The sequence below is a fragment of the Diplotaxodon limnothrissa genome, linkage group LG9, assembly GCF_057381915.1.
Source record: "Diplotaxodon limnothrissa isolate DT_005_m linkage group LG9, D_limnothrissa_male_GT1.1, whole genome shotgun sequence".
NCBI classification, from domain to species: domain Eukaryota; kingdom Metazoa; phylum Chordata; class Actinopteri; order Cichliformes; family Cichlidae; genus Diplotaxodon; species Diplotaxodon limnothrissa.
Window position 1 is genome coordinate 1255428 of NC_140604.1, and position 72089 is coordinate 1327516.

Here is a 72089-nt window from a genome sequence, read left to right on the forward strand (position 1 = left end):
TACTTGCCGGTTTCCACTTCGCCATCGCAGCTCAGTCGTTCACCCTCACCGCCTCGACCGACCTACCCATCTTCCGCTTCCTACCTGGCACGGATGTGGTCCGAAGACGAGGAGCCGGTCGCCACAGAAATCAAAGTTTCATCCACGACCACCTCAAAGAGGAAGCGGCGTTCGCGTCGCCGTCGCCCAGCGCTACGGCATGTTTCGCCCTCCAACGAGCCACACGAGGATGCGGGGGAGGTCATGGATTTCGACCTGGAGGAGCGGCAGCGTGCAGCATGCGCTCAACTGGATGAAGAGCTCCGGTGGAAGCCATGGCTAGCTCCTGACTATGAGGAGATCTTCCCGGGAACCCGCCTGGCTCTCGGGGGTCCCCTGAGCTTCCAGGAACTCTCATCTACTGCTCCATCAGCACCCAGTTCACCAGCCTCTGCGACGCCGCCCAGCGCGCATGAGGCGCCGTTGTCTGGTTCATCGGGAGCTGCAGTCAAGAAGAAACGGCGTTCGCGTCCCCGTCGCGCTGCGCGACAACCGGAGGTGAGTGAACGCACTCTCCCATCACCAGCCTCCGTTGAAGCCGTAGAAGAGGAACTAGATTCAAGTTTACAGATTCAAGGGTCACCATTAAAGGAGACACATAGTGTGGAGGCGGCGGACTCCAGTACTGTGACTGATGTGGTCTGTTCGTCTGGCTTCCATGAACAGGGAGTAAGACCCACACAGACTGTAAATCCCAGCACTGGAGAACCTCAGCCTGTGTTCTCGTCACCGCCACCGGAACAGGAGTTTGACGGTCCAGCCTGTGAGCCGACCGGGGAATCCCCTGTTTCGCGTTTTTCTTGCAGCGAAAACAATGACACTATTTCAGAGACAGCCAGTGCTAACTGTAAGCTGAGTAATGCAGTGCTAACCGGGCCGCCGCCCAGAGATTTTGCCCTGAAGACACCCGTAGACAGTGATTTGGCAGGGACCACTGGTGTAATACTTAGAGGGAGGGAGACCTCCACAGACCTAAAAGCTAATTGTGTGACAAGAGGGGGGGAGGAATTTCCTCCGTTGTCCGTTACTTCGCCTGGGGTTCCATCTAAAGCTGAGTTGCCTGTGGCTAACGCCTCCCTTCCTGAGTCTGCTCTGCTCACCTACGAGGTGCTTAAAGTAGACACTTGTGCTTTCACAGCGAATGAGGATTTTTTAGAGGAGGGTCATGTCGCAGAGCATATAAGAACGGAGGGTGAGACGAGGTGTGATCATGTTTTGCCTGCTGCTCCTGTGTCCAATGAACTTAAAAATAAGAATGCTGGTCATGACCTCATGTTGGGACTTAAAGGTGACAACAGGGATTCTAATCAGGGTAACACGAACTGTGAAATGTCCCCACCTAAATTCTGTTTTCCCCACAGTCGTGAGCAGGGTGTTTTTGGACTGTTTACCTCCATCCCTGCCGCCTCTACTCAGAGGATTGAGTCTGAGACCAGGGGATACGATTCCACTATTAATGACCATGTAGCGTCCCCTCACGGAGTTACTTTGACACAGTTCTCCGAGGTTTCTGTGAGCACATTATCGGACAGGGTTTTGAGTCCCAAGGTTAGTGTTAACACCAGCACACAGCCGGAAATGTCACCCGTCTCGGCTATGGTTGCTAGCACAGCATTATCCGTACCCATTTCACCATACACTCTACATAACACCCTTGAGTTACAGTCCACCTCTAGCGTGGTCCCAAGTCAATGTACCACTTACCGCTATCAGACTGGTCAATTCTCATCACCCAGATCCATATCTGAATATCTCATGTTCACCCAGGGACTTCCCCCTGGAGGTTTAAGTCATGTTTTTGTGGGTAATATAGTAATCCTTGTTTTCCCTGTGGCTGACCCAGCTTACCTGTGCCATAACGTTATGTCATTGATTGAGTCTGAAGGGCGGAATGTAGACACAGGGCTTTCTGTTTCTGAACCTATTATGTCAACTAACATGGGTCTTGCAGTGACTGGGCTGGTCTCTGCCTCAAGACATCTCACACCTGTTTGTTTCTGGACTGATACCTATAAGATGTCATGTGAATGCAGCCGGCCTGTTGCCACGTCAGCTGGAGGGTCCGAGGGGCCCGTTCAGCCGCCCGTCTCCGCTGGAGGATCCGAGGGGCCCGTTCAGCCGCCTGTTTCTGCTGGAGGGCCCAAGGGGCTCGTTCAGCCTCCTGTCTCCGCTGGAGGGTCCGAGGGGTCCGTTCAGCCTCACGCCCCGTCAGCTGGAGGGCCCGAAGAGCCTGTCCAGCCGCCACCTCTGCCTCGCCTGGTCCAGCTTCATCCGAGTCTTCATCCTCGTCTGGTCCAGCCTCCGCCTCGCCTGGTCCAGCTTCATCCGAGTCTTCATCCTCGTCTGGTCCAGCCTCCGCCTCTGCCATGCCTGGTCCAGCTTCTGCCTGTGCTTCGCCTGGTCCAGCTTCATCCGAGTCCTCATCCTCGTCTGGTCCAGCCTCCACCTCGCCTGGTCCAGCTTAATCCGAGTCTTCGTCCTCGTCTGGTCCAGCCTCCGCCTCTGCCACGCCTGGTCCAGCCTCCGCCTCTGCCACGCCTGGTCCAGCCTCCGCCTGTGCCTCGCCTGGTCGAGCTCCAGCCTGTGCCTCGCCTGGTCGAGCTCCAGCCTGTGGCGTTGTGGTCAGACTTCCCAAAGGCCGGGTGTAAAACAACCTTGTAGCCCTACTTGTATGGCGTGTAGCAATGGTCCAGTATCCTATCTCCCATCGTCGGATACGTCCAAGGTTCGCTTTATTAAAGTCTCCCACTATAATGAGGGCTGAGCCCGGATCTCTGTTTTGAAAGGCACTAAGCACATCATGTAATTCGGAAAGAGCAGTGTTGGGTAAGTTACTTTAAAATAGTAACTTAGTTACATTACTAGTTACTTCTCTCAAAAGTAACTCAGTTACTTCAAGTTACTCGTTACTTTCAAAGTAACTAGTTACTAGGGAAAGTAACTTTGGTTTTACTCAGAATTCTCCTGTTAATGTGTTGCTTCCATAACTTTGCCAGTCTTCTAGCTTGCTTACTTGCCACAAGTGCACTGTGCCACCTACCAATAGAAAGGAAAAGATAATGTGCACATTTCCACAAGAGAAATCCCACGCCTGGACCGTCGTTGACTGCTGCCATGATTCTAGCCTACGTCACAGCGTCATGTGCGCCTTTTACATCCAACACAAAAACTGCAGTCGTGGTGCTTTCGATTGTACTCAGAACTCGGAAATTCTGCCTTCTGAATAGGAAGATGTAGGCAACACCAGACTGCAGATGAGCTGCATACAGGGCTGGACTGGGACAGAAAATCGGCCCGGGCATTTTGACTAGAGACCGGCGCATTATAGGAAAAATCATAAAGCCTTTGAATGAAAACAAACACTGTTGTGACAGTGATGTACACTTTTTTGATGGTATATATGTATCAATCTATCAATCGTTTGTTGTAAGACTCAGATAATTATTTTTTAAAAGCGAGACATTTTAAATGAGAATAAGAAAGAAAAGTATTTCTTTGTGCCCCCCCGGCAACACTTTGCTAGACCCGCCCCTGCACAGTTATCAGCTACCTAAAAAAGGATCCTGGGGTTATTTGTCTCTCAGAAACAGTTCATAACGTCCCTTCAACTCATTCATGTCACCTAAAAGGTAAACCTGTTTCTCCATCACAGCTCTGATGATTCAGTAAGGACATCTCCTGGTTTCATCTTCATGTTTCCCTCTCACCAGATATCCAAACCATATCATGACCAGCAGCTTTACAGCTGTGGCTCCAGCAAACATCAGCTGATACTAGAAATTAATATTAAATAAATTCTAACAACAGCTGATCAAGCTTAAACGTGCTGCTGTTGTTTAGCGCGACATCGGCTGGTTTCCTCTTTCTGGCGCAAAGTGAGCGATAAACAAACAAGAGAGCCGATCAGCTGATCATTGATCAGTTTCATGATTGAAGTAAAAACGGGAGAGGGAGGGGGGAGAATGAGAGAAGAAGAGGCAGCTGTGCAGCAAAGACATAGAATAACTCCAGCTTTGTGTCTTTTTCATTGAAGGTGAATTACGGGACAAACTGTTCCTTTTCACCTCAATAAGAAACGCGTAATATTTTCTCTGAATACCAGGCAGGACGGTTGGCAACTCTAATAACTTATGAACAAAATAAAGTTCAACATCATTAACTTCATAGCACCACCCAGCTGTATAGAAACTCCGTCATGCTAGCTAGCACGCAGTACGGAAAAAGTCAGCATAACGAAAATAAACTCCACCTAAACTTGGTTTATATCTGACCCAGAGAGACTGCAGGTCATAACTTCTTACCTGAAGTTCAGTTCACACTTGGACCGGCGGCCGCCTCGGGTCTCTTTTCCTTCTGTGTCCCTTTTCCTTCATCCACCTGCTGGCCTCCACCACTTGCTAATGTTACTGAATCTGTGGAAGCTCCGCGATGCCACCACACGAAGTAACGAGTAACGAGCCTATCTAAATCCCAGTAACGAGTAACGCGTTCCTGATTTTGGCATAATAACTACTTACCGTGCTCGTTACCACAATGGTAAATGGTAAATGGTAAATGGCCTGTATTTATATAGCGCTTTACTAGTCCCTAAGGACCCCAAAGCGCTTTACATATCCAGTCATCCACCCATTCACACACACATTCACACACTGGTGATGGCAGCTACATTGTAGCCACAGCCACCCTGGGGCGCACTGACAGAGGCGAGGCTGCCGGACACTGGCGCCACCGGGCCCTCTGACCACCACCAGTAGGCAACGGGTGAAGTGTCTTGCCCAAGGACACAATGACCGAGACTGTCCAAGCCGGGGCTCGAACCGGCAACCTTCCGATTACAAGGCAAACTCCCAACTCTTGAACCACGATCACCCAATAATAACGTAGTTACTGTAACGCGTTACTTAATAACGCGTTAGTCCCAACACTGGTTATATCGCATCAGCAGAAGCTTCTCAAACCTTCTATCAGACATTCTGTTCCTTTTTGGGGGAAAGCACCAATCCACCTAAACTGAACAGCCACTGGTGCACTGGATGGAGTTAGACTGTTGTATTTCATGTACATCTTTGTGAGATTTGGGAACTGATTCAGAATCTCGAGCTCATAGTCTGACCTTAAAAAGTCAGTTACTTCTTTTTCTGCTGAGAAGCTTTCTGTGGGCTGATTCTGAAATTCAAAAAAGTCCATTTCGGCTGGGCTGGCTGGCATTTGGGACATATTAGTGTTGTCAGTTGCAGGAGCAGCTTTACGACACTCTGTTATCAGGAGCTCCTTCACATACTCTCTCCTACGCTCATCTCTCAGCCAACAAAGTTTAAACTTGGGACAAGTGGCCGCTGCGAGAAGTCCTTCTTGGCTGTCCAGAACAGCATCAAAACGAGTCTTGATGGCCTGTAACATACAACATGATGCATCTAAGAATAAAATTATTTTACTATATAATTACCTATTGTCATTATTTTATGGGCTTTACAGCTCTAAACCATCTGTATTTTCTATTATCAATACTGTATGAGATTTAATTTTGGTTTTGTTGATATTATGATTAATATTCATGATTAATGATGATCAATGTCCCTGATATTTAACAAGGGGTGAAAACTTGGTCTTTTATTCTATCATTTTAATAATTGTACCCGCTGCTTAAAACAAAGTATAACATCCACCCACTGTGAATGGTATAATAAATTTAACAAATCCACCCAAAGCAGTTAATAATAATCTTACCTTTACAATGACATCTGGAAGGCTGGCTGTCATAGAGGTCATCTTTCAGGGCAAGGGTCTTTGACATCAGGCTTGTGAGTGTTGGCAGTAAAGCCCCGTAGGTGCACTCATCCCCTTGTAAGATGTCCAGAGCCACTGTCAGGGGCTTCATCACAGCACAGTACTCTTTCAAGAACTGGTACTGCCTTTCATTAAGGCACTTGATTCCCAGTTTTACACACAGGGGATTAAGTTCATTCAAGGGAATTGTGATGATTCTAGAAATGGCCTCATACAGGGAATTCCACCTTGTGGATGTCGGTACCATTAGTTTCCTCCGGCTGACTTCCTCCACCTGTTCAGAGGCTAATGTTGATCGACTTGCTTTAGTCCAAAGAGCAGAACATTTTGCAGTGCTACTCCTATATGCAGCCTTGGTGTCTGCACAGGAATTTAGATGTTTGTCAACATCGCTTGTTGAAATCGAGTTAATTGTGTGCGATGCACATCTGTAGTGTGGAGGGAGGCTAAACTGTGCATCACCAGATGCAGCTGAAAGAGCTTCTATGACATCAGTAAAGGTCGGTTCCTCGTCATCACCTTCTTCATTTTCAGATTCAGACTCCAAATTACAGGGCTGACATACTCTGAATGCTTTGGCAAAATTGGATGCGTTATCCGTTACAGATGCAATAACTTTGCCTTGTAGTCCAGATGATGAATGGATTTCTTTGAGCTCTGCTCCGATTACATCATAGGTATGGCTGCCTCTAATTCTCTTGCATGCTAGAGCGGCCTTGTTGCGCTGTAATGTGGAATTAATCCAGTGAACTGTTACACCCATAAAACTTTTATTATTTACCGTCCAGATGTCAGCAGTGGTGGAAACAAACTGCCTCTTCGAGTGTAGCCTTCAAGTTAGAGTTCATTTTGTCATATTCTCTCTCAAGGTATCCTACAAATGACTTTCTCTGGGGCAGCTTGACACCACTTTTAGTTGGTATTTTTTCTACGATGCGTCGGAATGATTCAGAGTCAACAGTGGAAATCGGCAACATGTCCTCGACGATATAGGCAGCGACGAGCTTCTTCAGTTCAGCGGCACTAAGTCCTGTCGCTCTTACGTCTAGTTTAACCTGTTTAGCAGGAGTGAGTCCATCTGAGGTTTGCCCGGTGGAAGTAGATGTGGTAGCCACAGCGGTCACGTCAGTGAGGGGATCCTGGGGGTTTTCTGTCAATTTAACATTCTTGTGGCAGCGTGCTAGGTGCTTGCTCAGGTTGGAAGTGGAATTTTTCGACGTAGAAAGAAGTTTTCTTCTGATGCAGAGTGTACAACGTACGCTTATGTTTTTGTCGCTTTTTAAAGAGTCAAATTCAAAGTAATGTCAGTATTTCCAAGTATTAAATGCTGCACGATCGTACTCTATCCCTCGCTCCATGTTTTCTATTGTTGACACACGTGCTACCACAGCCGTCGCACTCGCTTACGTCATTGTCATGAGACATTCTCGCAAAAAAATCACGGTTTTAGTAACGCAGTAACGCAGCGTTCCTACGGGAAAGTAACGGTAATCTAATTACCGTTTTTGCAATAGTAATCCCTTACATTACTCATTACTTGAAAAAAGTAATCCGATGTGCCCCGTTTAGGGCAGCTATTGTTAACTGGTGGAACTGACAGAATTTGACCTATAAGGTGACTCAGATTTTTAATGTCAGGGTTAGCAGGCAAGACACCTGGACGATTTCGAGGTAGTAAGTACTGGGCAAGAACACTCACCCACATTGGCTGCAGAACCTTGCATTATGCACTGGGTAAGACTCATAGGATCAGGGATTAGAACATTTTGATCAGCTGAAATCAACTTCCTGTATACGGTTTTATGTGGGTCTTGCTGGAGATCAACAATATAGGTCAAAATGCCCCTTAGGGTGGTCCAGAATGACCAAACCGAGATCCTGTGGGACTTCCAGATACAGACAAACAAACTGGTGAAAGATAACCAAGTGGACAAAGTAGCAGTGGACAAGCAGAGAAAGGCAGCCATAGTGATAGATGTAGCTATTCCAAGTAGAGCTGGCCGATATATCAAAAATTTATCGTTACCGAAATTTATGACTCTCATCGACGTCATTTTGCCCATGTCGGTAAATTCGGTATTTAAAAAAAAAAAGAATGTGCAGGTTGGCGATGTTCATGTCCCTTTAAGACTCTACTACCTGTAACAAGACGAGACACGGGTGAACAAATGGAGGACGATTTAAATGTTGAAGCAGCAGCGACGGAGGTAGAGCTGGTGGAGGAGGAAGAGGAGACGCTTGTTAACAAAAAAATGTTCAAGCCCTGCCTAATTTTAACTATCAGTGTTCTATTGAAGTTTTTTGCAAACAGCACTATTTAATGTTTTTGTTTAAGAGTTTGTAGTTTTCACTAGTCACATGGCAGTGCTTAGTATTTATTATAGTTTTTTCTGTGTTCAATTGACATTTGTGTTTGTGACATTATTTGTTTACAAATTATAGTACCTCAAGGCCTTAGCAGAGATAGGCCTTTGTCCATGATGGCATTACATTTGCACAATCATTGTTTACTTTGTGAATAGCCAATGTGAAACATATTTATTATTAAACTATTTTGTTTACAAGGGATACACATTTTTTAGAGAGCATGGTTACATATTGTATCCTACACTTTTTATTTTGTTCAGTTAATAAATCTTAACCACTAAAAGTGCTTACTACTATTGTCTTCATTTATTTTCAGTGACATTTTACAGTCCTTTAAAGTGGTAATAATATAATTGCAATGAATAGGTCTAAGGGGAATAATATTATCAAAATAACTGGAGGAACTATGCTGCCTGCCACAGCCCCATCAAATGAAAAAAAAAAAAAAACGTTTGTTTTTTTGGCACTTGGGGTGGTTATCGTCCATTTATCGTTATCGAGGTTAACTGCTCAATTTATCGTGATATTGATTTTAGGCCATATCGCCCAGCCCTAATTCCAAGTGATAACAACATCAGGCAGAAGGAACTTAAGAAGTTGGAGAAGTACCAAGGGCTGAGAGAAGAACTCAAGAAGATGTGGAGGGTGAAGGTAACAGTCGCCCCAGTGTCAATCGGAGCACTCGGTGCAGTGACACCCAGGCTAGGCGAGTGGCCTAAATCCCATGAACAACATTTGAGATCTCTGTCCAGAAGAGTGCAATCTTAGGAACAGCTAAGATACTGTGCAGGACCCTCAGACTCCCAGGCTTCTGGTAGAGGACCTGAGGATAAAAGACAGGCTGCGGGGTTGAGAGGGGATTTTTTTTTTTTTATACAAAGATAGGTTTAGAACAAATATAAGAACACATTATTAGTGTGTACAAATAAGACCAAGCACAAATAAGTGCTCGGTCTGCCACCATCAGCTGGCCTACTGTGCCAAGCATGTAGGCTTGCTGTCCCCTCTGGCAGCAGACTGACAATGAACCTTAGCAGTCATGGTATTCTGATCAACTATCACTCCTTCATTCATTCATGACTCACATCACTTGCAAGACACTGAAGCACATTTTGTTATGCTAACATTACAATATTTTCTTGTTTTGAAAGGACCATGAAGACGATCGATGGTGGTGAGCATCAGGAGAATCCAGAATAATGCTGACCAGACTTTCTTACTTAGACTTAGATCATCCCGCGCCGATCAGTGCATCGGGCGACAAGAGAATGCCATCGAACTTGGTCCATCGCAGCGGTTGCTGCTTCATCCCATGACAGTTCGACTGAGCATAAATCTTCAAGGAACGTAATCCCCCACATTATTTTGGGTCTTTCTCACCGTCTCTTTCCATTTCTCAGGTTCCACAGGACATGACGCAGGTGGGTCTCGGGTTCAGTAGCCGAAGGATGTGACCGGCAAATCTAAACCGACGCTTGGTGACTTGGACATGGAGCGGCTCTACTCCTCTACACGGTGATATACTTCCTTGTTGGTAACGCAATTCTGATATGTAATCTTGAGCATATTGGGCTGTTGGAAGACATTGAGATGGTGGTTGATCTTTGCAGTCGATTTCCAAGTCTCCGCTGTGTACCGTGCCGTCGGTATAACAATGGTCTTCAGGAGCCGCAACTTGGTTGGTAAGGGCAGTGCGGTGGTTGTCCATATAGGTCATAGTCGTTGAAAGGCAAATTGATTGAATTGAACTGAAAAGCTGCCCATGCTTTCCCAATTCATCACTTGACGTCATGCTCCATGTCCCCGTCACTGCTGAGAGTGCAACCCAGGTACACAAACCTGTCCATCTCTTCCAGCTGCTGCTGCTTATTCACAGTGACCGCTATGTTTGATGGTGCAGCGTAACCAACTCGCAGAATCTTCAACTTCTCACTGCTAGTGGCACTAGTGGCGCTAGTGCCGACCAGCACAAGAATATATTGACCCACATCTTAGACGATGTGGAGGAGAAAGAGCCAAGCTGGCTGGAGTGACAAGCAGGCAGGCTGTTAGACTAATGTTAGCTCAACAGTTAAGCTAGTACAGCTCACTGGGAAGTAGATCTCAGAGTGTATTTAGCTGGATTAGCAGATGTTAAGGTCAAACTTTATACAAATCAGCAGTTCTGAAGATTGGATCACAGTTGAAAATTCCAGCAGAGATGCTAGAGGGGGGACTGCAGTCCAACCTGTTAACCTGTGAATTTCTGGCTTTTCATCTGCTTGTTTTTGCCATGTTAGATAGTTAATTAAGAAGGATTTTGGTTTGCATCATATTTCCACTGAATCCCCAACTGATTTCCTGTTGGGTGATTATCATTAACTCAGAGCAAGAGAATAAGTGCATCTTTGAATTCAGTTGTGGTCATCCATTCTCCAACCTTTCCTCACAACAGATAAAATCAAAATCAGCTTTTGCTCAGAGTGGGTTAGTTATAATTATAAGTATTGTTTAATTGATTTGATTATTGTTTTAATATTTGATGTTGCTTTTCCTCTTGCTAAATTGGTTTAATAAAATTTCCTGCAATTGAAGTACAAATTGTGGACATTCACTGTGTAACCTTTTGTGAATCAATAAAGGCAGAAGTCTGAATATTATTTTTTGTTAGTGCAAATAGCTCTTACATGTGTCCCTAGCAATAACATTAAAAATAATCTTTCCTTGGAGCCTGCTGTCCAGACTACTAAAATCATCCTGGAAGTAACAAGCAGTGTTGGTCAAGTTACTTGAAAAAAGTAATCAGTAACTAATTACTTTTTTTTTTTTTTTTTTTTTTTTTTTTTTTTAAATGACATCAGAAACAGCAGTATGCGACATTACGTGATGGCAGAGCTTCAGTTCATCCTTTGTCATTTTTTTTTTTTTTTTTTTTTTTTTTTTTTAATAAATAGGACAGGGGGAATGAATGAGAGAAAGAGGGGGAGAGAAAGAAAGAAAACCAAAGGGGAGAAGAGACGGTGAGAAGGGGGGGGAAGAGAGAGAAAAAAAAAAGAACTCCTGGGTCACCTGTATGGAGAAAAGAAAACAAACAAACAAAAAAAACAAACAGAGGAGACAGCAAACAACAAAGAGCAACATAATAATAGAGAAAACAAAGCACCATCACAATAAACTAGCTAGTCATAGATATCAATATTTACTAAATAATAAACGATATTGTGCAGCACGCAAGATAGACAGCGCACAGTGTGCTTTGAGGCAGCAGCCAAGAGAGCTTTAGTCCGCGTCTGTGAATACCCATGTGTGCATACCTGTGTGGATCAGCATGCTTGCATTCCAAAGGTTTCTCCATGTAATGATCTGCTAGGGAGTGTGGGGGGGCCACAGCCCCGTCCTCCAGGGTGTGAAGCGGGTATGGAGGAGATCAAAACTCCAGACATCCAGAGGCCCCCAGAACACAAGAGACCATGGAAGACCAACAGAGGGGCAGCCGCGCCACTGTTCCAGTAAGAGCTGAGGAGAGTCCCAGATGAGGGCTCGCCCAGCAGCCGCGGAGCAGAAGTCAGGGGGAGTTGCAGTGACGCGCCAGTGAGCTCCGCCGGCCCCCAGCTGCGCCTGAGTGACCGAGCCCCAGGCCGAGAGGCCGGGGGCACCCCACCTCCAAAGGGGCCCGAGCGAGCCCCGAGCCCCAGGCCCCAGGCCCCGACAAGCGGCCGCCAAGGAGTGAGCCGGTGTGTACCCGGACGCCCACCCCCAGACACAAAGAACCACCAACACACCGACACCTGAGGGAGTCCGCCACCGGCAGGGGAAGTGGTGGTGGGTGGAGATAGGCCTCCAAACCTTGGAGGGCCTGAGGTGTCCCCAGAGAGGTGGCGTCTGATACCCAACCTGACATATAGACACAGACATACAGGCACACACAGACACAAACATCCATTCCCACCCTCATGCTCTCATATGCACTCACTCCATACTCAACCAACGTGGAGACAGACATAAAGAGACGCTGTACACACAATCACACTCCCCAAGCGTACTCTACAAACCGGGTCTAGGTACCCTTGCCCCTGGAGGGGGGAATTGCACCCAGACCCAGGTGGTGTTACCCTTTTCCCTGCGGTGGGGAGAGGCAGACCACCCCGACTCCGCAGCAGCACGGAGGCCCCACACCCCAGACCGCAGTCGGATGGCCAACTCCTCCTACTAGCCCTCCCGCTCCAGCAGGCCGCAGAGAATGGGGGTGGGAGAAGACTCCAAACCTCCCTCCACCCGCTCATTGTAGTGTTGATGCATATGTGTTCTAAGGTGCAATTAAAACCCAGGAGGGCATGGAGCTACCTGCCAAGGAGCGGCAGGTAAGCGCATAGTCCCTCCTGCTAGCCCTCAATGACTAAGTGTATTTAAAATTGAGAGGTGGGCAACGACGTCAGGGGTGAGGTATACACCCTGATGGTGATTTGGACTCCGTGATTGTGCCCACCCCCAAGATCCTATATGTATGTGTAATGAGAGTGTGAATAATGTGAATGTCTAAGTTGTGGGATAAAATTGAGGCAGAGGCAGCCAGAAGGGGACGGGGGGGGGGGGTAGCCTCCTCTGCACCCTGGTGACATACCCCCACTCCAAGGCCCTGCATGTGTGGGTGGTTGTGGAGGAGCGGGAAGAGGGAGGCAGCTGGAGATGGGGAGGGAAGGAAGGGAGGGGCAGGTAACCCCTCCCTGGGGCCAGCTCCCCCGCTGACCCCAGTAGGCACTCCCACCCTCCGCGACCCGCCAGGGAAGGGGGGCCCAGGCCCATCAGACCGGGGCCCAGTGCAGTAGCGCCCCCCGGCTCCACAGAGCCCTGGACAGTCCACCCAACCCCACCACAGAGAAAACTGCACCCACCCCACCATCCACACATCTTCCAGACTACATAAGACGGTAAACGCCCAGGCTGAGATCTTCCTCCACCTCTCCTGTATCTCCCCCTCCTGCAGAGAGTTCCTGAAGAGAAGAAAGCTCCTGCAAGATGTGACCATCCCCCCCACCAGTTGAAGAGCCCCCCAGGCGGCTCGACGCACCGGCGGCACCCTGCTCCAGGGCCGGGCCCCCATGCACCCACCCGCCCACAACCCCGGCAACACACCAACCAGGACCCAAGCCCCCGAGGCCCGGCCCGGGCCCCAGCCCAGAGACGGAGCGCCCCCAGAACCTCACGCCCATCCCGGACCCACCCAGGGGCAGCCAGGTTGCCAGGTCAGTAACCCACGTCCGTCAGCACAGACCCTGCCCTAGCCCCGCTGCACGCAGCCGCGAGGAAACAGTCACCTGAGAGCCAACAGAGCCCCCAACCGGACGTGACCGCTACCCCGGGTTGAGCCCCCCAAGGAAGATGCCTCTGGGGAACCCCCCGATGCCCTAAGCCTGTCCCTACCCCCTCACCAATCACAACAGTGAAGGCGGGACCAAACTATGACCCCCCACCCCCACTAGGTGATGGAGCTGATAAAAGGGGCCCAGAGCAATTGATCTAATGTGGTGGCAGAGGCTGTGTCAAGACTAATGTAATCTAATAGATAATTTCTATATTGGTTAGAATTAAGATTATTTTTATTTTTCCAGTTCATGAGGACTGTTTTCTTGGCTATGCATAGGGCAGTGAAGATCATATGGGCTATATTCTTTTCTGAAGTGACATTATCTAAGCTGCCCAGTAGACACACTAAGGGGGAAGTTGGAATGTTACATTTCAGACACTTTGATAAGTCTTCACATATCTCGCGCCAAAACTTTTGCACTGGTGGACAGAACCAAAGAGCGTGGATATAATTGTCTGGTGTATTGCCTTGACAGTGTGAGCAGTTGTTGGAAGATGTAAAGCCCATCTTGAACATCAGTAACTAATTACTGATTACTTCCCCAAAAACGTAATCCCCTTACTTTAGTGATTACTTATTTTCAAAAGTAATAAGTTACTTAGTTACTTTTAAAAACACGATTTACAACCTGAAGAGGTGATAAAGCGATAGATCTTTCAGCCCAATTCTACTTTTTCTACATAATCCATCATATAAAATGTAATCAAATGGAAAAGTCTCTTTTTAAAACTCGTTTTATCAGTTTTAATCTTTTAACTTTATGCATCAAGCAAAAATTTAATTATATGCAACATTCTCTGACTGGAAGAAATTTGTTTAACATTTAAACCTATTTTCTGCACATTCTAGCACATAAAATAAAACATTTTTTGTGTTTACACTCACTCTTTCAAATAAATGCAAGTGAAACACAGCAGAAAATAAATAAATCAAAGACTCAGCGGTCATGTTGCTCTATTTTCACCTGTATAGCAGGTGGAGGTTTGCCCTGGTGCAGGTGTGTCGCAGCAGTCAGTGGAAGAATCCGTGAGTTTGTCTGTGAATTTCCCATTACGTGATAGCGTATTTGGTGCTTGCTCAGAAGTTTAGGGTTTTTTTCGCTGTAAAAAGAAGTTTTCTTCCCACGCACAGCGGACACTAATGTTTTTCTCACTTTTTACGAAATCAAACTCAAAGTAAGGTCAGTGCTTCCACGCTTTAAACACTACACGCTCATACTCTATCCGCACTCGATATATGATCCATTGATGATCTGCACACAGCTGTTGTCATGAACGTCGCACTCGCTTATGTCATTGTCATGAGACACTCACAAAAAAATCACGGTTTTAGTAACACAGTAACGCAGCATGCTTACGGGAAAGTAACGGTAATCTAATTACCTTTTTTACAATAGTAATCCCTTACTTTACTCGTTACTGAAAGAAGTAACCGGATTACAGTAACGCGTTACTGCCCATCTCTGGTGATGACACAGCCACTCCATCTCAAGTCACTGCTGCGCAGACTCTAGCTCCAGAAGTGCAACAACAGCACCACCTGGAGGAAGCTGGATATAAGTCCAGAATCAGCTGCAAGCAGAAGATCTTTGGTGATTTTTACTAGAGCTGTTTCTGTACTGTGACATGAACGAAAGCCGGACTGAAACTGTTCGTACAAATTATTTCCAGTAAGATGATGATGAACCTGTGCAGCCACTATCTTTTCAAGAATTTTTGCTAGAAAAGGGAGATTTGAAATTGGCCTGAAATTATTTCGATTGAAGGGATCTGAACCATTCTTTTGCAGTATTGGGTTTATTATTGCAGTTCTAAGAGAAGATGGAACAGAACCAGATATAAGAGAGGAGTGTACGATATTAGCAATCAGTGGGGCAAGAGAGGGGAATGAGAGTTTAACAAGATTTGTCGGCAGTGGATCAAGTTTGCACGATGATGACTTTAAGTTAGTAATTATGGAAGATGGCTGAGTTATTGTGGGAAGTTCAAAATTGGATAGAGAGAATGACAGCTGAGAAGGACAAAAAATGCAGATAGAACAATTGACCACATCACAGCACGAGGGCAAGTGTTGGTAAAGATTCTCAATCTTGGTGTAAAAAAAGTCCATAAATTTGTTGCAAACTGCAGCAGAGTGTGTATGTATGGCAAAGGTATCTGGGGGTTTAACAATATTATGCAATGTAGAAAACAAAGTGCAAGTGTTTCCTTCAGCGGATTCAATAACAGAGGTGTAGTAAGCAGATTTAGCATGATGAATAGCTTCTTTATAATGTTGTATATGACTGAGATACATATCCTTGTGAATAGTAATAATAATAATAATGGATTGCATTTATATAGCACTTTTCTAGGCACCCAAAGCGCTTTACAATTCCACTATTTATTCACTCTCATATTCAAACACTGGTAGAGGCTACAGTTGTAGCCACAGCTGCCCTGGGGCAGACTGACAGAAGCGAGGCTAACATATCGCGCCATCAGCCCCTCTGGGCAACACCAGTAGGCGGTAGGGTACAGTGTCTTGCCCAAAGACACAATGACAAGGACAGAGAGAGCTGGGGGATCGAACCGGCAACCTTCCGGTTACTGAGCCATGGTCACCCCAAAGTAAGTCCTGTTTTCCTGGAGAGACGTTCCAGGCGGCATCCAGTAGCTTTAAGGTGGCGAAGTTCAGATGAGTACCATGGCACAGAGCGAGATAAAGAAACAGTTCGAGTTTTTTGGGGAGCTAAGGTATCTAATAGGTTGATAAGTTCATTGTTATATTGAGATACCAGGTCGTCTATGGAAGCTGAGGCATCAATGGAAGGTAAGTTATTAATGCCATGGGAAAGAGCTGATAGATCAATGCCCCTAATATTTCTAAAAGTAATTGAGCGGTTTTGTTTATTTTTGTATACTGGGAGACTAGCATTGAATAAAACTAATTTATGGTCTGAAAAAGGCATGTCCAATACAGCACAATTTTTAGGGGTGAAACCAATACAGCAAACAAGATCCAAAATGTGTCCTTTGGAGTGTGTGGGAACGTCCATATATTGGTGTAAGCCAAAATTTTCCAGACAGGATTTAAAATCTCTTGTGGCTGAATTTGATGTGTTGTCCATGTGGATGTTAAAATCGCCCAGCAGTAGTATATTTGGAGATAAGAGTAGGATTTCAGCGAGAAAGTTAGAAAAATCAGTTAAAAAGTCAGAGTTGATTTTAGGTCGTCGCCGGTTCGATATGAGGGGAAGGAGAGGGGTAGACAGGCTTTGACAAGGATAGTGGGGATAGGATCAAGCTGGCAGGTAGAAGGCTTTGATTTGCTGATGAGATCAGCAATATCAGTTAGAGACGGAAGTTGAAAAACAGAAAGGAAATGAGAAGGGGGGAATTAAGACGGAGGAACTACATTGAGCATTAGGGAGCAAGTCTGGGTGTATTTTATGAATTTTTTAAGTGAAGAATAGCATTAAAGAGTCGCAGAAGTTAGATGAATAGAGATGAGCGGGCAGAAAATCAGGTGGCCTGTAAAAGGGGTTGAATAATGAGAACAGGGTCTTGGTGGAGTCCTCACTTGAACAGATAATGGTAGAGTAATAGGCAGATTTGGTTTGATTGATACATTCCTGATAAAACAAAACATGATTATTATATTTCCTTATGAATAGTAAGGCTGTTTTTCTTTTTTGTGGAGCAAGAGAATTCAAAATACTACTGAGACTATGCCTACGGTTAGGGCGACCACAGCTCAGGGGGTTGGGAAGTGCATCTGTAACCAGAAGGTTGCCGGTTCGATCCCTGGGCTCTCTGTCCTGGTTGTTGTGTCCTTGGGCAAGACACTTTACCCTACCGCCTACTGGTGTTAGTCAGAGGGGCCGATGGTGCGATATGGCAGCCTCGCTTCTGTCAATCTGCCCCAGGGCAGCTGTGGTTACAACCATAGCTGCCTCCACCAGTGTGTGAATGCGAGAGTAGCATTGTATAGCACTTTGGGTGCCTTGAAGAGCGCTATATAAATCCAATCCATTATTATAATATAATACTAGATCATCTTGAATAGATTGTTTAGAGACAAGCAGCTAGAGAGAGTAGAGACAGGCTATCAAGATTTATATTCTTGATATTCCGGAAAGAAACAACACGAGGATTGTTAATTATGGAGAAAGTCATGAGAACATTAAAGGAGAGAAATAGATGATCCGAGATTGGCAGCTCGTCAGCTGTGCAGTTGGAGGGGTTAAGTCCAGAACAACTTACGGTCTGTTATGAGATCCTGGATGAGATGTCCTTTGTTCGTAAGCAACGGATTCTAAGCAGGCCAAAGTTGACGAAAGTACTGTCAGACTGGATGAGAGTGTTAGCCGACCTAGGCAGGTTAGCCAAAACATTGTGGTCAACAGACCTGCCGGGGTTCCGTTGACAGCGACCATAGGTGGACTACTGGCTTGGAATTATGCTGATGGAAATACCGACGGGAGCCCCGATGTATGTACTTTCAGCAATGGAGGAAGGCAATGTCCGTGTGGAGATGAAGAACAGCCAGCGGTGGAGCAGCCAGGGAGAAGCGGAGCCAGAGGAGCTCATCAGCTGTATACTGATGGAGCCCAGTGCCGAGTCAGTAGATTGATGACATAAAGATCCAGACCCACACAGACTGTGCATAAATCCTGAGAGGCCACATCACGGACTAGAACAACTTGACAGAAACAGAGACACCGGTGGGCCGCAGAGACAGGAACAGGACAGGAATCCGGTAGCGACAGAGTTAGCGACAGAGTTAGCGACAGAGTTAGCGGTGAGTAGCGGCAGCAAGTTGCGCCAGCGTTCACTCAACCGGAAGTATGTATTTATACTGAGATTCAGTATAAATATGTTATCTGTACATTGTTGTATGTATATGAATTTTTTTTTATCTGTTAAATTTACCAACATCAAGAAGTCACAAGGACAGGGAGACCATGCCATGGCACATGTTTAAACAAGGAAAGTTTATTGATATCCATCCATCCAGTCTCTTCCACTTATCATTATCAGCGCTGCGAGGAATTAAACAAATAGACACAACATTTTTTTAGCCCAAAAAAAAAACATATTCAAAGCACCACAATGGTAGCCCAATATCAGAAAGAATTGTGAACTCTTTAAAGTGGGGAGTCAAGCTTCTCTTCATATTTTTGGCCACCAGATGCCACCAAAGAGGACTGTGTTGAAAAGCTTCTGTCATGGACTGGGTCTTTTGACCCAGCATTTTGAGTTTGCTGCCTTTTAAAGGCATGAAACCAATTATGTTCTTGTTTAAAATACAAACAAGAACACAATAAGACAAAAAAGGTCATCTGTTGTATTTAACGCCATGTTTCCATGTTACTTGTGTCCAGATTTTTTAATGTCTAATTCTAGACATTATGATTATGCTCAGGATTTTCTATGAGTATGCTGTGGTCAGTGCTATCCTTTGTGCTGTTGCATGCTGGGGCAGCAGGTTGAGGGTTGCAGATGCCAATAGACTCAATAAACTGATCCGCAAGGACAGGAATGTTGTGGGGATGGAACTGGACTCCCTTAGGGTGGTGTCTGAGAGGCGGATGTTGTCCAAGATTGTCATAACCTGACGGTTTGCCCAGGGAAAGGACTCAAAAGCAGACTCACTGGTGAACAGCTCAGAAAAACTTTATTTAACCCGAGGAGCCACAACAAGAGCGGAAGGCTGGGATAGAAAATAGTGAGGGGCAAGATGTCGACAGGTGCGGGAAATAAAGAGGGGAACCAACAGGGACGGAGGAACCGTGGAGGGTCTGCAAGGAGACGGAGGAACAATAATTAACATGAGGGCAGGAATTATTGACTGGAGGGAATAGCTGAAGAGAGCAACTGTCCTTACTTAATAGGCCCGATACAGAGAGCTCTGAGGAGGGGCGGTCAGGGGGAGTTGAGGCAGGTAACCGGGCTGGAGAAGCATCCGAGGATCACCAGAACAGGTAGGTGAAAACACTCCAAGCGGTACAAGCCACGCCAACCTCTGTTTATAATTAATCGATTTGTATATATTAATGCTTATTTCTTAAATTTTGTAAACATCGTACATTAATATTATTTAATTAGTCTGTCACTGTTACTGTCTTGGAGAAGCTGTAGCCCCAATTCCTTAGGGATTAATAAAGTATTCTGATTGTGGTAGTTTACCCAGTTTAGGTTAGTCTTTAGTTTCATATAGGTTCGCTTTGCCCTTTGTTTTGTGCTTTTCCCACCAGCTATATTAAACTGCTCACTTTTTGTTAAAATCAAGTTACATTCCACGCTTTGTTTTCTCAACGTTTGGCTCCTCTGTGATCTGCCAGGGTAGATCATAACAGTAATGAATGCTTTTTCGATACAAGTTTCAGTGCTTTAGAAAGCTTCATTTGGCCGTGACTACCAAATATGACCTAAAATATGCATTTATGCTGAAAATGCTGTCATATGAAAAATTCTTGGCTAGGATTAATGATGATATGGAGGGTTTTGACAAATCATGGGGGTGTGTTTTTGGCTGAGATTGATTGATTTTATTTTGGCAGTGCAGTTATGTTATGTTTGTTGTGTTGTATGTTTATTTAGGCACTCAATAACGGAATTTGATTTGATTTCATTGTCCCTTTTTTGTGTGTGTTCGTATTTATATTTAGTAACTATGCAAATGTGAATTAACCATGGGATTGGAAGCTATCGTTTTTGTTTTGTTAAATCTTAAAAACAAATAAAGACTTCAATTACAAAAAATATGCATTTAAACATAGCTAGAAAGTCAGTGGTTAACCTGAAACAATTAGAGGCAATTTGGACATTTCATAGGTTTTGTGTTAAAATAGTGAGCTAAAACATCACTTTAATGTTGAGAGAAAACACTGGCTTCTAGGTAACAAAAAGTAGCTATTATTAATGATAAATGATGTTGCAGTTCTGCTAAAGTTGGCAAGCAAGTAGCAATAGCAATTAGTTCTAATTAAAAACACATAACCCATAGCTAACAAACAACAAGCACGTTCTCATCTATTATGTCAAGCCAGCAGGTCAGGTTAAAGTTAACTGTTGGTATTTATCTTGGACTTAATTGCCAGCTCAAGATGTCTCTCCAGAGCCAGGGCAATTATAAAGGACCACCTCCATCCTAACCACGACCTCTTCAACATCCTGCCCTCTGGAAAAAAGCTCAGATCCATCAGGTGCAAAACCAACAGACTAAAGAACAGCTTCTTCCCGTGGGCTGTCAGAACTCTTAATGCAAACTAAGAGTGTGTAAAGTTCCCCAACACATCCACCCTGACACTGCTGTTGATCATCTATGTGCAACATCTCAGTCTTTCCATGTTCTGTGCAATATTTTTGGCTCATGTGCAATTATTTTGGTCCCAGTCTGTTTCAATGTTTCCTACACATACACCATGTATATAGTTCCACTCACATATGTATACATATACACTGCTTTTTATTTTATTCTATTTATTTATTATTATTATTTATTTCCACCTTCGTTGTATATTGGTTTCTCTTCTTCTTACTTTAGCAGCTTTGTGGTCCAGCTACCCAATTTCGCTGTGCAAGAAACTGCACAATGACAATAAAAAGCTCTAAGTCTAAGTCTCTAAATATGCTCAAACACAACTTTGATGTAAGAAACTGTCCACTTTATTCAGAATGATTCAATAAACTACACACACTTTTATCCTGTACACTTTTTCCATGTCCAGTTTTCTGTATTTTCATTTTGAGCACCACTCCTAGTATTCTTTAAGAGGCATTTATGCAACTTTAGGGTAATCAAAACATTGAGATGTTATGATGGCACTGTTTCAATCTTGCCCAACCTCTGTGTAGATTAACCAGAGGTTAGTTTTCCAACCCTCAGAAGTACTGCAAAGTCTGCAGATTCTTAGGATTTCAAATCTTCTCATGTGAAGAGGTTTATCTGACAAGGGCTTAAATGTAATGTTAATTTATATGTTCAAGTACTAAAACCACAGTGTGTTGAACACAGAAAGTCATGTTCCTGCTCCCCCCTCCCCCTGTGGTTGTGGCCCTTAGAAACTACACAGACTGGCCTGCAACCCAACAAAATGTCCAACTTTGCGGCCTTTTGAACAAGCAGTTTATAAGTCATCAGTTATTTGTGGTTGATATTATGTGTTTTCCACATCTAACATCTCTGGATAATCCAGTAATATAATGCACAAGGTAATTTAGAAGTGCGAATAATATCCTGCCTTTTAAAGGTTAATCCCAAACCCCTGTGTTTGTCAACGTAATAATAATAATAATAATAATAACAACAACAATAACAATAACAACAACAACAATAATAATAATAATGATAATGATAATATGTCATTAGAACTAGGGATGGGTATCGAAACCCGGTTCTTGTTGAGAACCGGTTCCCATTGTTTCAATTCCTTGGAATCGTTTGCCATTTTTGCAAACGATTCTCTTATCGACTCCAGTCGCCCCAAATGACGTCACCACGTTGCGGAGCGTCATTTACCTGGCAGGAAACACGGCGCCTAAGCGGCTCAAACGCTCAAAAGTTTGGTTATACTTTACGAGAACGGATGACAACAGGACAACTTAGAATACTTGCAAAGTAAATATTTCATTTAAGGGAGGAAACACTACGAACATGCAAAAGCATTTGCTCACAAAACACACGATGACCTTAAATGAATGTCGTGTTTTTAATTCCGCTCCGGACTCGTGAATCTCAACCTGCAGCAGCGGTAACGTTTGCACGTCCTCTCCCGTTAATGCAGCAGGTAAATAATCAACTAACAGTGCATATTATGTTAGCGCGATCTGCCTTATTACAAACCTGCCATTACTGTGCATTTAGTGACCATGATGAGAGAGGCAGTCTGGCTCAGATGCTGGCAGCTCTCGCTGCAGTCTACCGGTAGCGTCTCCTTTCAGGCCAGGATAGACGAATGTCACCGAGCAGTGACTCAGTTTGTGGTCAAAAGTTTGCACCCATTTGCCACAGCAGATGCCCCGATTTCACTTTGGTAAGTGAATGTGTTTAATTGTAGGCAGGGACATTACTGGATATTCTTGTGTAATTGCTACAGAACAATTTATGTTATACTTTGTTATTGCTACAGAAGAATATTTATTTTATTATTTTACATTTACAATTTTTTTTCCTGGGGACCCTGTGACACCCCATTGAAGAGCTGTAGGCTGGATCTCTTAAGATGTCACTGTTGGGTTTCTAAGGCCATACTCCTAAATTACTCCTAAATTTCTATCTTGTTCAAAGAGAAGATATAAAACAAAGTTCTGAGCTAATCGACCTTAGTGTTCTCCTTTTTAAAAATAAGAATCGATAAAGAATCGAATCGTTAAACAGAATCGAAAATGGAATCGGAATCGTTAAAATCTTATCAATACCCATCCCTAATTAGAACGTATGTTGCTAACTACAAACGGTCCATTGGAGTGAACGGAGCTCTGCAGCGAAGCGGCGCGTTCACAGTTTCGGCACTTCTCGGGTGTTTGCGTCACCGACTCGGGCCACAGCGCCTCCATTTTGATTTCACTTGCATGGTAGCTTGTGTGCAGTGTCGGAATAAACGGGAGAAAAACAGGAGCAAACACGGAGGCGCCGAGATTATTACAGAAATGGACGGGTAATATTAAATCAGTGAAGCTAACTACACGGCATTTCACACATATTACGGCAGCAGAGCTGTAACTATGTGATAACGTCATTTTATGAGAGAGCTACGGGGGAAATGGGAATGTTGCGTTAGCGGGTTTCCATAGCGCCGCATTTTTCTTTGCTATTTAGGAACGGCTTAATGTTAGCATGCTTTTCTAACTTAGCACCGAGTCGCTGTTTTTCTTATGAACTGTTCTAGTTGTTATTTAAAAGCCTCTCATATAAAGCGACGCTTTCAGGGAAAAATGCTTCTTTTTTTCCCTAAGTTGTACTTGACAGTAGCTTGCTACCGGCTCGGCTAATAAAGTTTAGCAAACCGTTATGCTAACTACATGCTACACTACCACTGCTCCTTTGTGTAGCACCTGACTGCGTTTAAATAACCAGTGTATGTAAAAGGTAAAGAGAGTGAAACGTGCCCTTACTTTAAATCAGTATTCCTAACTTCCGATTAAAAACATCCTATTTTGTGGAGTTTTACGGTTAAAGCATAGAAACAGTTAAGCTATGCCTCCTGTTGATATCAAACTTAAACTTGACGTATCACGTTGAGTTGAGTTACTAGTATTACAAGTGTACTACAGTGTGTCATTTATAGTATCTGTTCATTGGGGTCGAAGCGAGAATAACGTGAACGTTAATTAAAGATGTTATGAATCATAAGTGAGCTCATGGGGAGGCGGGTGGATGGAAAGGCAGTAGGTCATGTAGGCGTAGAATACACGTTTGGCAAAGCTATTTACTTATCAGCACAGAAAAGGAAATAGACTGCATGTATAAGCGGCTGTAATAACATTCATAAAGGGTCCATGTATTCAGTCCGTGCACAGTGTGGAGTTAAGAAGCAGCTTTGGTTCTATGTGTTATGGACTGGAGTGTCATGAGAATACGCTGACATCTACTCATATCTAGTGCTGTTTTGTATGTTTCTGTTTTATGTTGTTCTGATGTTTTAAATCCCTTAATTGTGAAAACAAAATTATTTCTTTCAGCATCAGTGATGTTGCAGTTGGTGTAAAGGTGAGTTTCTTTACATGTGTGCATACTTAAACATGCAGAACACTTTTCCCTTCCCGCTGTCACCAAAGCGCTTGCTCATAGAGGGTCATATGATTGTTGGGTTTCTCTCTGTGTGCATTACTGTAGGGTCTATCTTACAATATAAAGCACTTTGAGGCGACTGCTGTTGTGATTTGGTGCTGTATAGGGCTGGGCGATATGGCCTAAAATCAATATCACGATAAATTGAGCAGTTAACCTCGATAACGATAAATGGACGATAACCACCCCAAGTGCCAAAAAAACAAACGTTTTTTTTTTTCTTTCATTTGATGGGGCTGTGGCAGGCAGCATAGTTCCTCCAGTTATTTTGATAATATTATTCCCCCTAGACCTATTCATTGCAATTATATTATTACCACTTTAAAGGACTGTAAAATGTCACTGAAAATAAATGAAGACAATAGTAGTAAGCACTTTTAGTGGTTAAGATTTATTAACTGAACAAAATAAAAAGTGTAGGATACAATATGTAACCATGCTCTCTAAAAAATGTGTATCCCTTGTAAACAAAATAGTTTAATAATAAATATGTTTCACATTGGCTATTCACAAAGTAAACAATGATTGTGCAAATGTAATGCCATCATGGACAAAGGCCTATCTCTGCTAAGGCCTTGAGGTAATATAACTTGTAAACAAATAATGTCACAAACACAAATGTCAATTGAACACAGAAAAAACTATAATAAATACTAAGCACTGCCATGTGACTAGTGAAAACTACAAACTCTTAAACAAAAACATTAAATAGTGCTGTTTGCAAAAAACTTCAATAGAACACTGATAGTTAAAATTAGGCAGGGCTTGAACATTTTTTTGTTAACAAGCGTCTCCTCTTCCTCCTCCACCAGCTCTACCTCCGTCGCTGCTGCTTCAACATTTAAATCGTCCTCCATTTGTTCACCCGTGTCTCGTCTTGTTACAGGTAGTAGAGTCTTAAAGGGACATGAACATCGCCAACCTGCACATTCTTTTTTTTTTTAAATACCGAATTTACCGACATGGGCAAAATGACGTCGATGAGAGTCATAAATTTCGGTAACGATAAATTTTTGATATATCGGCCAGCTCTAGTGCTGTATAAATAAACTGAACTGAAAACAAGTAACGCAGCACTTTACTTAATCCTCCTGGGAGTAATTAACAGGTAGAAACAGACTCCTGTTCTCTACAAGAACCGGCTCTCGGTTCCAATCCCTAGATGGGGGTATATAAAACTTGGAGACCACCAAAAATAAAGCAGGTGGTCTTTTGTTTGTTTTTGTCTGTGTGTGTGCTGCATTAGCGTAGCTCCAAGGTGTAGTGGTTAATAAGTTTGCTTGACAAGTGAAAGGTTGTTGGTTCAAACTCAGGCAGGGCATCTGGTGTTAAACTGCCCAATCAAAGAGGTGACGCTACTTGCTGTGGTGACCCCTTATGGCAAGGAAGAAGCTGCATTAGTAATGACTGTTGTATGTATACTGTTTCCTAAGAGCATGCTGTTTGAGCTTAATATTACATTTTCTTAGGAATAGAACTTTTATCCTGCAGTATTGAACTAACCACTAATCATCCACAACCTGTAGATGATGTTTAATTCAGGGAATGATGGAGTCCATTCATAAACATGAATAAGTGTTAATGTTGTTTTCTATTTAAATTCTGAATAATCATATCTGAAGCTCTAATGTGTTGCAAGAAAGAAAAATATGTGTGTGACTTATTTGCTATCGGTTAACAGATGGATTCATGTGCTTTGACTATTAAACAAGTTCCACTTGAAAACATCCGTGTTTTAATCTGACATGTGCCTCCCAGTTATTGTGTCAGTGTGTTTATTCAGACTGAGGATAAGAATGGGTGAACCTGAAACCTTATATTCCTTATATTGCTCCAGTAAATATGCATGTGGAAAAGTTACTCCACATTTCACACTTGTTTGCTCGTGAATGCGTTTAGCTGCTCCGGGCAGCTAATCTTATTTGTTGAGTGCCAGGTACATTAAGGTGTGTAAAGGCTGAACTGCCAGATTGTTCTGATAGTGTGCTCCTGGGAAATGAGTTTATCTCATCAGTATTTCAGTGTCTGAGGCAAAGACCAGTGGGCTTCCAGCTGTTAGAAGACCCATTACTCCTACCCTGTTGGCTGTGACACTTGTGTGCTCACCATTTTGGCCTTACTCGGGCTACTTTTCCCCTTTGAATTTATCTGTACCATGTTTCTGTAGCTGAGCCTGCAAGTGACAGAAGAACAAACAGTTAAAATTCGGCGACACCTCCACAAGGAGGTGGGATATGAAACTATTAGAAAGTTGTGTGTGAGATGGGTCCCTAGCTATGTTGGTTGCCACCCCATCAGTCAGGGTTTAAGAGCAGAGGGTGCCTGGCAGTGCCAGCAGGCCTTCAGAGACCTTGTATAGCTCAGGGTGAGATGACACATCCCTACATCTTACTTTTAGCAATTTAAACTGACACAGGCAGAGGAGCGAAACCATTAGTGTGATGTTTTGTCTTCAAGGGCCTGTCAGGAAAGTCTTTTTCTCAGCAGTGCCTGATGCTGTTTTCTTTTCCTTCCACAGAGAGGATCGGATGAGCTGAGTATGTACAACAATTCCAACTCTGGCATGAGCAGTAACAGTGGTGAGTTCGTTCCAACCGCCCATGAACTCTGAGGGGATTGATGGAATTTGCATGCAGCCAGTCGATACAGCAGACCTAAGGATTAGGTGAAGTAGGCTGCATGAGTTTAGGTGGAGAGAGCTGTTTGGTGGGTAACATCACGCTCCTTAGTAGGAGGGCACCTACACACCATAGCCAGTGGCTGGAACAGACATGGAGGATATCCCTCCTCTCTGTTTAAATGTTATCATTCCATGCATGAAGGTTTTTCTGATGTTCTTCCACTTCCCACACCGCCCCTGTTGAGTTTGTGACACGGCCTAAGCATATCTGCCAGCTTCCTTGTGCAGTTGAACTTCCCTGTATGCCAGCTTTCGATACTCTGATGGAGTTTCCTTGTTTCACAAGGATCTATCTGGACACAAGCTCAACTGTTCTTTTCCTCGCTGTACGCAGCCACACTTTCAGTCTCTGGAACAGCTCCAGTCCTGTCTTGGAACATTTGAACTGGGAAAAAGTTATTGAACAGGCTTACTGAAATGTATTTAATGCTATTTAATACTCAAGATGGCTCCTGTATGGAGAAACTAGTTACACGAGTGATTTTGGCCCAGTCTTCCACACGGACAGTCTTAAACTGAAGGATCTGTTGGCCCCTTCTAGGAACTCTGAGCTTTAGCTTCCATAGATTTTTCAGTTGGGTCTTCTTTGAAACAGTTGTACCTGCTGATTCCTGTCGCTCTCCACACTTCCTCCTTGGTTCTTGAACAACTCGTTGGATAATCCTTTTCACTCACTGCATTGCAGTTTTGTCTCCACAATTAAATCCATCACAAAAAATTAGCGCATTGTAATCGTCACAGTGCTGTGTGGATCCTAGCATACTTGCTGATGCAGGAAATGTTCTGTTTGTTTTTTTTAAGTTTGCCTCATTGTTTCTAATTCTCGACATTTGTTGACAGTAGCAGAAAATCACGAGCTTTACCTTTAAGATCCCAGTGTGTCATTGTAGTGCACCTTTCAGTTAATCAGCATTTCTCCTGAAATCTTAGATGGGGCTCCCAATGGCAGTGATAGTAAGAAGCTAAGGGTGGAGGAGGCCCTGCCGTCTCGTGTGATCCACATTAGGAAGCTGCCAAACGAGGCCTCAGAGACTGAGGTCATTGCCCTCGGCCTCCCCTTTGGCAAAGTAACCAATATTCTCACACTGAAGGGAAAGAATCAGGTAAGTGAATCAGGCTGTTTAGCATTTGTATAATTTCATCCAAAACAGTTGTTAGGCTCAATTTGAAAGCGCAGATAAATTCACACAGGACAAGCCATTCTTAGACACCAGCCTGTAAGTGCATCTGACAATTGTTCCAAACGCAGTCGAACTGCAACATGTTGAATTTCATTATTAAAATAACCAAGTAAGAGTGAGTCAACAAATTCAGCTTTTTCTTTCTTTCTTCTTTTGCCTTCTCTTCTAACGTTCAGGCGTTTTTGGAGATGGGGACAGAGGAGGCAGCTGTCACTATGGTTAACTACTACTCCAAAGTAACTCCCCTTATCCGTAACATCCAAGTGTTTATTCAGTACTCCAATCACAAAGAACTCAAAACTGATGCTGCTAATCAGGTTAGTGGAAACTAACAGACTGATATGTTAGTTGTTGCACAGCTTCATGTTTTTAAAACGTGCTTTCAACTCGTGTGCCTCATCACTGCTTGATTGCAAATGCATGCTGTTATTTGGCTGCATTAAATGCTTGGAAATATCTGGAATCATTACAAAAAAAACAACAGCCGTAGAAGGTGCCTGTTTGATATTTGCCATCTACATTAATAGCTGTGTGCTGTGCTTGTGTTCGGGTGTAGCGGACCCAGGCCGTGCTGCAAGCAGTGTCAGCAGCCCAGTCACCAGGGTCCGAGGTACAGGAGGTCCTGGCTGCAGTTTCCAGTCCTGTGCTGCGCATCATTATTGATAACATGTTCTACCCTGTAACGCTGGACGTACTGCAACAGGTAGGCAGCAGTTAACAAAGAGTATTTGCTGCTTGTGGCTGAACAAGAAACCTCCAGTTTCTTTGTCTTGACAGATTTTCTCCAAGTTTGGCACAGTCATGAAGATAATCACGTTCACCAAGAACAATCAGTTCCAGGCTCTTCTGCAGTTCAGCGATCCTGTCAGTGCACAGCAGGCCAAACTGGTATGGTCATGTTTTCTTGCATGTCTAATAGGATTGTCCCAGTACTAGATTTTCAAACTCTATATGAGTCTTAGGAAAATACTCTATATCATTTTTGACACCCCCCCAATCCTGCAACAATATAAGTAAAGGTGATGAAGTCTTATCTTGAAAAACTTGGCCTGTTAATTTTCATCCAATATTCCCATTTATAAGTTATATTTAACAAAATAAGTGTTTAAGTTTCAGATTGTTTTTATTTTATCATATAAAAACCTGAGCGCTTACTGTCAAAAAGATTGTAAGTTACTGTGAAAGTAGAAAAGTTACTTTTTACTGTGTTGTCCACATCTGCTTTCAGCTTCCCTCAGTCTGCAGTTTTTCAGGCCGTCACCTCTGGTCCTCAGGCCTGAAAGCTCAGGCTGCCCTGCCTGCATTAGTTATCCATGCTCTGGACTCTGCAGAGTTCATCTAATAATCAGGCCCCATCTTATCTTAATGTCTCTCTTCCACAGCATGTCTTTATCCTGTCTTCCTTCTCTCACCCCAACCAATCACAGCAGATGGCCCCGCCCCTCCCTGAGCCTGGTTCTGCCGGAGGTTTCTTCCTGTTAAAAGGGAGTTTTTCCTTCCCACTGTTGCCAAAGTGCTTGCTCATAGGGGGTCATATGATTGTTGGGTTTTTCTCTGTATGTATTATCATAGGGTCTACTGTTGTTGTGATTATATAAATAAAATTTAATTGAATTGAATCTACAGTTCCCCCACAGCCAGCATGATCATGGATTTGTAATCTGTTCTGTCATGGCTCAGTATTCAGTCTGCTGTTCATCTTTTATCTAACCACAGTCCAGTAGCAGCTACGTTAATCATAAAATATGGCTAATGGTTAAATGGTCAATGTGCCAGACTCAGCGAAGCGGCGTCGTGCTGCTACCATCAATAATACAAATGGTGTAACGACCTTTTCAGTTCTTGAGCACAGATGTCATTTTCCTCCTCCTAGGCACTGGATGGCCAGAACATCTACAATTCCTGTTGCACACTCCGTATTGACTTCTCCAAGCTGGTCAACCTGAATGTGAAGTACAACAATGATAAGAGTCGCGACTACACCCGACCTGAGCTGCCAGCTGGTGATGGCCAGCCCAGTTTTGACCCCACAGTTGCCGTTGCTTTCAGCAAAGACTCCAGTTCTCTCCTCGGTAAGATCCCAGGTAGATCCCACTTTTATCTTTCCTCTTTTGAACTTGACGTTGTTTGTTCTCACTCTGCATTCTAAATCAGGTTGGTGTGACGGGAATTCACACGAGCATCTTCAACTTACATTTGTAAATATTACTTTTTCCCCTCCTTTTTAAAAACAAAAAAAAAAAAGGTAAATTATCAGATAAACTAAGTTCAGATTGATAACCACATGAACTAATTAAACTAACAACTAAAAAAAACAACTTTCTCTTTTGCACATAATTAACATAATCTGGTCCTTAGCAGCAGGCTAATGAGCTAAATACAGTCTAGATAAGGACCGGCTCTTATTCAGTGCTTTTCTGCCAGAAATGCTTTATAGACTGATGAACGACAGTACATGACATTTATTTAACATAAAATATACATAGAAGCAGGCCTGTCAAAAACTAAGCACACCCTTACTGCTTCCATAGGAATTGAGTGGTTAAGTAGCAGCTAGGTACTGTAATACACTTGGATGCACTTGATCGCAATTGATCATAAGATCACCTCTTTAAAAGTAAGCTGTTTCTTTGTTTGTTTTTCCTTTGCTGGTCAGTAGGATTCAGGTTTTTTGAATACAGTGGCAAGAAGAAAAGATATTAGGAAGGATCTTAAAGTGCCTGTTGTTCCTGCTGCGGATAACTCTACATCCTTTCAAAAGTGGATTCAAGCACCAGAAATATTTGTCTCTCTGGAACCATTAATTTGAAAAATCCGATTAGCCACTTACATTTTTAAATTGCTCACTCACTTCCCAGTCATACTTTGGAATTAGTCCCAGTATGTTTCACAAAATAAAATGAACATGGTTGACACTGAGGTGTCCCTCTTCTCATACTGACTTTGTCATTTTCTCTGTGGAGGTTGAGCAGAGCAAGGGTGTATCTAATACACAAAATAAAAAGCTCGTCTGTTTAACCCTTTAAAGCCGGTCGGAGCGGGCACGCTCCGTTTTGCGTAACTTTTTTAAAATCCCGGTAGCTCTGCAACCACTTAAGCTAGCGCAATAATCTTTTTTGCATATGAAACCAGAGGAGTTGTACTTACATCTTATGCCATCAGCTTGTCCTCGGTCACAGTTTCCTTCCACATAAAGCTTTGCAAAAACTGCATAAAAAGCACTTGCAGCAACAAAAACATAATATTCCAGAAACACGCTTTGCCGATCCGATCAGCTGTTCATAACACTTCCTACGTTGGAATAGACGTCAGCGCGAACTTTTGCATGTCCACCATGACCTGCCCGAAACCGGAAGTGACGTCATTTTCGCGGGAATGTAGTTTTTTACCATCAGGGCCCTCATGAGCCTATGCTGGTCTTTTTAAAAGTTATGTTTGACTTTATGACTTTGTGTCATTTCTGGGATGCTGAGGACTCATATTGCACTGCTGGAAATAGTTTATTTTGATGCATATGCTACTTTTTTTTGCAAATTTGCATCATAGGATTGTTTTTTTGTTTTTCCTGCAGTATATGAAAATTGGTGTATTTCAAAAATAAAACTATGAAGACACTTAAAATAAATTTCCTGTGGTGGGAAACTAGTTTGTGCAACTTTTTTGTATTTGCAGTTTTGAGGGATGAGCCTCTTAAATTTCTCTAACTAGAAATATATGTTTAAAAAAACAAAAGACGATTTTCAAATTCTTTGTAGTTTATTGCACTTTTTTGCAATTTCTGTAGTTACTATGGACTTAATGCAGACATATTATTAGAATTTGGGCTATAATGGTTGTATTGATGTATAGCAACTTGAAATGCTCCCAAAAATGGCTCCACAACATGTAAAAATATAATATAAGCTCTGGCGGACTTGGCTCTATGGTAGGTCTTAAAGGGTTAATTTAAACCCCCAAATCTGTGTAATTGCAGAAATGTGTCTGGTCTCAAATATTGCACATGCACATTTCTGTGCAGGTAAGACCACAGATTCAGGTTTGCATCCACACGGTGTCAGCTTCTGACAGTTTCTGCAGTAGGTAAAAGCTTGGTTTTGCACCAGTCACATTTCTTGGACCGTCACCACCACAACATGAGACTTGGTACCACTGACTGACTCGGTTCCCTTATTTAGACTTAAACCAATTGATGAAGTTTCTTCGTGTGTACGTGAGTTAGTGCCCTTTCTTAAATCTTGCCGTATAGTCTAATGTACATAGCTTATCATACCATCTACATATTGTCTCTTCCTCACGTCTTGTACCAGCTGTGTGAGGTCACAATGAAGGTAGGGGAGGGGCTGATCGCATTAAGAGATTTGATTGGGTAGTACAGTGTCTAAATGAAAGAATGGGCTGCTGTCAGTGTTCGTACAGCTGGTGCAACAGCTCTTCAGGCCGGTCCATTGGCCCGTTATGCCAGATTACCAGTCCAATTCTAAATTGCCCACAGTCTGAATGGTTGTTTGGTTCTCTGTGTTAGCTCTGCGACAGACTGGTGACCTGTGTAAGGTGTATCCTTCCTTTCGCCCTATGGTAACTGGGATAGACTCCTCCTCCTCTGCGGTCATGATGAGGATAAGCAAAAGAGAATAAATGGCGTAGTGGAGTTTTCACCTAGGAGGTAATCCTGAGAGTTGTTGACCCACCCTCTCATCATGGGAGTCATTAAGGTGTCATGGGTCAAGTTGTGAGTGTGTGTTGAATTACCGTAAAGGAAACTCAAAATAGAACGTTAACTACCGTAGGTAATGTTTGTAACGCTATAAGTAAGTTGTTCCATCTATTCAATATAACCTCTGTCTTGTGTCAGGGACTAATAGAGATTGACAGACCACGTGACTTTCGCGCATTGCATGCAAATCAAATCACTTTTATTGTCACATCACATGTGCAGGCACACTGGCACAGCACATGCGAGTGAAATTCTTGTGTGCGAGCCCCACAAGCAACAGAGATGTGCAAACACAACAACACAAACGAGCAAAATACAAGAATGGCTACATCTGAAACTAATAAATATATGTACAATATATAATAGTGTATGCATTTCTGGATGTGTATACTAAATATTTTCCTGTGTGTGTGTGTGTACACATTTTTACAAATTAAATAGTAAAAAAAATAAAAATAAAATAATAATAATAATAAAATATATAAAATATACAGAGTTGAATATGTGCAAAACAAGTGGCATTTATATACAGTGTGGAGTGCATAATGTTAAAGTTCCAGTAGTGAAGCTGAGGTATCTATGACGTGTTCAGCAGTCTGATGGCCTGGTGGAAGAAGCTGTCTCTCAGTCTGCTGGTACGGGACCGGATGCTGCAGAACCTCCTTCCTGATGGAAGCAGTCTGAACAGTTTATGGCTGGGGTGACTGGAGTCCTTGATGATCCTCCCCGCTTTCCTCAGGCAGCGCTTCCTGTAGATGTCTTGGAGGGAGGGAAGCTCACCTCCAATTATCCGTTCAGAGCACCGCACTACTCTCTGGAGAGCTTTGCGGTTGTAGGCGGTGCTGTTGCCATACCAGGTGGTGATGCATCCAGTGAGGATGCTCTCAATGGCACAGTGATAGAAGGTCCTGAGGATGCGGGGGCTCATGCCGAATCTTTTCAGTCTCCTGAGAAAGAAGAGGCGCTGCTGCGCCTTCTTCACTGTTTTGTTTGTGTGTACTGACCACGTAAGATCCTCAGCCAGATGTATTCCAAGGAACCGGAAGCTGCTCACTCTCTCCACAGCAGCGCCGTTGATGGTGATGGGGGTGTGTACTTCTCTGCACCTCCGGAAGTCCACTATCAACTCCTTTGTCTTTGCGACGTTGAGGGTGAGATGGTTGTCTTGACACCAGTGGGTCAGGGCGCTGACCTCCTCCCTGTAAGCCGTCTCATCACCGTTGGTGATAAGACCCACCACTGTAGTGTCGTCCGCAAACTTCACAATGATGTTGGAGTTGTTAGTGGCTGTGCAGTCGTAGGTGTAGAGTGAGTACAGGAGAGGGCTCAGTACACACCCCTGTGGAGCACCAGTGTTCAGTGTGATGGGGGATGAGGTGATGCTGCCCAGTCTGACCACTTGGCGTCTGTCAGACAGGAAGCTAAGGATCCAGCTGCAGAGGGAGCTGCTCAGTCCTAGATCCTGCAGTTTCCTGTCCAGCTTCGAGGGAACGATGGTATTGAATGCTGAGCTGTAATCTACAAACAGCATTCTCACATACGTGTCTCTCTTCTCCAGGTGTGACAGGGCAGTGTGTAGTGTCAGGGCTATGGCATCATCAGTGGACCTGTTGTGGCGGTATGCAAACTGTAGAGGGTCCAGTGAGTCGGGTAGTGCAGAGCAGATGAAGTCCCTGACCAGCTTCTCGAAGCATTTGCTTACGATGGGGGTCAGGGCTACAGGTCGCCAGTCGTTCAATGAGGAGATGGTGGAGGATTTGGGTACAGGGACGACGGTGGCCATTTTGAAGCAGGCTGGGACTACAGACAGAGAGAGGGAAAGGTTGAAGATGTGCGTGAACACTCCAGCCAGCTGAGCCGCGCATGACTTGAGGACGCGGCCGGGAATCCCGTCCGGACCAGTAGCTTTGCGCGCGTTCACCTTCCTGAAGCACTTCCGCACATCCTCCTCAGACACAGTGTGCGCACTGACGTCATCCGCGGTGCGCACACTGTCCGGTCTCATGGTGTTCGCTGTGTCGAATCTAGCGTAGAATACGTTTAGATCCTCACATAGAGAGGCCGTGGTCTGCGGTGTGCTGGGTTTCCCTCTAAAGTCTGTGATCGTGTTTAGTCCCTGCCACATACTCCGAGGGTTGTCAAACTGTTGCTCCACCCTGTCCCTGTACTCACGTTTGGCTGCTTTGATCGTCTTCCGGAGTTGGTAATGTGCGTGTTTGTAGTCCGATGTGTTCGCGGAGGCAAAGGCGGTGTTCCGTGCCGCGCGAACATCTCCGTTAATCCAGGGTTTTTGATTTGGGAAGGATTTAACTGTTCTGGATGGGACGACATCTTCCACGCATTTCCTGATAAATCCGCAGACTGAGTCTGTGTACTCATCAATGTCCCTAGCAGCCACGTGAAACATTTCCCAGTCCGCGTGATCAAAACAGTCCCGCAGCGCAGACTCCGATTGGTCCGTCCAACAGTGCACCGCCCTCCGGGTTGGAGCTTCCTGTTTCAGCTTCTGCCTGTAGGCGGGCAGGAGCAGGATGGAGCAGTGATCTGATTGGCCGAATGGGGCGCGGGGGAGGGCTTTGTACGCATCCCGGAAAGAGGTGTAACAGTGGTCGAGTAGCCGGTTTCCACGTGTGTTGAAAAGGATGTGTTGATGGAGTTTTGGTGAGACTTTCTTCAGGTTTCCCTTATTAAAGTCTCCGGCTGTGATAAACGCTGCCTCTGGGTGTGCGGTTTCCTCGCTGCTGATCGCGCTGTACAGTTCCCTGAGTGCACGGTCAGTGTCGGCTTGTGGGGGTATGTAAACAGCCGTAATAATCACTGCTGTAAATTCCCTCGGTAGCCAGAATGGCCGGCACTTAATCATCAGGTACTCCAGGTCCGGTGAGCAGAAGGATTTGACCGGGTGCACGTTCGCATAATCACACCAGCTGTTGTTGATCATGAAACACACACCACCGCCTCTGCTTTTCCCAGTAAGATCCTGTGACCTGTCCGCGCGATGCACAGAGAACCCCGGTAGTTGTATTGCGGAGTCCGGTACCTTGTCCGATAGCCAGGTTTCTGTGAGGCAGATCATGCAGCAGTCCCGCATCTCTCGCTGGAATGAGATCCGTGCCCGAAGCTCGCACAGCTTGTTCTCCAGAGACTGCACATTAGCCAGTAATAAACTGGGTAACGGTGGTCTGTAAGTGCGCCGTCTCAGTCGAACCAGAACGCCAGATCTTCTCCCTCTGCGTCGGCGTTTGCGGCCTCCAGGGCCAGAGAACAAAGGCGTCTCAGGTGAGATGAATGGGGGGTCTGCAAACGGAGCGTCCGTGTTGCAAAACTTGAACTCCGGAAAGTTATAAGAAAGACCGTCTTTTATGTCCAGTAAGGTTTGTCGGTCGTACACAAGGAGACAAGTGCTGCTCGTGAAAAAATAAAGGAAAAGTAAAATTAAACACAGAAGAAAGCCGTTGCTTGGGGGAGCTCGCGACGAGGCTGCCATACTCGGCGCCATCTTGTCTTATTGTCTTGTCTTGCAACGCAAGCATTTGCAGCACCGCAAAACGTTCATTCTTCGGTTCCAATAAATTCTTGCTCTTTCTTTGCCCCCCAAAATGTTATGTACAAAACGTGTACAATGCCGGTCCGTACAAAGACAGACTTGATGAAAAGTCAAAGAAAAGATACGAGGAAAAAAATCAAAGGAGTGAAAGTGTCAGATCCTTACGAGCACACAGAGGGACAAAAGACGTTAGCGTGCTGCCTTAACTTTCACCACGCTCATATTTATAATTATACGGTTCTTGGAGTGAGTGCATACACTCATGAAGTTTAGTAACTTCAGGTCACTGCAACAAGCCCAGGTACAGTTTACCGCCGGATGGGTGCAGGACCTTGAAATGCACCGTGTAGAAAGTAAAGACCATCGTACATATCATAAGTTTACCACTCTCACAAAGCGTCTTCATAAATACACATTCGTTAACCGTTTATTAATATAACATTTGAGCTCAATGGTAATTAATTAGTAGTGGAAATAATTTCTGGTAGCATCACAGAAATGTAGCAGTGACAATAATACTGTATGCTGTAATCGTACTGGACAATTAGTGATACAAAACAACTGTTTTATCCTGTGAATAAAAGTATATGTTTTTGTCAATGTACCATAATAACAGAAGCGAAACGCAATATTGTGTCAGGACAATTCACTATTTATGCACAATAAACAAAGGAGCATAGCGCGACAATTTCTGTTCAGCGCCAGACTTGCTTGTAACCTATATCACCAATTATGTTAAGAAAAATGACGCATTAACTACAACAGCAGACTGACCTTCGTGTAAATGTTTGGAGCAGACTAACCTGTGAGCTGGAGGGTTCTGGGACGTTATATTTGGTCTTTGAATGGCTGCAATCCAGTCGCGTCTTTGTTACTTCGGAAACATGGCTCGAACAATTTCTCTTCAACGACGTAATCCGATAACAACCGATCTCTTTACCCGTCGGCTTCCCGTGGCTGTCATGCGACCGGCTATTGCAGTTAATAATACAACAGCTTCTTGACATTTTTGTGTTTCTTTTTATCGCTGTGTAACTGATTTCAATTGAAAGCCTGCGTGCGCTAGTACCTCTTGCCACGAGTTCCCAGAATCCTTTGCGGTTTTACCCCTGAGTGACGTCACATTTTCAATCTCTATGTAGAACAACAGTCTGTGATCTGCCCTCAGTTTGATTGGCTCCAAAGCTGAACTGTGTCCCTGGTTATTGGTGCGAAATCACAGCTTCTAAACGCCACTGGTAGGAGTTGGTTGGGTGAAACAAAAACTACTATTCCTACAACTACATGTCCACATTCTTATTTTGAGATTATTTTAAGAGGGTAACACCATTCACCTCGCATGTGATAGATACCCAGGAGGAAGAGAAACACAACCCAGTGTGTCTGGGCTGCATTACTGCATTTGTTACAGTTACTGTGATCATTTTTGGAAAACAATGATAAAGTGCATCCAGTGTATCAGACAGTAGAAAATGTCTTTGTGTATGGTACAAAGAAACAGTTTTGTGTGGTCAGACATGCAGGGTTTGAGAGGGTTGTACTGTGTTCTTCCCATGATGTATTGTCACCATCATCAACATCGTTAATGATTTTCCACTCCGTGATTGTCTGCTTCCCGTCAGGAGCTCTGAACCCTCTGAGTGCGGCGGCAGCTGCTGCTGCTGCAGCGGGCAGGGTGGCCCTCGCTGGGCAGACAGGCTCCAGTGGGGTCCTGCTGGTTAGCAACCTCAATGAAGAGGTTAGTAATACTGACACCAGTAACACCAGTAAAATGGAAAGTCTACAATTAAAACTCCACCGCTCCTACACACCACCTCCATTCATCTGTTCCTGTTTTTTCTGTTGCTCGCTGTGGGTCAGTTTTTCTATTTCCAGATTTGTTTTCTTGTGCTTGTCATTAAAGATGTGTATAAAAAAACTCATGTTTGACACTTGAATCTGTTAATCTTGATAATTTACTTTGCTTTTGTGTGAGACACACACAGACTGAACACACAGTTTGCTTTTCATGAACTTTCTAGTCTTAGAACTGCAGGAAAAACAAGGCTTCCTTTATGTAAGCTGTAGTTTCCCAAAGGTTCCTTTGATTGTATAATATTTGTTCGCATTCAGATAGCCTGTTGCCTATATGTGTTACCTCCTAACCAGCGTGTGTAGACATCATTTTCATTGTAATCACTGAGCTGTGTGGAGCAGTTGATGTTCTACATCTGGGCTCCTGTTGTAGGTCTAGTTTTATAAAATACTTTTCCTATGAACATTTCTTTACTGTAATTTTGTGTTGTTCTTAAAAGCAAGAACTTATTCTCCCCCCCTGTTTTTCCTTTTTTGGTCCACTTGGTGACTGCAGGATTTGACGTTTATTTCATAGGCACCCGAACCCTCTCCCCTCTTTCCTGTTCTGATAATCAAACCTTCCCTTTTCTTGTCAAACTGCATCTAACTCTGCTAACTGTCTGTCTTCTCTTTTTCTCTCTAAGCTCTCCTCACCTCTCCTCAGCTCATATGAAAGCTCATATGAAATCATTCTGTGGTCTCCTAACTGTGTCTAAGCCCTGGGAACAAACACCTGCTGCTTGCTCTTTTATCCCTTTTCTTCTGTTTTTGGTTTGTGTGTTTAAACTGATTTGGCATCTGACTTGTCTGCTCTGCTCATCTCTGTGAATGGTTGTGTTATTCTGCCTTTGGACAGTATCTACACCACTTAAAGCCCTGATGCTAAGATACTGTGCTCATGCTTTCTTTTAGCTTTGTGGATTTGTGTGAATGCCATGTTATACTGAAGTGGCCTTCACATCAACTCTTGCATGCAAGATTTTGTTGCCTTTTATACTGCATGCTATCTAATCTCCTTGTGAACTCGTGTCACACCATTGCTGAAAGACATTCAGTTTTCTCACAGCTGCTGCATGTTCTATTTGTCCCATTGTTGTGAATGAGTTTGAATATTATTATGATTTGAGATGAATGTACCTTTATCCCATGCTTGTCTAGGATGAAAGCCAGTTTTTTTTTTAAACTTTGCTCTATTTTCTCCAAAGACAACATTGATCCAAGCCATTATCTCTGACCAAACTACTTGCATTATTCCAGTGTACTGACCTGTATTTTATTTTTTTTGTCCCTCCCCATTCCTCATTTTTTAAATTTCCTTACCCAAATTTGCATTTGCCTCCCTGATTTCTCTCTCTCTCTCGCTCTCTCTCTCTCGCTCGCTCTCTCTCCCTCTCGCTCTCTCTCTCGCTCTCTCTCTCTCTCTCTACCCTGCTCCACCTTCACTCCGTGTGCTGGTGGGGATTTTATAAATTTATAACCTTCAATCACCCTTTCTTCCTCCCATATTAACCAACCCTTCTTCCCCTCCATGACCCCTCATCCACCGCTTGCTCCCCTCCTCCATGACCCACCACCTCCATCACTCTCCGGGGAAAAACAAAAACCACCATTCCTCCTACCTACCTCCGTTCTGGATCGATCTGTCCATCTCTACCTCCGCTCCGCTCCGACTCTTCTACCTCTCTACCTGTCTCACGCTGCTTGTTGCTCTTCTCTCCCTCTAAAGATGGTTACGCCCCAAAGTCTGTTTACCCTCTTCGGTATGTTATCGTTAGCGCTCTCTCTCTTCTTTCTTTAGCTCTACTTTTCTTTCTTGTATCTACTCTTTCTATTCTACTTTCATTCTGACTTTTTGTTGTTGTTGTTACTATTATTATTGTTGTTATTATTATTATTATTATTATTATTATTATTATTATTATTATTATTATCATAGTTATTATTAATATTGTCATTGTTAGCATTACAAGCTTCTCTATATTTGTTTGCTGATTGTAGATTTGGTCATTTTGAATCCTCATTGACCGCCTGTTAATTGGTTTGGGTTATGTCATGTCATTACTTTGCCCTAAAATTTACTACTTAGTAAGAAGTTAATGCATGTCTAAGCCATTGGTTTTTGCATGCTGTTTTTACTTTTAGCCATCTCACATAGCTTGATAACGTTTCTGCTTAGAGGGTGCTTCTTCTTTATCCTTTATCTGTTTTTTCACACACTTTCATACACCTCACACTCTACAGTCTAAAATAAACCTGTGTTTCTATGCTGTCGTCTCTGCTGTACCTTGTTTTTAAATATCCTTGTCTCCTGTGAAACCTTGAGATTTTTCTAACTGCCTGCTTTTTTTTGTCCCAACCTCTTCTCCTATTGCCGGCTTCTGGGTCTGTCACAGGAGTGTATGGTGATGTCCAGAGGGTGAAAATTCTTTACAACAAGAAGGACAGTGCTCTCATACAGATGTCTGAGTCCAATCAGGCCCAGCTAGGTAAGTGGATATCTCTGTTATATGGATGTCTGACTGGTCTGTAGTGCAAGTCCCATAGTATGCTGTGTAATAAATATTTTGGTCCTGTGTTGATCATTACACTTTTCTTAAATATAATGCAGCACAGTCATTACTTGCCAGAGAAAGTAATTCTGTTACTTTTTTACTCAGTAAAATGAGCTGAAACGCAGGCTTGTATAATTGGCAGCTAACAATATAAACATTAGAATACAGTCCCACACACCAGCACAAATGCATATCGTGAGGACACATACACACTGTCTTTTAGTTTTTACATAAGAACTCAAAGCAAAGATGGCAACCAGTGATGTCACTGTAGAAATGGTAAATGTCTGTATTTATAATGAGGCGATCGTGGCTCAAGAGTTGGGAGTTCGCCTTGTAATCAGAAGGTTCGAGCCCCGGCTTGGACAGTCTCGGTCGTTGTGTCCTTGGGCAAGACACTTCACCCGTTGCCTACTGGTAGTGGTCAGAGGGCCCGGTGGCGCCAGTGTCCGGCAGCCTCGCCTCTGTCAGTGCGCCCCAGGGTGGCTGCGGCTACAATGTAGCTGCCATCACCAGTGTGTGAATGTGTGTGTGACTGGATATGTAAAGCGCTATACAAATACAGGCCATTTACCATATATAGCGCTTTACTAGTCCCTAAGGACCAGTGTGTTACTAGTCCCTAAGGACTAGTAAAGCGCTTTACATATCCAGTCATCCACCCATTCACACACACCAGTAGGCAACGGGTGAAGTGTCTTGCCCAAGGACACAACGGCCGAGACTGTCCAAGCCGGGGCTCGAACCGGCAACCTTCCGATTAAAAGATGAACTCCCAACTCTTGAGCCACGATCGCCCGATAGAAACACACGTATAGGTAGAAATAGAGGCTACAGTGCTCAAGCCTGACTTCTTCATCCTTTTGTTACTAGAGATGGACCGATCCGATATTATGTATCGGTATCGGTCCGATACTGACCTAAATTACTGGATCGGATATCGGAGAAAAATAAAAAATGTAATCCGATCCATTAAATATCACGAAAGCACCTCACAAAACTTGCAACACGCCGTAACTCACCTCAGAACGTTAGCATGTCGGAGCAGTATGCATCACGTGATAGAGCGGCTGTGGCATGCGGGACCTGTCGGTGGTCTGGATAGCATGTGGAGCTTCGCTAGCAACCTGGCATTTCATCTCCGACAAAGTTATCCCCGAGAGAAGTAAAGCAAGTGTGTAAGTCCATCTCTGAATGTTTGTAAAGCATTCCCACGTTAAGCTTAACGAGCGACTGCCTCTCGCTCTCCGGCTGCTACTTCAATCATGAAACTGCTTAACGATCAGCTGATCGGCTTTTCTGTCGCGAGTCCGTCTTTGTTTTTGGCCCACTTTGCACCAGAAAGAGGAAACCAGCGGCTGAACAACAGCAGCACGTTTAAGCTTGATCAGCTGTTGTTAGAATTTATTTAATATTACTTTCTACACCAGGATCTTTTTCTACAGCTGACGCTGGTAACTGTGCAGGGGCGGATCTAGCAAAGTTTAGCCAGGGGGGCCGATAGGGCATGAACAGGGAAAAGGGGGCACAAAGACATACTTTTCTTTCTTATTCTCATTTAAAATGTCTAGCTTTTAATAAATAATTATCTGACACCCAAAGTTTTAATTTGATGTAAAATGAATAGAAGTCAATTACTGTATATAGTGACTATTAAGTCTAATATACCCTAGTAAGCTATAGTACATTTTCCTTTGGGAAGGTACCATCTGTGCAGTCTGCAATTTTGTTGAAGAAAGATGTTGAATCTATTTAATATTTCTTGAAAAATAATTGATTTCTGTGCATTTTTTTTCACACTGCATCAAATTAAGGTTGATTACGTTGATTAAGCATCATGAGGTGGAGCGTGAGGGGTGGTTCCCTATTTTTTATTTATTTATTTTTGTTGTTGCTGGGAGTTGGAACCCTATTAGTTAGGTTGCTTAATATTTATGCTAAGTACTCTTTAAAATACCAGAATAGGGAGGATGGTGTAGGTCTAAGTTTATTAGATTGATCAGTATTGCTGAACTATGAAATATTTTTTTTGTATACAGGTATAACAGAATAGCTTTAGTGTAGTTGTTGTTTTAAACTTGAGTATGAACTTGCAGACTTGCAAAATGCAGCAAGATATTTTAAAAAACAGTTTTGTTGATTAAAAAACACTATATCGGATTCATATCGGTATCGGCAGATATCCAAATTTATGATATCGGTATCGGACATAAAAAAGTGGTATCGTGCCATCTCTATTTGTTACACATGGTTCTGGGTCAGCATGCACTCAGCTTTTTCATTGGCTAGCTCTGTGTCTGCATGTTTTCTGCAGGTACTTGCGCCCCAGTACCAGGGTGGCTGTGGCTACATTGTAGCTTGCCATCACCAGTGTGTGAATGTGTGTGTGAATGGGTGGATGACAGGTTGTGTAAAGCGCTTTGGGGTCCTTGGGGACTAGAAAAGCGCTATACAAATACAGGCCATTTACAGGCCATTTACTTTAAAAGAGATGAAGTTAGCATTGTAACATGGTTATTTGTCCTGGATGCAGTTTGCAATTTACCAGCAAACTGTTATCCATTTATGCAAAAACAAAATAAAATAAAAAAAATAAAGAGTCCTTCTGTGTGTCATCATACAGGACACTTAAGCCCCTTTTCAATTAGTACCTATTCAGGTTGGCTCGTCACAGTTTTCAGGGTTTGCCATTAGGTCATAGTACCAGGTAACAGGTCCTTTTTTTAGCACCTACTTGGCCATGGTTCCAAATGATCCCAAAATGTGACGTCAACAGACTGCATGCCACCAGTTGGCTAGTCAGTGGCGTCACGAGAGTGTCTCATTCATGAAAATCAAAACCGCCGTTTTTAAAACCTGGCAACAAAGGAAATGGCTAGAAAAAACAATGCCATGGTCCACAGACTGAGCAGCAGGCATATCGTCGCCTCGATGTCCACTTTGTAGCGTGCGCGTCACATACTAATTACGTCATGGGACGCTCAGCTGTGTTGCTATAACGATGGACACGCGCAGTTCTTCCATTTCTAAGACTTCCTGTTGCCAACAAATCTGTGAGAAGGCAAGGTAAGGAAGACAGAGCCCCTGCAGGACTACAGCCAGGGACATGCTCTGTGATCCACATGGGGTTGACATCAACTGCATCACTGACTACATACATTTCTGTGAAGATACCTAAAGCGCCTTGAGGCGACTGTTGTTGGGATTTGGCGCTGTATAAATAAAATTGAATTGAATTGAATCCCAGCCAGGACTGTATGCTGTTTTTCCAACAATAAGTCCTGGATCAACATTGACAAGAAGGCCCTGCTGAATGAGTTGAATGTGGGGCTAATAAGGTGTAGATGCATACAGACCAAAGTCCATCTGAATAACACCAAAGAGGTGTGGAGAGATGCAGCTGATGCCCTCAATCAGATAAATTGGCAGTAGCCTGCACACAGCACGAACAATGAACTGACTCTCTATCTTAACAGGGTCAGTACTGGGTCCCCTGCTGCCAGTCCTCATACCGGACTGTGATAGTAGGGATGGGTATTGTTTAGGTTTTATCCGATACCGGTGCCAAACTGGTACTTTTGAAACGGTGCCGGTGCTTAAAGAATGGAGAACACAAACTTTGTCCATAAACCTCTTAGCAGTCTCTTTTTTTTCTGCAAAATGATAACCAAGTTAGCCTTTTCTGTTGATACAACATACCTCCTTTGGTTGGAACCGGTGTTTAAACAATGGAAAACACAAACTTTGTCCTAAAACCTCTCATGTTTAGCTGTGTTTGGTTTTTTTTTTTTGTAAAAGGATAACAATGTTAGCCTTTTCTGCAGCTATCACCTTAAAGCACTTGTTGCAGGCTGCTGAGTTTGCATCTCTTGCTGTGTACAGCCAGACTTTTGACCGCTTTGACCATTTTTAATCTGTAGCTCTGCTCTAAAAGAACATACGTACCGTACCGCCTACTATCCTTGGAAAGGTAAAATGATTGGCTAGAATCCAAAGTGTATGACATCTCAAGAAAAAAAAAAAAGCACTGAAATGTGCGCTGCTTTTCGGTCTGGTTACTACCGGTTATGTCAGAACCGGTGCCATAATGGCACCAGATACCGCTACCCATCCCTAGTGATTGGTGTCCAGCTAAGAGCGTAAGTGTAGGGACTACACCAAAGCAAAGCTATAGACCCTGGTCGCATCAGGTCTGAATGACTTCAGACCAGTTACCTTGACGTTAACATGTCATCAAGGTGCTGGAGAGACTGGTTCTTGCCCGACTTAGCTTCCAGGTGAAACATGCTCTCAACACTCTTCGGTTCACTTACCAGCCTCTTGTGGGGGTGGATGATGCTGTTATCTGCCTGTTGCAACATGCTCGCTTTCACATGCGTGGAACTGGTAGCATTGTGAGAATCATATTACTTGTCTTTCCAAGGAAAAACAATTCAAGTGAGAAGTTGCTCGGGGTGGGTATCACCACTTCTCCTGTCTCCTGGATTGCCGACCACGTCTTTAAGGTTGGGCAGGAGTGGTGAGGAACTATGTGGAGAAGTCTGGAAGAAGAGCAAGCATCTTTTATTGTTATTATATGTTCACACATAACGAAGTTTTGTTTTGGTACCTCGGCACACATCAGACACAAGTTGTTGTTTTTTTTGTGTGTTTGTTTTTTAAAAAATACGTGTTTACAGAAACCTATTCCTATTACAGTTATATAACCGATATGGACAATGTGTAGACTTTCAGCTTCCATTTGAGGGTATCCACATTGAAATTGGGTGAAGGGTTTAAGAGTTTTTGCTCCTTAACACGTGCCAAAAGTAATTAGCTAATTGACTCAAAGTCGATTCCATGGCCAGGTGTGGGCAATTCCTTCATTATGTCATTGTCAGTTTAGCAAATAAAAGGCATGGAGTTGATTTGAGGTGCACTATAAAACAGTTGAATGGACACTATCTATGTGTGCAGGAAGTCACAAATAGAATTTAGATGTATTTCACAGATCTGGGGGAAAAGCTCTCCCTCAGTCTGGTGGTGCATGTTTGTATGTTTCTATACTGCTTACCAGATGGAAGCATTTTAAACAGTCCATTGCCAGGGTGGGTGGGGTCTGCAGTGATACGTCAGTGCCGGAGATGGCAGTAGGATCAATAAAGTAATCCGCAAAGCTGGAAGCATCATAAATCAGAACTTGGAGGCATTTGAGTCATTGAGAGACGGGACTGTGCTCCACCATGGATAACCCATCGCACCTGCTCTACTCCACACTTCTAAGGCAGATTTATAGTCTACATTTTATTTATTAAATGCAACTTACACTTCTCTCTTACACAACGCCAGTCTTACATTTACTTTTTTTTAACCAACTTTTACTTTACTATTTAAACCATTTTTACTTTTCATTGTTTTTTGTCACTGTTGTATACTGCAGGAATTATATCTCATAATATAAGGCCCTTATTGGACACCTGTGACACTCTTATTTTAACTGTGTTGTTTATTGTTGTGTATTGTAGACTCTACTATTTTTACTTTATCATGCTGTTGTGACACAAAAAAATTCCCTTATGGGCTCAATAAAGTATCCATCTATTTAACATAACAAAATCCTTTTAGTGCTTTGTTCGAGATCGAATGCATTCCCCTCTCGCCCCTTTAGGCGGTCTTTATCCTCCAAGCTCTGGTCCTCTACCAGAGGCCTGGGAGCTTGAGGGTCCTGCGCAGTATCTTAGCTGTTCCTAGGACTGCACTCTTCTGGACAGAGATCTCCGATGTTGTTCCTGGGATCTGCTGGAGCCACTCGCCTAATTTGGAAGTCACTGCAATAAGTGCTCTGATTACCACTGGGGCCACTGCTACCTTCACCCTCCACATCTTCTTGAGCTCTTCTCTGAGCACTTGGTAATTTTCCAGCTTGGTTAGCCACCACCATTTTGTCTGTCTGTATCTGGAAGTCCCACAGGATCTTAGCTCGGCCATTCTCCACCATTCTTGGGGGCGTCTCCCATTTTGACCTTGGGACTTCCAGGCCATACATGGCACAGATGTTCCTGTATGCTATGCTGGCCACTTGGTTATGGCGTTCAATGTATGCCCTGCCTGCTAGCTTCTTACACCCTGCACTTCTGTGCTGGATTGTCTCAGGGGCATCTTTACACAGCCTGCACCTGGGGTCTTGCCTGGTGTGATAGACCCCAGCCGCTATGGATCTTGTGCTCAGAGCTTGTTCCTGTGCTGCTATGATTAGTGCCTCTGTGCTGTTTATTCATAAGGTTAGTTAGTAGAGTTGCCAACCGTCCCGTAAAAAACGGAATCGTCACGTATTCAGAGAAAATATTACGTTTTGTATTGAGCTGAAAAGGAACACAGTTTGTCCCGTACTTCAGCTAGAATAGAAAAAGACACAAAGCTGGAGTTATTCTGTGTATTTACGCTGCATAACTGGCTCTTCTTCTCTCATTCTCTCTCCTGTTTCTACTTCAATCATGAAACTGATCAATGATCAGCTGATCGGCTTTTCTCTCGTGTTTATTTATCGCCCACTTTGCGCCAGAAAGAAGAAACCAGCGCATGTCGCGTTAAACAACAGCAGCACGTTTAAGCTTGATCAGCTGTTGTTAGAATTTATTTAATATTAATTTCTAGTATCAGCTGATGTTTGCTGGAGCCACAGCTGTAAAAAAGCTGCTGGTCATGATATGGTTTGGTTATCTGGTGAGAGGGAAACATGAAGCTGAAAGCAGGAGATGTCCTTACTGGATCATCAGAGCTGAACAGGTGATGGAGAAACAGGTTTACCTTTTAGGTGACATGAGTGAGTTGAAGGGAAGTTATGAACTGTTTCTGAGAGACAAATAACACCAGGATCCTTTTCTAAGTAGCTGACAGCTGGTAACTGTGCAGGGGCGGATCTTGCAAAGTTTTGCCAGGGGCCAGGTAGGGCATTAACAGGGAGAGGGGGGCACAAAGAAATACTTTTCTTTGTTATTCTCACTTAAAATGTCTCACTTTTATTAAATAATTATCTGAATCTTACAACCAAAGTTTTTATCAGATGTAAAATGTATAGAAATCATACATATACCAACAAGACTGTACATCACTGTCACAACAGCGTTTGTTTTCATTCAAAGGCTTTATGGCTTTTCCTATAATACTTGGTGGGCCAGTCTCTAGTCAAAATGCCCAGGCTGATTTTTTTGTCCCAGCACAGCCCTGGGCACGTCACGCAGTGAGTTAATCTGAGCAGGTGCATTAAAAAAATAAAAGGCCGGGCCAGCGGTGCATATCACAAATTAGCTCGCATAGACACATTAGTTGTGCTGCTTCTTAATGACGGTAACCCCAACTACCAGATTCAACCTGTAATTGGCTAAAAATAACTTAGCCAACTGGTGAGAGGGACGTTGCTAGCTGGCAGTTTTTTCAAGCGATGTTGAAATTTCCACATTCCAACACTTCAAATGCTTCAGGAGCTGTCTGCTCAGCGCTGCATCGGCACCATGGAAATATACAGATACATCCGTAGACTCGAGACAGAATTCACAGGCGTATGGACCAATGTTTTCTTTTCTGATCAAACCAGAAAGCTTTAATGAGCAGCTGGGTTTGTCTTGCCTTAATTTCCTGGACACAGAGGACATCGAAATGCAGCTGATTGAACTGAAAAGCTCGACTCTATGGGAGTCTTTGCAGAACTACGAATGCAGCTGGAATCCACAGCTGTGTGCGTTCATGGAGCTTGCATTTTCAATTCAATTTTATTTATATAGCGCCAAATCACAACAAAAGTCGCCTCAAGGCGCTTCATAGGTAAAGAGAAAAACCCAACAATCATATGACCCCCTATGAGCAAGCAGTTTGGCGACAGTGGGAAGGAAAAACTCCCTTTTAACAGGAAGAAAGCTCCAGCAGAACCAGACTCAGGGAGGGGCGGGGCCATCTGCTGCGACTGGTTGGGGTGAGAGACGGAAGACAGGATAAAGACATGCTGTGGAAGAGAGACAGAGGTTAATAACAGATATGATTCAATGCAGAGAGGTCTATTAACACATACTGAGTGAGAAAGGTGACTGGAAAGGAAAAACTCAATGCATCATGGGAATCCCCCGGCAGCCTACGTCTATTGCAGCATACCTAAGGGAGGATTCAGGGTCACTTGGTCCAGCCCTAACTATATGCTAAAAAAAAAATCAACTGGCATGGTGTCCAATTGTGTGCCAAAATTGGACATTTTTGTACAACGTCTGGATATTCATGTATTGACAGGGCTGTAGTTTTTCATTGTTTCACTTTAGAAACATAAATCTTTGCACAGATGATGTTTATATGTTGGTTACTGAATTTCTGGAACCAAATGTGATCTGAGGCATATTTTTCAATGGGTTATATGCTAAAAATTAAAAAGAAATAATTAGGTGAGGATAAAATCTACTTACTTTTTCTGTGTTCCAGTCTCAGTAACTTTGACACAGTAATATCTGCTTCAATATTTACACCACTGATGAAATTTCCCAAGTGTTAGCTTTATTTTGATACCAATATTGTAAGGACAGAGTTTGTAACTGCAGAGAAATAATAAATTAAATTTGGGCGTTACATTTTCGAGCAGGAAGCTCAGAAACTCCCTTGGGGCTTAAGAGGTTAAGATAAGATGGGGCCTGATTATTTAGGACCTTGTATGCGAGGAGCAGGATTTTGAATTCAATTCTGGATTTAACAGGAAGCCAATGAAGGGAAGCCAATACAGGAGAAATCTGCTCTCTTTCTAGTCCCTGTCAGGACTCTTGCTGCAGCATTTTGGATTAACTGAAGGCTTTTCAGGGAGTTTTTAGGACTTCCTGATAATAATGAATTACAGTCGTCCAGCCTGGAAGTAATAAATGCATGAACTAGTTTTTCAGCGTCACTCTGAGACAGGATATTTCTAATTTTAGAGATGTTGCACAAATGGAAGAACGCAGTCTTACATATTTGTTTAATATGTGCGTTGAAGGACATGTCCTGGTCAAAAATGACTCCAAGGTTCCTCACAGCGTTACTGGAGGCCAAGGTAATGCCATCCAGAGTAAGAATCTGGTTAGATACCATATTTCTAAGATTTTCAGGGCCGAGTACAATAACTTCAGTTTGATCTGAATTAAGAAGCAGAAAGTTAGCGGCCATCCAGGTCTTTATGTCTTTAAGACATTCCTGCAGTTTAACTAATTGGTGTGTGTTACCTGGCTTCATGGATAGAAAGAGCTGGGTGTCATCTGCATAGCAGTGAAAATGTATGCTAGTGTAAACAGAATTGGTCCTAGCACTGAACCCTGTGGAACACCATGACTGACCTTAATGTGTGAAGAGGGCTCTCCATTTACATGTACCAATTGGAATCTATTAGATAGATATGATACAAACCTGCTGGGTCTATAGATGGCTTTTTGAGTAAAGGTTTAACTACAGCCACCTTAAAAGCCTGTGGTACATAGCCGATTAGAGATGGGTTGATCATATTTAAGATGGAAGAATTAATTAATGGCAGTAGCTGGTATTTTGCGCCTCTGGTATTCTTTCCAAATCCTTTCTGTGCCATATACTGACCCATGTACCTGTTCATCTTAGCCGCTATGATGCCTGACACAGGCTTACATGTGGTACTCAGGCAGATTATTGGTTGTTAGATGGAAGGGACCGGTCCCTTCTGGGGGTCCGTGGGGATCAGGACTGTCTGGCCTTCGATTAGCCATTCCATGTGTCTCTAATCAACTAGCAGCTCGTTCACTTGTACTGCCACACACTCAGGGAGTAAGTAAAATTTTATTTATATAACACATTTCTAGATAAAAGATCACAAATGGTAAATGGCCTGTATTTATATAGCGCCTTACTAGTCCCTAAGGACCCCAAAGCGCTTTACATATCCAGTCATCCACCCAGTCACACACACATTCACACACTGGTGATGGCAAGCTACATTGTAGCCACAGCCACCCTGGGGCGCACTGACAGAGGCGAGGCTGCCGGACACTGGCGCCACCGGGCCCTCTGACCACCACCAGTAGGCAACGGGTGAAGTGTCTTGCCCAAGTACACAACGACCGAGACTGTCCGAGCCGGGGCTCGAACCGGCAACTTTCCGATTACAAGGCGATCTCCCAACTCTTGAGCCACGATCGCCCCAAAGTGCTTCACAAGGTATAAAACAAAAAGAGACAAAAGTTAACAAAATGCACTTCTAAAAAGATGTGTTTTTAGTTGTTTTTTTAAAAGTGACCACTGAGTCTGCAGATCTTGAGAGGAAGAGAGTTCCACAGTCTGGCGGCCACAGTGGCAAAAGCTCCATCACCCTTGGTTTTCAGCCTTGTATGCTGTAAATAACAAGTAGGCCCTGATCACAAGACCTCAGGGACCTACTAGGGACATAGGGCTGTAAAAGTTCAATGATGTAGGCTGGTGCTTGTCCTTGAAGAGCTATAAATGTCAGAACCAGTATCTTAAAATGGACTCTGAATTCAACAGGGAGCCAGTGCATCTGTATAAGCAACGGTGTCACATGGGAGTACTTAGATGTTTTTGTCAGAAGCCTTGCTGCAGCACAGTCACCTTTTCCGCCAGTAGACTTGAGCCATGTCAGAGCCTGGTGCTGTCCAACTCTTCATACTGGAGGCCATTTCTTGGATGTCTGCCGCTGTTCAGGGAGGTCGCAGATGCCAACAGACTTAATAAACTGATCCGTAAGGCCAGCAATGTTGTGGGGATGGAGCTGGACTCCCTCAAGGTGGTGTCGGAGAGGCGGATGCTGTCCAAGATAAAGACAATGTTGGATAACACCTCCCACCCACTCCATGACATGTTGGTCAGTCACAGGAGCACGTTCAGTGAGAGACTGAGATTACCGAAAAGCACCACTGAACGACACAGGAAATCATTCCTGCCTGTGGCTCCCTGTACAACGCATCCACTTAACACACTGTTTGCTGCTACAACTACACATGTTTCTTTTCCAAATATTTATTTATAAGTGACTTATGTATGTATGTATGTATGTATATATATGTATATATTGTACTATTCTTAGTTAGCGTATTGTCTGTCTTGTCTTAATGTTGGTTTAAAATGGAGCACTGTAACAAAAAATAATTTCCCCCAGGGATCAATAAAGTATTCTGATTCTGATTGCTGTAGTCTGCCCTCAGATCCACTAGCCACTGAGCATTGGCGTTATGGGTTGCGTCCTTCTCCCATATGCTCTTACAATATTGTTCCGTCTCCAGCCTTGGTGGTACTGTTCTCATATTGTTCCCCTGTTACTGGGAGTACACCTTGGATGGTTCTGTTGGCAGCTTCCAAGGCCTCAGATATGGACAGCTTGCTGTACTCCTTAAGCACCTTTTTTTATTGCACCTTTCTGCCACTCCGATAGTTGGCTAACCTCCCGCTGTGCTACCTTGATCTTTACTTCTAGTCTCCTTCTCCATGGAGGGTACTGCTCCTTGTGGCTGTTCAACTTGTAGCTAAGCATCTCACTGATCACTGCTGCCGTGGTGTAGATCAGCTGGTTAGTTGTTTTTGTCTTTGCACTAGGATGATGTCGGTGTAAATGTGCAGTCATATTCGTTGTGTTCCCACTAGTGCTTTCAGGTTAATCTCGTTGAAATGACCTTAACGCCACAACACGGCAAATCTCCGTTAACGAGCTACCGCGGATAGCCCCGTGCATGGGGCTAGACGGCCAACACGTTAACGAGCTAACTGCGCTAACACACTAGTTCACACCAATGTAATTAAGCATTGCATGGCACATCCAACATACTGTTTTACTTTAGTCCATGACTCGCTTACCTTCAGGGTCATACGTCACATGAAAACCAAAATAATTCCAAACGCCAGATCTGAATGAGGGTGGGGGAGGTCCATCTTGCAAGGAGAGCTTAACTTCTGTCTCGCTAGCTTGCCCTGCGCTCTTCCTCCTGACTATGCTGTCTGTGTTAAGCGCTCAGTGGATCTGCGCTCGACAGTGCAGCCTAGGCGGAGTAGTCGAACGCAGATTCACTGAGCGCTCAACACAGACAGCATCGTCAGAAGGAAAGTTGATAAAATAAATTACAAATGTTGTATTGTTCGATACATATGCGTACCCAACCGAAAGCACTGTATCGAACGGTTCAATATCGATACGAATATCGTTGCACCCCTAATATATATATATATATATATATATATATATATATATATATACAGACAATATAAACATATTTAAAATTAAAGGAATTTGAAATGTACATTGTGCCTGGGTTTAGAGTGTCTGGAAGAGAGTCCTGTCTCAGTCAATTATAGATGATGTGAGAGGGCAGGTGTGTGTGTTTAGGGGGGTCCTTCACACAGCTGTTCCCAAACCACGATGTCATGTTCTGTGTGAGGATGCTCTCCACAGCGCCTGTATAGAAAATCCTGAGGATCTTTGGAGAGACCCTGAACTTCCTCAGTTGTCGTAGGTGGTACAGGCGCTGCATAGCCTTTTTGGTCTGGACCTGAATGTGGGCAGCCCATGTCAGGTCTGAGGAGATGTGGACACACATCGCGATAGAATATGGTTAAAACACGCATGCGCAGTGCATTTGTTTTCATATGCACATGGCGGCAACGGAGAATGAGAAGGGGGAAAGCGGATCGTTGAGTGAAACGGATGAACCAGAATTAGTTTGTAAAAATGGTGCAACTTCAGTGATGTGGAACTGGTTTGGTGTTTGTCCGTCAGATACCCACCAAAGCACTTTTTTTTTTTTTTGTAGAACATGCAAGCGGGCCGTCGTTATTACTGTATTTGTCGGACTAAGGTGCTCGTAAATCTGGGAGTAATCTGGGTCCTAAACTCCATCAAGTCAAACGAACACTGCGACACACTGAGAGTTAAAAACTGTCTAAATTCTTTCATCTTTAATAAAATGATCAGTGTTGCTGTTTTATCATGTGTAACAATTAAGTTTAACATCCAGGCATCCATGAAAACAGAATTTATTACATTTAACAGACTTAGAAGTTAGCAGGAAGTTAGCTCGCTAGTTTCCACCTAAACATGATATAGCATGTTCTGACTGAGAGATTTCTGAAAAAATTCAAATGTACAGCTCTGCTATCACTTCCAACATAAATGAAGACAAAACTAAACAGCAGTGACGTTTGTAGGGTTACTGAAGTTGGGCTAGCTGCTATATCATGTGCTATGTGATCGCTAGCGACACAGCTATGTTAGCATAACATAAACACAGTGAAGCTGGAGGATGAACGCTAACTTTTTTCCACTCGATAAAAGTTAACATGAGGGTTCCCGATGGTTAGAGACAAATGCAGTCACATGGCAAGATGCTGTAAACGGACCAAACTTCAGTCAGGAGAACAACTGAGATAATCCATCCACAATACGAGGTTAGTCATTAATATACTGCAACAACATGGGAACAGAGCAGCTGTGATAGAATACAGCATTAATGAATCGATGGTACAGAAGTGGAGGAAGCAAGAAGAATGAGTTTAATAAAGTTTGATTTATCTGACTGCTTTGTTTCGCTTAATGTGCCTTATAATCCCGTGAAGTTTATGGTCCGAAAAATACGTATTTGACTTTTTTATTTGGCACACTGCAGTTTAATGTTGCAAAGCACCTCTTTTTAACTTTAGTGGATATCATACATGGTTATGCTGAGGATGTGTCAGCCCATTTCTACTGGAAATGCCCTTTGGTTAAACATTCAGCAAGGAATTTGCATTTGCACTGTTACATTTTTATATAGCTTTAATGCACATAAAAAACAGCTGCTTGTTTAAGTGAAAATGAATGGATGGGTTTTTTGCGCTAGTAAAGTTGTGGAGTTGTATTTTGTATTTTGTCTCGCATCAATTATATCGTCAGTTATATCGTTATCGCAAATTTTCAAATGTATATCATGATGAATATTTTTGGCCAGATCACCCTGCTCTTGTTGCAAGCAAGCATTGTAGTTCAAACAACGTACTTTGCCCTGATTTTTAGTAAGGTCTCTTGGCTGCAAGTTTTACAGCCAGAATGTTGGATTTGCAAAACAAACAAAACTTCCACTCTCACCTGTCCCCAGACGAGCCGCTGCGTCCATGCACACCGCCATCTTACATTACATCTGAGTGGATGTGTTGAAAGATTTCACTGTGTTAAAATGGCATAGGAATGTAAAAACTTTGGGATCTGTTGATACATAGCATTCATCCAACTGATATTTCTTTTACCCCCACTAAAGCTATGAGCCACCTGAATGGACAAAAGATGTACGGGAAGATCATCCGGGTGACACTGTCCAAGCACCAGACGGTGGCATTGCCTCGGGACGGCCTGGATGATCAAGGTCTGACCAAGGATTTTGCCAACTCCCCACTTCATCGTTTCAAGAAACCAGGTTCCAAGAACTTCCAGAACATCTTTCCACCCTCTGCCACTCTTCACCTTTCCAATATCCCGTAAGTACTGGTATGGTCAGTTGGCATCACACAGAGGACATGCCACCGAAGGATTTCTGAAATACTCCTACTAACTAGCACAGCTGTTAATGCAAGAGATTAACTGTGTTCTTGGTGTGGTGGCTAATGAACAGATCTCATTGTTAACAGTTTATATTAAAACTGCTAAATGATTAGACTTGGAGAAAAGAGCTGATGCTAAAATCATGTATGATTAGAGTCTGTGTCTTTCACTTTGGCAGACAAGATGTGACAGAAGATGACCTGCGGCTGCTCTTCTCCAACACTGGAGGCACTGTGAAAGCATTCAAATTTTTCCAGTATGTACAGCTGTCCTACCTACTGGACAAGTCCAGGCTAACATTTGTTAAAGATTCCCATAAACCTCCATCCTGCCACTTCCATCCATCTAGTTAATCTGTGGCATTTGTCTCTGCTTCGTGTTTTCAAGAGATCGCAAGATGGCTCTGATCCAGATGTCAACAGTGGAGGAAGCCATCCAGGCACTGATCGACCTTCACAACTATAACATGGGAGGCAACCAGCACCTGAGAGTCTCGTTCTCCAAGTCCACCATTTAAGAATGTGACCCACAGGCTCCGGACACTATGACTGTGATGGTTGAACTATTTCAAGCTCCTAGATTGTCTGAACACCAGGGGGACCACATAGATTGAATCAGTTATCTTGATTGTATCATTCCTTGATATCCTTTTATTTTCTTTAAAAAGAACAACATTGGATCTCCCCAGCTCTTTCTGAAGTGTCTCTCCATATTTTTTTGTCAAGCAGAACCTTGAAATGGTTGGTTGTCCCCCTGTACGTTAGTTGGATGTAAATCGGTGAATCATTTTTAAATGAAAAGATACAGTACTCGTGTGCCTTACTCAACTATCTTTTCCTACAGTTGGATATGTTAATTTATCAAACTCCTACCGAGGCACATTAGTATTAATGAGTTGATGAGAATGCAAGATGTTTTCTATTCATCTAGACAGAACAGTCTAGAAGCTGTGCCTCTGACTAGGCATAGCCGTGTTTCTTCTCCAATTTTAGATGACATTTTCCTTTTTAGTTTAGCAGCAGGAGAGCTGAATATTCCTGAGGTAAAATGTTTTTGGTAGCCTATGACATGCAGTTTAACTGGAACGCCTTTATTCCAAAGGGATGTTCAGTGGAAGATTGTTCTAGCACAATCCATGCATAAGAAACTATGACAATGTAGTAAAGTATTTTGTTATGTGATTTTGAAGCCTTCCTTGCTTTTCTTTTCTATAGCAGTGAGGTTTAATAGTTGGTGACAGTGTTCTTTAAAGCATGCATGATGATAGGCTCTCACATAAGTGTTGCATGCTGTGGAAGCAGTAAAAAGATGAGTCCACTGTGATTGCATTGTCATGTGACACTGTACTTGAGAGGGCTACTCAGTTGGACCAAAGTTTCGGTGCCTTTAGTGTTAAATCATATAAACAAAAAAGAGCATTTTAATTGTTGTGTATATGGGGAAGATGTCCACGATTCAAAGTGTTCACTGAATTCTTTTATTTTTAAATCACAAACCTGATTTCATAGGCATTTGTTCTGAACTAATCCTGGTGTATATACATTTTTTTTTTTTTTAATCGTCAAAGCTATGTTTTTGTTTTTTTAATGTAGTTCAGAATGTAAGGATTTGGACTCAAGCTGGTGCAATTAAAGGATAAAATTTTTTTCTAACAACGGAGGTTCAACTTGGTTTTCTGTTTTTTGAGTTTCCCCTCTCACGGTGTCTCTTATGTGTTCCGCATTACCTCTGTAGCATGTCTAATAAAACTCTTCTGTAGCTCTGCATTCACTTCCTCTGTCTCACTCCTCTATTTTATGTCTGCTCACTTCGGAAACCATCTTCAGTCCTAGGTGGGAGAAGACCAAAATCAAGTTGGAGACACTTGAAAGCAAGCTCTAATAAACCAGATTGAACCCTGTGAAGTTTCTAGATTATAGGACACTTTCTCGATATGTTTCCCACTCTGCCAGCTTACTCAATCTGTTCCTTTAATATCTCGCTCTTCTCTCCTCTGGTATTTCCCCATTTTCTGATTAGCCTAAGGACCACTGCTGTCCTGACCATCTGTTTGGGAGAGCTTGACACAACCACAGGCATCAGTAACAGGCACTTTTTAGTCTTTGCACACAGCTTTAGCCTGTAGAAATGTGAGGGGTTTTGATTTAGCCAGCACTTGGGTCTACAATAGAAATAAAACTCAGCTGACAGGGAACATATAAACCACACAGAAGGCCTGCAGCTAAACTGGGGGTTTAAACTGGGAAACTATCTGTGCACTGACAGATCCTATTACATTGTATAGAATAATAATAATGGATTGGATTTATATAGCGCTTTTCAAGGCACCCAAAGCGCTTTACAATGCCACTATTCATTCACTCTCGCATTCATACACTGGTGGAGGCAAGCTACAGTTGTAGCCACAGCTGCCCTGGGGCAGACTGACAGAAGCGAGGCTGCCATTTCGCGCCATCGGCCCCTCTGGCCAACACCAGTAGGCGGTAGGGTAAAGTGTCTTGCCCAAGGACACAACGACCAGGACAGAGAGCCCAGGGATCGAACCGGCGACCTTCCGGTTACAGATACGCTTCCCAACCCCCTGAGCCACGGTCGCCCATGCCATTCGCCCAGAATGGCATGAAATGTAATGGACACAGCATTTAAATGTGCAGAAAGTGAATTTCAATCTGTAAATAAAGCACTATTAATCTACTTTCTATTAACCGGAAGGTTTCGTTCGCGGTTCGTTCCCCGGCTGCTCTAGTCTACATGCCAAATATCCTATGGCTTCAAGTTGCTCTCCGATGCAGCTGGATGGATAGAAAGCACTAATCTAGAAAAGCATAGACAAATGTGCTTGGCTGGATAAGACAAAACACTTGGCTTTGCTCATGCAGTCCATTTACTATTTACTCCCTGAGCTAGAAATGACTGAAACACTGGGAGAAGTGCTAGTACTCACACTACACCACAGTTTTCTTATTAATTTAAAGAAATCAGTGCATCTAGTGGCATAGTTCTAGTGATTAACAAAAGTGGAAAAATGTGATTGTCAGTCCGTGATTGTGAGGAACACTAAGTTTGAACAGTGTGGTATCTTAGACTAGAATAGAATAGCCCTTTGTTGTCACCGTACATGTACAACAAAGTTGTGGGTGCTTCACACAAACTCTAATGTTCTCCATGTGGTAAGTGTCCATGTGCTCATTGATCCTGGTCCCTCCTGTTTAGGTCTAGAGGTAACTTAAAAAGGAGCCAAAATCAGGCAGTGCTCCTGAAAACAAACACAAATGGCCTCCCACTGGTGTTTTTTGTGTCCTGTCTCCTCCTTCATGCTAGAGTCAACACACTACTTCCATTTACTGATCACAATCATTTTCATAAGGTGACAGTGCTACCTGTAATATTAATATTCCCTTTTTTCCCTTTAGAAGCTAACTTTCTTCTGTCATATTCATCAGACTCTGCTGATGAAAAAGTGAAAAGTAAAATAAGCCCACATGCACACACCCACGGTGTTGTCTTTTACTTGTGTTTTTTGTATTTATTTCTGATTTTTTTTTTTATTTACTAAATAAAGGAAAAGTAAGAAAAATGTATTTATAAAGGGCAATAAGCAGCTGCACAGCATTATAGAACAAAACGGTAAGATAAAAAAGGAATATTAGTGAAAGTGAAGTAATTATGTAGTTTAAAAGCCTAGTTAAACAAAACTGCTGCTTTCTACGAGTCCAGATGGTCTGCTAACCAAAGATGTACTGGGAGACTGTGCGAAAGTCTTGGTGTCACAGACTTAACTAGTACACACCATACAACACCTCACCTGGTGTTGGGTCTCTCTGCAGTAGACTATCACTTCCTGTTCCTGTTACAAGTGACAGTGGTTTTATCTGCGTAACCCATGTAATTAAAAAACCTTTAGATAATAATTAATTAGTGAAGGTTACAAATAATCTTCTTATGGCCTCTGACGGGGGACTCATCTCCCTGCTTGTCCTGCCAGTGCAGTTCTCCACAATATTGACTGTAATATTATCTTACCGCTATTACAGCATGTTGTAGGTAGTAAATATACTGCATTGTATCAATAGACTGCAGTTTGTTCCTGTAAATGGGGACTCCATTACAAAGAATGACTCCTAGCATGTATAACCTGACAATAATGAACTTGTGTATGTAAAGAACAGTGGAACATTTAAAAGGATGAAAATAATAAAGTTGCTGTCGCTGTGTTGATGTAAACAGGCTTCGTTCCATCAGGGACCGGGTACATCCACATGACTTTGTGATGATGGACGCCCCTGTCAGGATTGTTTGAAGAAGATTGCACTCCACAGTCCAGTCCTGGGCCTGTGCAGATGGCCTGATCCATCATCATGCAGACATTTGCAGCTCACTATTAGTGCCATGGGTTTTTATTTTGTGAGCGTTCAGTGGAAGTGCTTGTGTCCTGGATTGGGCTCTGAAAACAAAGATGACATGATGTATCAATGCAAACCAGAGGAGCTAATCAATACCTAGTCTTTGCAATGCATCACTAGGGCTGGACACTGTGATCCTGCTCTCTGTCACCCAGATTATAGATGACAGGACAAAGTCTCATGGATGCTGTTAGCTCATGGGTTTCTGCACTCCTGACTATAAAAACACATTGGAACTACGAGTTTGAAAGTAGGAAATTCTCATTCATTTTCTATCTGAAATAATAATAATAACTTTGTTTGTATAGCACAACACAGGGTTACAAAGTGCTTCACAGTTTGAATAAAACCCACACACTGAAGTATACAAGTTAAAACATGCAGACACAATCAACCACACAGTCAGACATTCATTTCAACAGACTCACATATACACAACCAGTTCCAAACTATGGCCGAAAATAAAGGCGCAAAGATTAAGGGAAAGCTAACCTGTAAAAATTTGTTTACAGTAGTCGTTTAAAACAGTTAGTAGAGTCAGCCGACCTAATTGACTCAGGAAGGCTGTTCCGAAGTTTGGGTGCAACAACCTCCAAAGCACGATTACCTCTAGTTTTGAAATCAGAGCAAGCGACAGGTAGGAAACCTTGGTTAGAGGATCGGAGAGGCTGATTGCTCTGTAGCTCTGCTACAGATACAGCCACTTAAAATGACCTAACTAGTATAATTGCAATAGTATAATTAATTGCAAGCTAGCATTTAATGCAATACAAATAGCCAGACATAAAGCACTCAGATTGCACAATAATATGTATGTACATGGGTACTTCTGTTGGAAATATGTGGTGCTTTGTTCTAAACATTTCCTGTGATTAATAAAGTCAGTGAAAAGCTGCTGCACTAGAGGGACCCAAAGCTTTGGCACTGTGCTTAAAAACTATTGGTAATCCTTGCCATTTACCCATTCCAAACAAATTAACAGATATAGCTGTAACGATCACAGTCACGCCAGCTTTCTTGATGGATGGTATTACTCAAGTTGTCTGCCGCTAATCTTAGTACTTTCATCTTTGTGATTTATTTTAATACTCTGGTTAAAAAATGTTGAGCTGTGAAAGGGACACTCAGAGTGCAACAACAGGCACATGTCCCATAAATAAATGTTCAACATAATACTGCAGTATTCATTCATTCCTAGTTAGGTACTTAATGGTGCAAAAACTTCATGTACTGACAGGTAGGAGAGAAATAATATTAGCATATACCCCAGCCTGAATGAGTGACCATGCAAATAGTGCTCTTAGCCTTCATAGATGGCGATCTTTTCAACTATGCAATCAAGACATTGTCTATTTTATATGTTTTCTATATCGTTTCTTGTGTGTAATCACATTGCCCGCTGTGAACCACCAGTACCACATCCATCGAGTTAACACTGATGTAACACTGTGTTTGACAAAGTCTCTAGTGCGGAGACTGCCGGCTATCGGTTGATTAATCTGAAGCAGGGTAGGCGAAGCATGACTGACTTTTCTGTTGATTTCTGAACCCTAGCTGCACAGACCAAGTGGGGACCTGAAGCTCTGAAGACCACCCTGTTACATAATATCCGTGAAGAGCTCAAGGATGAGCCTCTCTAAATGCCTTAATGTTCCTTTGTATTCAGGTGGATGATCGCCCGCGGGCGCGCCGGAGCTCACGAAGACAGCCGTTTCGAGAGCCTCCGGCTTCTCTGGACCTCCAGCCCGACGCACGGGAGGCTAGAGCTTTCAAATTCAAATTTCAAATTCAAATTTTATTTGTCACACACACACAACCATACACAGTATGAGATGGGGGTGAAATGCTTGTAGCTGTACAATGCCCGACCATTAAATGACAGAAGAAAAGTTTTACAATATTTACAATTTACAGTTTACTACAAAAATTTACAAATTAACTTAGGAATTTACAGTAAAGAATGTGCAAATAGCAGAAGAGATTATAAAGATAAGGATTATAAATTATAGGAATTATAGGATTATAGGAAATGTGTGGTGGTGCGTGTGGTGACGTGTGTGAGAGTCCAGTCTTATAGTGACGTGTTTGGGAGAGTCCAGTCCTACACCTGGTTCAGGCCCCGAATAGCCTGGGGGAAGAAGCTCCTCCTCATTCTCTCTGTTTTGGCCTTAAGGGAGCGGAAGCGCTTCCCAGACCTCAACAGTGAGAAGAGTCCATTGTTGGGATGGGAGAGATCCATCATAATCTTCCTAGCTTTGGACTTGCACCGCTTGGTGTATATGGACAGCAGGTCAGGGAGCTCTGATTGAATGATGCGTTCTGCCGAGCGCACCACCCTTTGCAGATCTCGTCTGTCCTGCTTGGTGATGTTCCCAAACCAGGTGCAGATGTTTGCCGTCAGGACGCTCTCGATGGTGCAGGAGTAGAAGTTCTTGAGCACCTTCAGTGGCAGATGGAAGTCTCTAAGTCTTCTGAGGAAGAAGAGACGCTGACGGGCTTTCTTAACCAGGGTGTTGATGTGACAGGACCATGACAGGTCCTGAGTGATGTGGACACCCAGGTATCGGAAACTGTCCACTCTCTCCACTGGCGTGCCACTGATGATGAGGGGTTTGTAATTCCTCGCCTGCTTTGTAGTGAAGTCCACGATCAGCTCCTTAGTCTTGCTGATGTTTAGGAGGAGGTTATTCTCCTGGCACCAGGTCTCCAGGTTCCTAATCTCCTCCAGGTAGGCCGTCTCGATGTTGTCGGAGATCAGGCCCACAACAGCAGTGTCGTCAGCAAACTTGACAATGGAGGTGGTGTCTGATGTGGCTACACAGTCATAAGTGTACAGTGAGTACAGCAGGGGGCTTAAAACACAGCCCTGAGGCACTCCAGTGCTGAGTGAGATGGAGGGGGAGACTTGTTTTCCTACCCTCACTGATTGGGGTCTGTCTGTGAGGAAGTTGAGGATCCACTGACACAGTGATGAGCTGAGTCCTAGATCCGTCAACTTGGTGAAAAGCTTAGAGGGAATTATTGTGTTCAATGCTGAACTGTAGTCCACGAACAGCATCCTAACATAATTCCCTCTGCCAGTGTCCAGGTGACTCAGGGATGTGTGGAGCAGGCGAGATATGGCATCGTCTGTGGAACGATTAGTCCGGTAAGCAAACTGAAGTGAGTCGATGGTGGCAGGAAGTGAAGAAGTGATGTGATCTCTCATCAGTCTTTCAAAACACTTCATCACAATTGAAGTCAGTGCTACTGGACGGTAGTCATTGTGGCAAGTGGGCTGTTGTTTCTTTGGAACAGGGACAATAATGGACTGTTTGAAGCACGTGGGAACCACAGCTTGGGCCAGGGAGAGGTTGAAGATCTCCGTGAACACCGGTGCTAGTTGATCAGCGCAGGCTCTCAGGACCCGGCCAGGGATTGCATCTGGTCCTGCTGCCTTCCTGGTGTTCACCCTCCTGAAGGTGTTCCTCACGGCATGCTCTGTGATGACGAATGCATTTTCTTCACTGGTGCACTCCGAGCGCGCACAGCCGTTTGTTGGTTTAATTTCTGCGGCGTCGAAGCGAGCATAAAACGTGTTCAGCTCATCAGCCAGTGAAGCATCTGCATTCATCATTGAAGAAGCTGGTCGTTTATAGTCCGTTATAGTCCGCAGTCCTTTCCACAGGCTCCTAGAGTCGCACTGTCGTAGCTGTGACTCTAGTTTTTCCCCGTAGCTCCGCTTTGCCTTTCGGACCGCGCTGCGCACGTTGTAGGACGCAGCCTTGTATAGGTCCATATTACCGGAGACAAGCCGTTCATTGTAGGCAGCGGTGCGTGATCTCAGAGCGTCGCGGATGTTTTTATCCACCCACGGCTTCTGGTTGGGAAACGTTCGGATGATAGTTCTTTCTGCTGTGTCGTCCGCTAGTTTCCCGATAAATCCCACAATCGCTTCCGTAAACATGTTGATGTCATCAGAGCTGCGCCGAAACATGTCCCAGTCTGCGTCATCCAGTGCGTCCTGCAGCGCGGCCACCGATTGGTCCGTCCAGCGAGCGACCTCCCTCCTGATTGGTGGTCGCTGCTTTAGCCTTTGTTTGTAGGCAGGCATGAGGAAGATGGTGGAATGGTCCGATTTTCCAAATGCCGGCAGGGGCTGAGCCTTGTAACAGTTCTTGAACGGGGTGTAGCAGTGGTCTAATGTCCTCGTGCCCCGGGTGGGGCAGTTGATGTGCTGGTGAAGGTTGTGAAATGTCCGTTTGAGATTCACTCTGTTAAAATCTCCCATAACAATGAGTGCGGCATCTTGGTGAAGTGTTTGTTGATGTGTGAGAGCCTCATGTAGCTCACATAAGGCAGTGTCCGAGTCCGCGTGAGGCGGAATGTAAACAGTGCAGGCAATGACCGCAGTGAATTCCCGAGGGAGATAGAAAGGGCGACACTTAACGATCAAAAGCTCCAGATTGGGCGAGCAAGAGCGTGTGAGTGGGGAGATGTTTGTGCTGTTGCACCATCTGTTGTTCACCATCAAACATACTCCACCACCTCTTTTCTTCCCCGACTCCATTGTCCTGTCCATGCGGTAAACCGAAAAGAACCCAGTCGGCTGCACGGCGTGGTCTGGTATCGCTGGGTTCAGCCAAGTCTCGGTGAAGCAGAGGAGGTTGCAGTCCCGAATGTCTCTCTGGAACTTGATTCTGGCTCTGAGGTCATCAAGCTTGTTCTCGATGGATTGAACATTGGCTATCAGGATACTGGGCATGGGAAGTTAGGGCAGAGCATCCAGCACGGCAGCCGACCTCACCGGCGCCATTTTACAAAGAACTGAGGAAGAGGTACCCATGCAGCTGGGGCGTTCGCGACTCACTCCGGCGGAGCGTCAACGCCGGTTCTCCATGGGTGAGTGCTTGTATTGCGGCTGCAGAGGGCATTTCATCTCTGCCTGCCTGGCACTGGCAAAAGGGGGCGCCCGCCAGTAATCGAGAGGGTACTGGTTTGCGATCTGTCTGGCAAAAACCCTCTTCCCCGTCTCTTGCTGTCCGCAAAACTCACCCTCCGGTCGACGTCACATTCCCTCTCTGTGTTAATTAACTCTGGTGCAGAACAGAATTTCATTGATGTGTCTCTAGTCTCCAAGTTTAGCATTAGCACCCGGCCACTGCCTCATCCCCTCCGCGTGTTCGCCCTGTCCGGTCACCGTTTGCCAGACATAACGCACATCACCTTGCCTGTCACACTCACCCTCTCCGGTAACCACGTTGAGAACATTTGTCTCTGTGTGTTTAAGGCTCCAGTGACCCCGCTCGTACTAGGTTATCCATGGCTTTCACAGCACAACCCACACATTGACTGGAAGAAAGAGCAAATAATGGGGTGGAGTACGGACTGCCACATGAACTACCTTCGGGCCGCCACTCCATCTGTCCCTTCACCCCTCCCTGGGAAGCCTTCAAAAGCGCCAGAGTTATCTTCAGTTCCTCCTGTCTATCATGACCTCGCGGCAGTTTTTAGTAAGGATGAGGCGAGCTCTCTCCCACCACATCGGCCCTATGACTGTGCCATCGATCTCCCTGGGGCGCCTCTGCCCTCTGGCCGCCTCTACTGCCTCACCCAGCCCGAAAGGGAAACCATGGAGAAATACATCAATGACTCTCTGGCAGCTGGAATAATTTGTCCGTCATCTTCTGGGGGCAGGTTTCTTCTTTGTTGACAAAAAAGACAAAACACTCCGGCAGTGTATAGATTACTACGGCCTCAACAAGATCACTGTAAAGAACAAGTACCCTCTTCCCCTCCTGAATTCCGCTTTCGAACTACTCCAGGGGGCCACAGTGTTCAGCAAACTAGACCTGCGAAACGCATACCACCTGGTGAGAATTCGAGAAGGAGATGAGTGGAAGACCACGTTCAACACACAGATTGGACACTTCGAGTATCTCGTCATGCCCTTTGAATTAACCAACGCGCCCGCGGTCTTCCAGGCTCTGGTTAACGATGTTTTGAGGGATTTTATTAATCGATGTGCTTTTGTGTACCTTGATGACATTCTCATTTTCTCTAAGTCCCAGGCTGAGCACGAGAGACACATGAGGCAGGTCCTGCAGCGCCTCCTGGAGAACAGGCTATTCGTGAAAGGGGAAAAGTGTGAATTTCACGTTGACACGGTGGCCTTCCTAGGCTACGTGATCTCTCATGGAGATCTCGAACCTGACCCAGAGAAGGTCTGGGCCGTGGTGGACTGGCCCCAACCACCGAACCGCCAGCAAGTCCAACAGTTCCTAGGATTCGCCAACTTCTACCGACGCTTCATAAAGAACTACAGTAAGATTGCTTCACCACTTACCAGACTAACCTCCCCCAAAGTTCCATTTCAGTGGGATCTCTCTGCTCAGGAGGCCATTTCCCTGCTAAAGGAGAAGTTTGCTACTGCCCCCATCCTCCGTCAGCCCAATCTTAGGCAACCGTTCGTGGTGGAGGTGGATGCTTCAGACACCGGAGTGGGAGCTGTTCTGTCACAGCGATTCGAAGGTACACTCCATCCCTGTGCGTTCTTTTCTCATCGTCTCTCCCCTGCAGAACAAAACTACGGCATCGGCAATCTGGAGTTGTTAGCGGTCAAACTGGCTCTGGAGGAGTGGAGGCACTGGCTTGAAGGCTCGGAACACCCTTTCATTGTGTGGACCAATCATAAAAACCTGGAGTACAGCCGGTCCGCCAAACGCCTTAATTCCCCGCAAGCCAGGTGGGCCCTCTTCTTCACAAGATTCAATTTCTCTATCACTTAAAAACCTGGGTCCCGCAACATGAAGCCCGATGCGCTCTCCCATCAGTTCACCAGTACGGAGGGAGACTCTGATCCTGAACCAATTCTACCAGCTGCCTGTGTTGTTGGAGCTGTTACGTGGGAGGTCGAAGCTCTCGTACGAGAGGCCCAGGATACTGACCCCGACCCGGGCCCCCCTGCTGCCGTCCGTGCCCAGGTGCTCCACTGGGGCCACACTGCCTGATTCACCTGTCATCCAGGCGTCCACCGCACCATCACCTTCCTCCGGCGATTTTTCTGGTGGCCCTCCTTGGACAAGGACGCCAGGGAGTACGTTTTGGCGTGTGCCTCGTGTGCCCGGAACAAGCGTTCCAACCAACCACCCTCCGGGCTTCTTCAACCGCTCTCCACGCCAGGGCAGCCCTTATCCCACATAGCCCTGGACTTCATTACGGGGCTCCCACCGTCGTCAGGTAACACCACTATTCTAACTATCGTTGATCGCTTTTCTAAAGCAGCTCATTACATCGCCCTCCCGAAGCTCCCTCCGGCCTTGGAGACCGCCCAGCTGCTCACCGCCCATGTCTTCAGGCTTCATGGCATTCCAGAAGACATCGTCTCTGATCGAGGACCCCAATTCACCTCTTGGGCTGGGAAGGAATTCTGCATGCAGATCGGTGCCAAAGTTAGTCTCTCTTCTGGCTTCCACCCTCAGAGCAATGGACAGACTGAGCGGACTAACCAGGAGCTCAAAGCAGCACTCCGCTGCGTTGTCTCGCACAACCAGACCACTTGGAGCGAGCAGCTTCCCTGGATTGAGTACGCCCACAACTGCCTGACCTCATCGGCCACTGGACTGTCGCCACTCGAAGCCTCCCTGGGCTACCAACCGCCCCTGTTCCCAGCCGTAGAGGGTGAGCATACTGTCCCTCCTGTACAACATAATTTCCGCAGGTGCCGCCGGGCCTGGCGGGCCACCCAAGCCGCTCTGCTACGGACAGCAGAGTGCAACAAGGCGCTCGCCGACCGCCACCGGATCCCTGCTCCTGACTATACAGTTGGGCAAAAGGTATGGCTCTCCTCACGCTTCATTCCCATTCGTGCTAAGTCAAAGAAACTGTCCCCGGTGTTCATCGGCCCGTTTGAGATTGAGGCCCTGATTAACCCGGTGTCTGTCTGTCTGAAGCTGCCTCGCAACATACGTATCCATAATATCTTCCATGTCTCCCAGGTCAAGTCCGTGCTCTCCTGCCCGTTCATTTCCAATTAACGTAGGATGCAGTGGCAAGGCTGCAAACCAAAATTAGCTGCCAGTCAAATGTCACAGCTATTCTTGCAACCCTTCCATGGGTTCCAGTGAAATTCAGAATCAACTTCTGTTACTAACATATAAAGCATGGACAGGCTCCTGATTGTATACAGATATAACCATTCTCAGCATGCTGACATACTAGCCTTTAATGAGAAGATTGTTGTCTACTCTTAGAACTTTGCCTGGAAAATGATAAATTCTTGAATTCCCTGAGGTGCTCTGGCTGTGGTGGAATAGCTGTGATTTATAGGGATTATCTAAACTGTGTGCTATTTAATCCTGTTTTTTCTTATATTGTTTCCAATTTCAGATTTCTGCTCTTCAAAATTCAGTGTCAATATCCAGTTTGCACAATGCACATGCATCTTTACATAATAAAGTTGACATTCTTCAGGTAAATGTCAGTTGTTATTGTTATTGTATATTGATATTGATATTGTTATTATAAAAAGCACTGTGACTTAGCTGGAAATCAGTGATATTGGAGAACCACTGATGTTTGATAAAGTCCCATCTGTAACTGGCAAAGCTATGGATGGGGTTGGTGTTATAAATAGGGGTGGGTTTAAAAACTTGATTTCCCGATTCAAATCATTTTTTTTTTACTGATTCATTAAATCCTGTTCTCACACCTTGGCTCGTGTGATTAGGTAGATCATCAATAGGGGGTCCACTACCCTCTTGGGGGCACTCCCAGAGGCTTAAAATCATCTGGGACTGTCACAGGCTGGGTCTCTGACCCAGCGCTCTGAGTTCATGTTTGTATTTGTCTCATTTTGTTATGTGATTAGTTTTGTGTCATTTCCTATCTGTCTTTAGTTTGGGCAGTTATTGTTTATTGTTCCTCTGGTTTTCTATGTTTTGGGGTTTTGTATTTATTCATCATGTATTAGGTCTGTTAAGTTGTGTTGTCATGTTTAGTTTTAGTATGTCCTGTTTTATTCTGACAGTGTCATGTGTTCTTTGTTCATTGTATTTAGCTTTCCTCTCCTGGTCCTGTCATTAGGTTTATGTCAGTCAGCTGTTCCCCCATGTGTCTCCACTTCCCCTGATCACCTCATGTATGTATGTTTTCTGCATGCCATTGTTGGGTCGTCTGTTTATTTTGACCTTAGTCTTACGGTGTGTTCACACCGAACGCGATGGGCGCGAGAAAAAAGCCCCAAACGCCCCTAACTTGACGCGTGCACATTCGCACCTCTACGCGTGTCCAAGAAAAATCCATCGCGCCCCAAAATATCATATTTTAACGCGCGTGAACCGGAAATGTGGGAGGGATGTGGGAGGAAGTTTTGCCAGACCGGTATCTTTGCAAGATGGCAGGTGTCGAGCTAGCGCTTGAAGAGAGAGTCTCCCTTCTCTATTTACTGTGGAGAGCAGAGTAGCGGCGTAAAGGACATCCTTGCCGTACCTGGGTCCATCAGGTCCTCCAGAGGTGTGAGCAGTTTGGTGAGTTTCACCACTTGCTCCAGGAGCTGCGCCTGGATGACGGCCGATTCCAGCGCTATCACCGTCATTCACTCGGCCAGTTTGAGGACCTGCTGTCCCGCGTCGGTCCCAGAATCGCCCGCCTAGACACCAATTACAGGCGCTCAATCCCACCTGCAGAGCGCCTGTCCATCTGCCTGAGGTTAGTAAAAGTGTTTAATACGGTAGTCCTTTATTGAGCTTATGCTTCTTCCTGCTCCTTTTTGAACATGACGTTATTTGGAGTTGTGGTTGCTCGTTTTCCTTTTGTTTGCTTTGTTCATTTGTCTCTTTTAATTCTATTTTTTTTTATACTTTTTCAACATGTTCAAAATAAAGATTCAATCAATCAATCAATCAATCAATCAATCAAATTGATACCTGTGCTAATATATGCTAAACCATCCAGTTATACACTGCTAACATGGATGTGCTATGCTAACAGTGAATGCTGTCGGTGTTTACTGAAAGCAAACTGTGGTACAGAGACGACTATTTATAATATTTCTAGTGATACTCAGAAGCTCTCATCAAGCCCCGATTTAATTCGATTTATGCTGTTATCAGTGTTTGAATGATAGCATGGCTGTGGTGTCACATCAATGTATGCGCTCGGTGTTTGCTGATATCAAACTGTAGCATTAGGACCACTGAGTTAACCTTTGTAGTGATACTCACTCCTTTTTATTTAGAACTGGTTTAATTCTGGGATAGTTGAATATTTGTATATAATCCCTGCAGCTGTCAGACTCTATAGCAGGGGTCACAGCCTTTATTAAAACAGAGTTAGATAAAACTGTGAACAGTTTGGTTCATCTCTAGTTACATGGTTCTATCTTGATAAGCTGTCTTATCACAGATTAATTTTTCAAAAATATTAATGATTTAAGCAAGGAAAGGGCTACATGTCAACATACAACTCTTTATTTCTATTAATGTCTTACTTCATTCCTACCTGATTGACATGTTTAGGAATTATGAGTGATTGGCTCACTGTAGTTGTGAAAGTTGCTACCAATCAAATTATGATATGTTAAAGTTAAAATAAAACACAACTGTTTTAGATATTATCTAATATACATTTTGTAATTATCCTTATAATTACAAAATGTTTTATGTAAGATTTAAGTTTTGTGATTAAATCTGACATCACAAAAGTATTTTGGAATTTGAATAATGTATTTTGTAACTGCAGTACACATAATACTGATTTTGAAAAATTTTGTCCAGGTTCCTTGTCACCGCGGACTCCTTCAGCACCAAGCGTTCAGTTACAGAGTCGGTGTGTCAGATCACCCCCCAGGCAGCGACGGCCAGCTGGGACTGTCTAGTGGATGACTTCATGGCTGTGCCTTCACCTGGAGACTGGCGGTCCATCACAGAGGGATTTCCAGGAGCGCTGGAACTTCCCTCTGTGCTGTGCAGCTCTGGATGGGAAGCACGTCCAGACAAAGGCACCCCATATATCATATAGGAGACACACACATTGATATACACTAAATATTTATTTCATTTCTTTTTTTGTGGTGCCCAAATTTATGCACCTGCTTGATTTTGTTTAAATAATTATTGCACACTTTCTGTAAATCCAGTAAACTTCTTTTCACTTCTCAAGTATCACTGTGTGTCTCCTGTATGATATTTAACTGACATTTTTTATTGTAACAACCAATGATTTATACAGGAAAATGATGTCTATTAACAAGGTTGCCCAAACTTCTGCATCCCACTGTATCAGTATATTTTGTCATTAGTATAATATGAAATAAATTCTACATGTGTCAAGTCGTGTGCCAACATTTGCTGTGTAGTAGAACTGAGACATTAGTCATTATATAAATGTATTTGAAATAATATTAAAATTCTCACACAGAAATACATTAAACATAAATATATAAAATATAAGTATTTACAGAGAGACAGGAATAAAAAGGACCAGCTGCTCTCCAGAGCAGGAACAAGGCTGAGGAGGAAATGCTCCATTGGAGACTGGTGTGGCTCCAGCTCCACCGCCGATGGACCGTCCTGGGACCCGTCCCTCATCTGCCTCGGAGCCGTCCTCCCCTGTGGGCCTGTAAAACAGCACAAAACACAAAGAAATAAGAAGGCTGCTACTAGATTTTAATTTCAACATTGAGAAAAAAACCAAAAACAGGATATAATCAGATTGGTTGTAGATATTTAGTAAAGGTGATCACAAGGGAACCCACCGACTAAAAAGGTATCAGTGCTTGCTGTACATACCTGTGGGTGCAGCAGCAGGAGCTCAGGGACTGGGGATGCTCTGCTGCAGAATCAGTTGGTTCTATCAATACAGTATTAAATGTTAACAGGTTGAATATAATAATCGTAGAGTAGACAGTGGTCCCTCATTTATTGCAGCAGGGGTTCTCAGAATAACTAGCCCCTGGCCACGCACTTTATACACTTTTTTCCACACACACACATGAACATTGGTCACAGTTCTCACAATTGATTCTCAAAGTGCAAACCTTTGTAGATTGCAAAACGTAAAAGTATTATTATGCCGCGGTTTGTCTTCATCTGCCTGCCACTTTCGTGCGCCTTTTTCCCTCGCGGTGCAGGTGTCTATTTCCGAATGAGGCTCATAGTTATGGGTGTTTTTGTGCGGTTTTTTTTTCTATTGGACGTGATGGTTATCAAAACTAAACATGATAAATTTGGCAAGCGCAGGAGACACGACACGGAGCAGATTTGTCAATCAGGCTGCAGAATGCAATGCTGTACGGTGCAATAAAAAGAAAAAGAAAATCAAAAAAAAAGAGGCAGTGACGGATGAACAGCGGGACCACTG

General features: G+C 43.9%; 1 protein-coding gene and 1 pseudogene across 3 annotated transcripts; one reads left to right on the plus strand and one right to left on the minus strand.

Moving 5' to 3' along the window:
• Positions 1 to 4951: 4951 nt before the first annotated feature.
• LOC146624954 (uncharacterized) lies at positions 4952 to 9910 on the minus strand (annotated as a pseudogene).
• A 13178-nt stretch (positions 9911 to 23088) lies between these two features.
• LOC146624955 (polypyrimidine tract-binding protein 2-like) lies at positions 23089 to 57001 on the plus strand. 3 transcript variants are annotated; one of them, XM_085362572.1, is made up of 14 exons: positions 23089 to 23180; positions 24205 to 24232; positions 26832 to 26892; positions 27924 to 28096; positions 28351 to 28491; positions 28731 to 28877; positions 28952 to 29062; positions 30048 to 30258; positions 38058 to 38173; positions 39998 to 40031; positions 40665 to 40757; positions 55067 to 55283; positions 55526 to 55603; positions 55735 to 57001. In XM_085362572.1, the coding sequence occupies exons 1-14, from the start codon at positions 23095 to 23097 to the stop codon at positions 55862 to 55864; spliced, it is 1626 nt and encodes a 541-aa protein (XP_085218698.1). In that variant the 5' UTR covers positions 23089 to 23094; the 3' UTR covers positions 55865 to 57001. The 3 variants fall into 3 exon arrangements, with proteins under 3 accessions (XP_085218698.1, XP_085218699.1, XP_085218700.1); XM_085362573.1 differs by having other exon boundaries at positions 30048 to 30246; XM_085362574.1 differs by having other exon boundaries at positions 26832 to 26850.
• The last annotated feature ends 15088 nt before the right edge of the window (positions 57002 to 72089 follow it).

Excerpts from the sequence above, each read along its gene's own strand:
- LOC146624955 (XM_085362572.1), top strand. The coding sequence starts at position 23,095 with ATGGTAGCTTGTGTGCAGTGTCGGAATAAACGGGAGAAAAACAGGAGC. Across the intron at positions 23,181-24,204 it reads ATTATTACAGAAATGGACGG|CATCAGTGATGTTGCAGTTG; the intron begins GTAATATTAAAT and ends TATTTCTTTCAG. Across the intron at positions 38,174-39,997 it reads TTAGCAACCTCAATGAAGAG|ATGGTTACGCCCCAAAGTCT; the intron begins GTTAGTAATACT and ends CTCCCTCTAAAG.